The sequence below is a fragment of the Lathamus discolor genome, chromosome 1 (genome assembly GCF_037157495.1).
Source record: "Lathamus discolor isolate bLatDis1 chromosome 1, bLatDis1.hap1, whole genome shotgun sequence".
Classification (NCBI taxonomy): domain Eukaryota; kingdom Metazoa; phylum Chordata; class Aves; order Psittaciformes; family Psittacidae; genus Lathamus; species Lathamus discolor.
The window spans coordinates 106,148,052-106,220,140 of NC_088884.1; the positions used below are offsets into that span (position 1 = coordinate 106,148,052).

General features: G+C 39.1%; 1 long non-coding RNA gene across 4 annotated transcripts; it reads right to left on the reverse strand.

Moving 5' to 3' along the window:
* Positions 1-34,492: 34,492 nt before the first annotated feature.
* LOC136007298 (uncharacterized) lies at positions 34,493-39,301 on the reverse strand. Of its 4 annotated transcripts, none has more exons than XR_010609591.1 (4): positions 38,831-38,901; positions 36,917-36,998; positions 36,427-36,815; positions 34,493-35,998 (listed from the first exon to the last, which is right to left on the reverse strand). It is a non-coding gene; the product is annotated as an uncharacterized LOC136007298 (long non-coding RNA). The 4 variants fall into 4 exon arrangements; XR_010609593.1 differs by adding an exon at positions 37,985-38,002 and having other exon boundaries at positions 34,493-36,815; positions 38,831-38,859; XR_010609592.1 differs by lacking the exon at positions 38,831-38,901 and adding an exon at positions 39,273-39,301 and having other exon boundaries at positions 34,493-36,815.
* Between the last annotated feature and the right edge of the window lie 32,788 nt (positions 39,302-72,089).

Consider the following 72,089-nt stretch of genomic DNA (forward strand, 5'->3'; position numbering starts at 1 on the left):
GATCCAAACAGAAGATTCACTGACTGCGAGAGACTGTTCACAGATGCCTCTACCTTGAAGTCTTATAATTCAGTGCCTTTTTTTGGGTTGATAATCTGTGAGGATCTTCTATATTTTTTTTCCTGTGGGTACTTTTTTTGACACTAGGAAAAGGTTTAGGGCTATGAATTTAAGTAGAGTGGGGTCCCACTTGGTCTTGAGAATTGCATCTGATTTTCCAGCTAACTTCGTTCCTAAATAATTGGTCAAGCTTTCAAGTATGTGTCTAAAAGTCCCTACATCCATCTTTAAGTTCCCCATTCAAAGCAGCTTGATTTAGGATATTTAAGATTTTGGTTGACTTAATGTGAAAAAACAGATGGTTTAGGGCTTGCATATATTCAGATGTCTGGCCTCAGCTTCAAGGTATTGATCCAGAAGAATTCCTTCCTTTACGTATGAATGTAGTGAATATGAGAAAGCTCTTCTGGCACAGCAGTTTGTGATTGAAAAACCCCATCATCTAATATGCCAGGGTGGATGAAAGCTTTGGAGAGGTTTGGTGTTTTGTTTTCTTGTAAATTTGATACTTTATCGAAATTGTATCTGAACTCTCATATTCTTACTTATGAGCTGGAAAGTAACCCTTTACCTATTGAGCACAGTGAAGTTATTTTTTTCAAGACTTCTAAGAGATTAAATTTTCATGGCCTGTTTTATTTGTCAAATAAAAAAAAAAAAAAAAAAAAAAAGCCCCATTAACACTCACCAGTGTCAATATTTTACATACACCCTGTGAAGATCATTTATGGTTAAGCATATTGGAAATGCTTCTTGCTGTCTTTTACAATAAATAAAAACCTTTTTTCTATTCAAACTAATTAGGACCAAAATTTAAATAAGTTCTTAAATAAGCTCTTTTAAAAATTACCTACTTTGTCTTTTTGCACCTGCAGCCTTCTGCTCATTATGTAGTTTGTGTTGCACTGTATATTTCAGGCTTTTTAAAAAGTTTTCTTACTAGTAAAAGAGTAATCCAGGCTTCTTACTGTTACCTTCTCTCCCATCTTTGAAACTTTGTCAATACCATTAAGCAGCAAGACCGACCACATATTTAAAGTGGAGCATAATTTCTTGAGTTGAAAACATGTTCTAATGAGTCAACGTGTTTTCCCTGGTAGTCAACAACTGTAAGGGAGCTACAGTACTGTAAAGTGTTTCTAGTGCATCATCCCCCACCTGATTCTTTACTAGGGTACATCAGTTTACCTTCAGTGACTTATATCAGTTTACATCTGAAGAGGATCTTGCCTAGTGGAATCAAACACAGTATTTCTCATTGGCTTCCTATAAGCTGTAGACAGGGACAAAATGCAAAGTAACTTCTTCTCCCCAGTTTTTTATTCATCTTATAGGGCAAGGAGGAGAGTGCTCACTTCTTTGTCCCTTAACAGAAAGGGCAGCTCTTTCCAGAGGTCAGTCACTGCTGCTTTTCTGATACATATGAAAGGTACATGAAAGGAAGGGAGTTTTGTGCTCAGTCTATGCTCCTTTCTCTTTGCAGTACCTCTTTCTTGGGAAGCACATTGCTGTTCCTCAGCCTGACCAAAGCATAGTCAATAGCAACCTATGCACTTTCAGCAGATGACAGGTATGCTGTAAGAGGAAAGGTGATGTACTAATACAGCCTTTCTCTTAAAATAAAATCCAGTGTCAGAGTAAACAGGAGGTTTTCAAATGTGATTGGGCAGGTTCTAGCTAATCTCAGTAGGCTTCCTTTCCTATAAAAGATTGGATGAGATTATTTTTCAAGGTTCCTTCCAACCTCAGCTGTTCTATGACTCTATGAATGTCATATGCTATCAGATTTCTATCTGCAAGTTAATCCACAGCAACCTAAGCTCTCTTATGAAAGCCTGCCTGAAGATTGCATCCCAACTAACATGCAGCTGATCTGCCCACAGCTATTTTATACATAAGTAGTAATACTGAATAATTCTTCAACTAAAAGTTAAGTTTCTGCTTTTGTATTATTCATGTTAACTGATTTAGCAAAAAAAAAAAAAAAAAAAGCAGCTATAACATTCCCCTATCAAGTAATTATTCCATTAAAAACTGCCGCAGAAGTTGAATAGAGTACAGAAATATGCTACAGGCAAATTAGTCAGCTGTTCAGAGGATCCTTACTGAAGTCAAGGAAAGATGCATTCTCAGTACTTAAGAAAGAAAGATGTTATTAAAGATGATAAATTTGCCATGGCATTCTTTACATTACTGGCGTGAAGTCTACCAGCATCACAACCCAGTGGGGATATCTCCGGCCAGCTTCATTCCATTTATTCCTGTCCTATCAGTGGTCACCAGAGAGAAGAGATAAGCACCTTCCTCTCTGCTACCCTTCTTAAGGAATCTGTACACTGTAATGAGATCATCCCTTAGCCTTCAATTTTCCGAGCTGAACAAGCCAATTTACTTCAGTCACTCCTCCTTGAGTCCTTTCGCAACCATGGTCACCCTCCTCTGGACATGCTCTAAATAGTATGATGTCCTTCTCACAATGAGTTGTCCAAAACTGCACACAATACTCGAGGTAGGACACCACTGCAGTGTAGAGTATGACAACCACTTTCCTTCACTAGCTAGCTATGCTGTGCTTGATGCACCCCAGGACACAGTTGGTCCTTTTGGCACAGTGTTTACTCATTTTCAAATTGTTATCAACCCAACCCCCCAGATTTCTTTCTACAGGGCTGTTCTCCAGCCTCTCCTCTCCTAATTTGTAACCAGGATTACCCCGTTCCAAGTGGAGAATCCAACATGTGCTCTTGTTAACTTTCATATGGTTGGTGATTGCCCAGAACTATCCAGATCTCTCTGTAAGGCCTCTCTACCCTCAAGGGAGTCCACAGATCCTCCTAGTTTAGTATCATCAGCAAACTCACTTAATGTACATGATTCCCACAATCAGATCATTTATAAAAACATTTAAGAACACTGGCTCTAAAACTGAGCACTGAGGAATCCCACTGGAGACTGACTGTCAGCCTAATGTAACCCCTTTTATCATAACTCTTTCAGCCTGACCCATCAGCCAATTGTTCACCCACTGTACTATGGGTTTATTTAGCTGTGTGCTGGACATTTTATCCGGATGGAGTCCATGAGAGACAATATCAAAGGTTTTGTTAACATTCAGAACCACATCTACTGGCTTAAGTTGCCATAAAAGGAAATTAATTTGCTTAAGTAGGATTTTCCCCTCATGAAACCCAGGTTGGCTATCACCACTCACTGCGTTGTCTCTCAAGTGCTATTCAGTAACTCCCTGAATAACCTGCTCCATAATTTTACCAGGCACAGAAGCAAGACTGACAGCCCTGTAATTACCACAGTCTTCCTTCTTATTCTCCTTGCAAACTGGGACAACATTTAGCAGCTTCCAGTGAACTGGGACCTTTCTAGAGTCCCAAGATCATTGAAAAATAATGGAGAGAGGATCCACAATGACATCGGCCAGCTCTTTTGGGCATCACTCTGGGGTGAATCCCATTGGGCCCCATAGATTTATGTGCATCCAGCTGAGGCAACAAATCTTGAACAAGTTCAGAGCTGGATTGGAGTTTATCATCTCTCCAGTCACAATATTCCAACACAGGGCTCTGGAGGTCCCAGGGCACATAACTGGTGTTGAAGACAGAGGCAAAGAAAACACTGAACTTCACCATTTTGCCCCTATTTTTGGGGTGACCCCCCTCATCAAGTAACAGACTGATGCTATCCTCTGATCCTCCTTTTGCTAAAGGGTACCACTTTGGAAGCTTTGTTGGGTAAGAACTGCTCACCATTTTCACATGAAACCCAAGGATGACATTTGGGAACACCAATACTTCTCTCTTACTGACTGCTACATGGGATCTCAACATTCAGGACAATATAATTTAGAAGATAAAAAAAACCTAGAGCCGAAGCTCAATTGAGGTCAACGGCAAAACTCTAATTGATTTCCAAAGGCCAGATTTTCAACCTTGTAGTGTTAAAAGGCCATTAAAGCATGACTACAGATTTCACAAAAGCAAAGTAAAGACAAGGAAAAATCCTAGCAATATTCTCAGTCATAAACAGATTTATAGACAAAAGAGGTAAAAGAAAGTTCATGGCTGTGCTGGTGGTAAGACAGCCAAGACCTCTCTTAGGAAGAGAGCTAAGAGTTACAAATGCTTGCTAAAACTGAACACCACTGCTACCAAGTGTGTTTCGGAAACACAATGTGTAAGTGATTTTGAGGAAAAAAACTTATTGCATTCATTCTCTACTCTGTCCCTGAAACATGGGCTGAAAAATGTCTGACTGAATTTTTCTCACTTCAGTATTTTCCAGCAGTTTCCAGAATGTTTCGTATTGCCATGTCAAGTAATTTAGTACAAAGAACTAATTTTCTCCCTTGTCTACCAGCTGTAGATAATTATTTTAGAATATACATTATGCTTAAATTGGAAATATTTCCAAATATTGAGATAGAGATCTTATTTATCCAGGTCAACTGGATAAAATAAGAAATATTTACTACATTTTAAAAAATAAATAAATTTCAGACTCTTTTATTTGGAAGTGTCTACAGAAAAACTGCCTAAAAGTTCTTCCGACACAATAATTTACTATTAGAAAATGCTGATTCGATCAAATCAATATGTTCTACAAGAAATGCTTCATACTGATAAAGATTTCACTTCATTATTTTGCCTTTTGGACACAGTTTATTAATTTGTCTGTTATAGTATATTACATTATAAGTAATATACCCAAGTTACCATATATATGACATTACAAGTAATATACTGAGTAACAAGCAATAGGACAAGAGGTAATGGCCTTAAGCTGCACCAGGAGGGGGTTACATTGGATATTAGGGAAAATTTCTTCACAGAAAGGGTGATCAGGCACCGGAAGAGCCTGCCCAAGGAAGTGGTGGAATCACCATCCCTGGAAGTGTTCAAAATCTGTGTAGGTGGGGCCCCCAGTGACATGGTTTAGTGGTGGCCTTGGCAGCCCTGGGGTAATGGTTTGACTTGATGATCTTAAAAGTCTTTTCCAACCTCATTGATTCTATGATTATAATGTCAGCAAACTTTGCATTCAGAGTTTGTTTTTCCTTTGTGGTAATTCCTTACAGGAAACAACGTAGAAATTAAAAATCATGCACAGCTCAAAAGCCCAGTAATGCTTCTATTCACCCATGTTTACCAATAAATCTGAAATTCCAAATGCTCCATCTTTATTGATGCAGAACCCACCACTCTTGCTTTGGTTTTACAAAAAACTCTAAATTTTTGAGCAAATCATGAAATCTCTGATTTTACCATAGAAAGATGATTTTACTAGATCAATTATTAAATTATACCAGCTTAGATCCCCTTCCATGCAGGCCTGCTGAGTCAAAATCAGAAACAGATATTTAGTGAGCCAACAAAATGTTGTGAGTTTCCATTAGAATTTACACATGTGGGATGAGGGACAAGTTTAAATGAGATTATGATATTCTTATTATACTCACATATACTAAACTCTGCAGTTTGTTTCATCATTTATCTTAATTTTTATTCTTGAAGAAAAGACTTTTGCCAGCTCTTGTGGCACTCCTTCACGTTAACACTTTGGAATACTTTTCTTTTGCCAGTCTTCTGTCTCTTTATGTTATTAATGTGTTTTCTACATTAAAGCTTATATATGGGGTCCAATATTTCACACACTTTTTTTATAATAAATTAAACTTTTTCTTATGACTTTAAACCAGAAGAGTGCCTTTTTTTCTTTTTTTTTTAAATGATGCTTTGGCTCCGTTACAGTGGAAATTCCCTTAAAATCAATTATTCCAGCTACAAGCAGCTTGAATATTCTGCTTATAAGTATTCAAGTTCTCTGGTGAGACAAAACCCGGCACATTAAAAGACATATAATCTTTGCAAATGGAAAGAAAGAAGCTAATTAAGAAGTAAAACTCTGCCAGTTTTCTTTGCTGGCATTTAAAACTGGAACATTAATCAAGTACTAAACATGTCATGGAGGACACACACTAAATTTGCCTTGCTGAAAAAAGAAATATACTCCCACGTTAGTGATATCAAATCTTTAAGATCCCATTACTCTGCAACAAACTACTTTCTCCTTTACAGATATCAGAATCTGATTTACCCAGGTGCTATTATAAGGTGTTTTACTCAAGCGCCTATCCTAGCTCCTGTGTCTAGCACAGGATATGTCATCATCTGTACATCTCTTAGTGTTAACATTCTTAATGACATCAATATTTCCTCGCAGTTTAGATGGCTTCTATGGGAGACAAGTGTAAAAACATATTTTTTTTCGCAGGTTGCTAGGACTGCTTGCAATGCAGTTCCATCACTGTACTTAAGGGAAAACATCTGTTGAGAGCTGACACCAGCTACCTATCTGTCTTCCTATTGGATTTTCAGTGTCAACCTGTGTCTTCTGTGATTTGTTCTCTACCTAGTAGCATCTCTTTAATCGTCATCGACAGGATTTTGATAATCTCATTACTTGCTATTCTGCTTATGGAGAGCAGACTTTGGCCTCTTCAGGAATCTGCTTAGTGAGGTTCCATGGGAAACAGCCCTAGAGGGCAGGGGGGCCCAAGACTGTTGGTTGATATTCAAGGATTACCTACTACAAGCTCAAGAGTGTTGTATCCCAACTAGAAGGAAGTGCAGCAGGAAGGCCAGGAGACCTACTTGGATGGATAAGGAGATGCTGAGGAAAATTCAAAGGAAAAAAGAGATTTATAAAAGGTGGAAGTAAGGGCAGGCGGCCTGGGAAGAATACAAGGATGTTGTCCGGAAAGCTAGGGACCAGGATGGGAAAGCTAAGGCCCAGTTAGAATTAAACTTGGCTAGGGATGTGAAAGATACCAGGAAGGGATTCTTTAGGTACATTGCAAATAAAAGACAGACTAGGGACAACATGAGCCCTCTCTGGAAGCTATCAGGAGAACTGGCTCCCCTGGATTTGGAGAAGGATGAGGTTCTTAATGACTTCTTTGCCTCAGTCTTCACTCGCAAATGCTCTGACCACACCAACCAAGTCTTGGAAGGCAGACTCAGGGACTATGAGAATGAAGACCTTGGGCCCGCTGTGGGAAAGGATCTTGCTCAAGACCATCTTAAGAACCTGAACATGCACAAGTCCATGGGACCTGTTGAAATCCATCCATGCGTCCTGAAGGAGCTGACGAAACAACTTGTAGACCTCATGGCAGCCTTCCAGTATGTGGAGGGGGGCTATAAGGATGCTGGGGATGGACTTTTCATTAGCGACTGTAGTGACAGGACAATGGGCAATGGGTTAAAACTTAAACAGGGGAAGTTTAGATTGGATATAAGGAGGAAGATTTTTACTGTAAGGGTGATGAGGCACTGGAATGGGCTGTCTAGGGAAGTTGTGAATGCTCCATCCCTGGTGGTGTTCAAGTCCAGGTTGGACAGAGCCATGGGTGGTATGGTTTAGTGCGAGATGTCCCTGCCCATGGCAGGGGGGTTGAACCTAGATTATCTTAGGGTCCTTTCCAACTCTAACTATTGATTCTATGATTCTATGATTCTAAATCACCCTGCAATCTTCTTCACTGTTACATAGCATTGATGTCCTGGCAGGCAATTTCGGGACATGAAGTTACATAACATGACAGGTCAAAGCAGGATGTCAAGTGTTATGGATTAAGTGCCATATGGGAGAAAGAAACACAAGTTACAGCTCCAGCAGTTTCTCGTACTTTAGATTGTCATGGTTTAAACCCAACCACAAAAGTTCGTTCACTCACTCCCCCCACTTCTTGCCCTCCCCCTACTCCTGGAGGGACGGAGAGGAGAATCAAAAAGAATGCAACTCCCATGGGTTGAGATAAGAACAGTTTAGTAACTAAGGTACAACACAAATCACTACTGCTACCACCATTGATAATAATGATAAAGGAAGTAACAAGAGGAAAGAATACAACACCTCAACACCAGCCGACCACTAACTCGCCCCACTTCCCCCAGCCGAGCACCAACCGATTCCTCGTCCAACCCTGCAGTGAACTAGCCCTTCCAGGTAACTCCCAGTGGCATCCCGGGCATGACGTGCTGTGTATGGAATACCTCTTTGGTCAGTTTGGGTCAGGTGTCCTGCCTCTGCTTCCTCCCAGCTTCCCCTCCTCCCTAGCAGATCATGAGGCTCAGAAAGTCCTTGGCTTGACCAAACATTTGAGCAGCAACTAAAAATATCAGCGTTATCAGCTCTCTTCCCAGGCCAAAAAATGAAAACAAAGCACTGCACTAGCTAGTAAGAAGGAGAAAAATGACTGCTACTGCTGAACCCAGGACAAGATCCAAAATAATTTCAGATCTAGAGGCATCAAAGGGGATGTCACCATCCTGTGCTAGAGACAGTTATAGGAAGAAAAGCGTTTATAGTCTTTGACGCATGACCTGATATTCAGAAGGATGCCCTCAGCCTCCTCTCAACACAAAGCAGAAATAGGTATATCCATTGATATCCATTATCTATTAGTCCAACAGAAAGAACTAGCTGTAATATAAACCTTAACTCCAAGACAAACATGTGCCTTATGCTAAGAAAGTATTTCACAGAACCTGTAAAGTTGCTCATAATATTAGTGACCTTTTCTACACAGGAACACGCTGAAGTATTACAGTTTCAGTTCTGAAAAGACCTACATGTGTGGTTGTTACTTTGGAAATAATCTGTACATCATCAGCCACCTCTGTTCCTGTTTTAAGTAAGAAATAGCTTATCTAAAAATCAGAACACAGGAAAATCTTTGGATTGAAAATCGCCACAACAAATGTGCCCCAGTAAGTGTGATAAAAGATAAATCCATGTCATACTAGCACGAGTTAATCACACACAAACAAAAAGAGTACCAAGTAAGCAAATCAATTCAACCTGCTCTCAGTTCCTGACCTTCCAATTGCCACATTAAATCCTCAACCCACAGGCAGACATCCCAGCAGCTCCTGAGATGGGAATCCAGAAGAGCCAACTGGCTAAACTACTTGCATCAATCAAAATGAAACTGTTGCATTAGAGCTAGTATATTGCAGGAATACAACTAGCAAAATGCTTACTAAACAGTTACTAAATTAATAAATATTTAAAAAATATTTTCAGTATGCAAGCAAGAAACTAAAATACACAAATGTTTGAAAACACTTGCAAACAGAAAAGTACATGGAATCTTCTTCCTGTCGTCCATACCTACCTAGCCCGACCCATGTCCATTTCAGGCTATGCTGAGAACAAAGATGGATTATTCATCTCTTGCTTCTGTATTATTATTGAATTAAAACTGCATTGAAAAACTCTAAAAGCCTTGGAATCAAGCTAGAACCTACTTACAGTCAGGACATGCTGCAGTTGATACACTAGAGGAAAGGATGCCATTCTGAGCATTTAAATGTATTTTTAAACTTTAAAAAAATAAAATAAACACAGATGTATTAGACTATATTATGAAATTATCCACAGAGGAAAACAATCAACCAAACAAACAAAAATATGGAAATCACAAGTTAGACTAACCAGTGCAACTACCTGAAGAACAGTCTGTTTTTCACACCTGTTTTTCTGCTGTTTGGGGTGGGTTTTTAAACTGAGTAAGTTAATAAATATGAAAAGTGTGCCCTCCTTTGGTTCTCTTTTTTCCTCCAAGTTATATAAAATCTATCAGAGGTCCTTCACGTCAACAACTTGAACTGTCTGGCTTTGCACTCAAATTATTCATGCTCCCCATGTAACATAGGAAATAATAACCTGATGCAGCAGAGAAACTGCCTGAAGACTTGCAGAAAGATTATATGTGCCTCGAGACCTAATTTTTAATCATATAATCTTTGTATTCAGGAGCAGTAGTTGTAGAGCTACTAAATACTGTATTTCTAAGTAGCCCAACAAAATTACAGTGGAATCTCTACATTATTGTTCTTCATTTGTTCATGCATTGTCTTTGGACCAAAATCCTACTGATGAAAAAGCAGAACAACCCCTTTCCCCAGCTGATTAGATCCACTTGTTCCATGGTAAGGATTTCCTCTAGTTTATTACTTTTTGTTGCTTTCCATCTCCCTCACCCCACATCATCTTTTCCATTTTCCCTCAATTACTGTTTCATCTGTGTTCTGCTTCTACTTCACATATCATGCAGTCCCAACATGATCCAGCACATGTAATTTTTATGCCAGAGGCAACCCACAAAGCATGATAGCTACATCCACTGCATCTTTCTCTGAAGCGTGACACCACTATGGTATTAAAGATTACACTCCAAGACTATTCAGAACTTTGGAATGACTCCCACAGGGTCTGAAATGACAGTCTAGGCTATGTTCTCCCCTATCAGGTTGCTTCTACAACTTCAAATTAGAAAGCCTACTTCACTCATCTTTGAAGTCTGAACTTCACTAGTGCTTTAGTGCATTTATATTGATACAAAAAATGTTCTCCCTATGCAAAGACACTGCCAAAAGAACAATTTACCACAGGTTCCAGCTGCTTGTGCCAGTATTTTTATTCACCTCTTCACAATTCATTTCACCACTGTATTGATTCTTTTGGGGTATGCTATGGTTTCATATTTTAATCTCTTCTGTGTTTTCTCTCTCTCTTTTTTTTTTTAATGACACTTTTTTAGAAAATTGATTTATAGAATCAGAACTCTTCTTTAAAGTAATACTGAAGAAAATAAAATGGTTTTAGTCTAGATGAAAGCCATGCAGACAGGTCATCACATTCCTTTAATTTCTGTCTGTGATGTCATTACTTTGTACAACTAGTGTCATGTGTTTCTCCTCAAAGCTTTGAGGCTGGAGCTTGACAACTTGACTCATCAGGACTGTAAACCAAAAATCACGGGATTTTTTGCTGATACCTCTTCAATAGAAATATTACTGAAGGGGAATTGAAGTGAGCAGTTTAAAGCTGCTATGCTTCTATGACCACACTTGAGCTACACCTCAAAGTAGAATATTTCCCAGCCCACCTCCCATTTAAAGGAAAGTATTCCACTCAGCCTTTCTTTATCTTGGCTATGAGAAGCCTTGGATGGAAATAAGTGTAGAAGTTTTGCACAATCTGTACAGTCAGCCATACTAGGATTACACATTTTTCTCGTCCAGTTCAAAGAGCAACCTATATTTCTGCCCCAGTGCCAAAAGAACAAGCAACAGGGGCAGCAGCAAAACCAAAAGGTCAACACACATCACACTTCTACTTGTAGCTTTCCCAAATAAGGATACAAAGAATGAGGGCATTTTCATTCAGTCAGGATGCATTGCTCCCAGAAGCACTGCTCCCACCTTCCTTAGGTTATAACGTTTAAACCAGCATAAAGAAGATAATGCAGTCACAAACTTACATGTAGATACAAGCAGCTCACCTCAGCACATTTATTAGCAGCTTTTACCGAGGACCAAGGAACAGAAACACTACTGCAGAGGTAGAGTTTCAGTAAACAACCAGGGGAAAAAAAACAACACAGCTATGTTGTAGGATTGTGTATTATCCACACAGTTCTCCTCAAGCATGTCAACATCCTTTTTAAGAATATTCTCACCTACCTTTTCTCATTCCAAGCAGTAGTAATACCTTTTTCAGCCTCTTCTTGCTGTTTTAGTATGGAAAATTATGTTTTAAAGAGCCATAATTAAATGGAAGGAGAGAGCCACTGAATAAAGAAACCATTAAGCTGCATTGAAATACACTGCCTTCAAAGGCAAAATCTAATTAAACTACAATGTTAATTGTACAGTACTGAGAATTATCATGCATTATGGGTTTATTAACAGTTTTTTAACTTGAGTAATTTCAGAAAGGCAAATGCAACTTCTGGGACTCATGTTATGACATGGAAATTATTAGCAGGAAAATATTTGCTTTACAGTTGGTTTAGGGCAAACTATCCAAAGAGATCTTCATTAGAGCTTGGGAACATAGAGCACCATGTAAATCACAATGTAGTATTAAGATTATCCTCAGAAATATTTATATTGCTTTTCAATTTTGATCATATCAGCATAGTTTGAACTGAACGTGCTGTTAACACTGCTGCAAATAACCAGATTCTGAGAAAAGACCATGAACAAAAGAACTGAACAAAATAATTTTTGTTTGAGTTTAAGAAAACAAAAATAACCTATTCCGTGTTAGCACCATTCAATCCTCATAAAAATCAGCATTTCAAACCAGATTTTTTTCTGAATTTCTTTTTCTACCTGAAAACTTTTAAAAAGGAGAAACATTCCTTCCTCTATGCATGTTTGCTTTGGGTTTGGCTCCCAGATAATTCATAATTATATATAAGCCTCTATCTTGGGTTCAGCAGCAGCAGCCATTTTTCTCCTTCTTAGGAGCTAGTACAGTGCTGTGTTTTGATCTTTTGGCCTGATAATGCCGATGTTTTCAGTTGCTGCTCAAATGTTTGGTCTGGCCAAGGACTTTGTGAGCCTCATGCTCTGCCAGGGAGGAGGGGAGGCCGGGAGGAAGCAGAGACAGGACACCTGACCCAAACTGACCAAAGAGGTATTCCATACCACAGCACGTCATGCCTAGGATGTAACGGAGAGTTACCCGGAAGGGCTGGGACTGCAGGGCTGGATGAGGTATCTGTCGGTGCTCGGCTGGGGGGAGTGGGGTGAGTTATCAGTCAGCTGGTGCTGAGGTGTTGTATTCTTTCCTCTTGTTATTTCCTTTATCATTATTATTATTGGTGGGAGCAGTAGTGGTTTGTGTTATACCTTAGTTACTAAACTGTTCTTATCTCAACCTGTGGGAGTTGCATTCTTTTTCGATTCTCCTCTCTGTCCCTCCAGGAGCAGGGGGAGGGCAAGAAGGTGGGGAGTGAGTGGACGAGGTTTGTGGTTGGGTTTAAACCACAACAGCCTCCAACTGAGGCCTAACACTTTGGAATCTGATTACCTTTTGCTTTTATAGAGACTTAGGTTAATTAAGGCTCATGTCCTTGAAGCATTATGTAATTACTTAATACTGAATTCAACACCTAAATATCTTTAAGGATTTAAGTGTTAAGAGTCTATTTCACTTATAGAAATGGGATTGTGGGCCCCAGGTAAAATTGGCACTTTGCTTTTTTTTCACCATTGCTTTGAACCTTCGCTCCAGTACGTATGAATTTTTCATAAACACACTCAGATGAGTGTGTGTGACACACGTAGGCTGTTTGTAGCCACGTTTCAGAATTCCTCATACAATGTCATTTGCATGGGACAAATGACTTCTTGCCAGACATAGGTGAAAAATTACCATAGTGCATTAATTTCAAATTAAGCATATAAATCAAAACTAGACTATCCTTTAGTTACAGATTTTCTGCCATGTACTGTCAGCTATTCCTGCCAAATTTCAGGGAAGCAATTTTGTTTTGAAGACAGAGGTAGTGCTATTCTTCAGATTGACCTGTAGACCTTTCTCTACAGATGAGCACTACTGTTATTGCAGAAATATATCTGTGATTTTCCAAGTTTGGTTTTCTACTGAAGAGATGAGGTTGCTTTTGGCATTCAATTAAGTTCCATGGAAAAGAAGCTGTTGGATGAAACTACCTACAGATGTAAATCTTTTTATGCCCATAAGGAATCATGCAAATAGTTCAAACCCGCAGGCTGACATTTTTCATTCACAAAAAGAATCAAGTCATTTTGAGAATGATTTGTGAACAGAAAATAGAACTAAATTCACAGCTAATACTCCTTGCAATAAATTATTCAACCCGGTCTACTTTTTGCCTAAACATAGCTATAAATAGCCTTTTTCCATAACAGTATAATTTCTCACCAAGAGCAAGCATATTCAAAGAGCACAAGATCTCCCGTGCCCGTGAATAAACCATTTAAAAATGAACTATTAATGCAGTCATTTTTATAGCCTGTTTCTTGTATCCTGATTAAAGAAAGGTGCAATCAATACAAGTAGATTAACAGCTCAATATATAAAAAGTTAAGGATGTAAGTATCCCATTCAGTAATTATATGTATATTTTTAAATTAGAGAATTATGCACCAAAAGAAGTTTTTAAAAGGGTTCCATGCTTACATCTGGGAACAATTCTTTAAAGAAACCACAATGCCAAACCCAGGCAGTTTTTAAAAGTATAAGAAATAGATGCTTCAGTCCAAGCTCTGTTGAAACACTTTATACCTTGAAAACCTAATTCTACAGGTCTTGAAAATCTAATTCATATCTTTGAAGGAGACCTAACCACCACTATATTTTCATATAATCAACAACAGTTAAAGGATCAGATACTAAACCTGATCACTAACACAAGTACACTAGAACATCATCTATGCAATCTCAGTAATTAAATATCTATGACTTCCTCTGAAACTGATGGTCATTAATTTGAAAAGCTGTGAAATAAAATGGCCATTTGGGAGTTTTGGCACTTATAGGAAAAAAAAAAATCAGGGAGAATATTAAAAAAAAGAAGAAAAAAAAAAAGAATCCGGCTTCATTAAGATGACCTTTTTGTACCATTGTACCAGCAAGAATAAGAACTTCTTCATTGTAGTTACTCTTGGGGTTTAACAGATACAAAGAGATCCTGCAGCTGTAAGACAGACTACTGGGAAACATGGACAAATCACAAATCTAAGATGAAAAGGCATGGACATTTCTAATAATGTGAACTCTTGTTAGAAAGAGTTGATAATGTTAATGCTTTTGTGCATATGCCCTTACTAGCCAAGCAATAAAAAGATGCCATCTAGTAATTTTCAGAAGATGTCTTGAACTGCATACAGTATACAGTCAGAAGCATATTAGCTCTTGAATGTTTTAACAGACATGCAATTTTCCGTTTACCTACTAAGGCTAAAAAACATGCCTTTTGTAATTCAAGGGTTCAAAATGCAAGCCATAAGCTATTTTCCTGAAATGACAGGTGCCTTTCATTTTTTTGTTCTAGGAACTGAATTATTCCATTGCTTTGTCAGATACTGCACTTCCTAAAGATATCTGCCAGCACATACCTACTGTTTATCATCTTCAGATCAGGTTAACAAGAATCACTTCCATCTTTGGGAGACTGTGTGGCCCACTGCTGTGAACAAGCAATCACTCTTAACACTTATCATGCATATCCTGTGGCAAGGGACTTCGCAGCTACTATAACAAATTTTCATGTTCTTGTGGAGTTAGGAAAACCTACACTGCATTATTTCACATCCATGGCTCAATAATAAAGAAAAAGATGCTTTATAGAATGACAGAAAGTGGGAGCAAGTTGCGAGGAACCACATACACTGCATAGGATACACTGCAGTGTCTGTCAGGAGGATACAAATTGCTAATCACGTGCTAATCCAGCTCTGTATATTTGTCTTGCCCCTAGGATATTTTTGATTTTTTGATCCCTTGGACAGGATAAGCACCCCAGGAAGATCCAAAATAGAACAAACTGTACTCCTCAGTACGAAATAGGAATTTGGAAAGGCCTGACATCCATTTTCATTTAAGCGTAGAAAATTTGTCAAGGAAGGGAAGGGGGATATATAGTAATGAATTAATAACATATTCAGTTCATTCCTGCCCCCAGGACCTGGCAGAATATCCTTCCCAAAAAAAGTTTCACAGATTTCAGATTATCCTGTCTGCACATGCTGTAGCACCTGACCCAGAAACACATTGCATCTAGTCTATAATATCAGACTAAGCTGTAGCAACACTGTCAGAAATTTATCATATTTAAGGTTGTGGAAGAGACATCTGAATCACCTTGGCATTCCTCCTTGAGCATAGTCCTATGCTAATTAAAACACATCTCTGGTAGGGAGTTAATAGCCTTACATTCATAACCCTTTTTTTTTTTTTCAAACTCACCTGTCTCCTATTCTGCAGCTTTCACATCACCCCAGATGTAAGGACTATGCACATGTTTTTGTAATGTTCTATAAAGCATTGTTTCTAATTCAATTGGTGTAGTCCAGCACACACTGACAAGGAGCCCTGCAGAGAGCATCAGATGTGATAGCAAATGCCACTATACTCAGAAGATGGCAGCTGCCAGGGGGGACTAACTATCAAGCTCTTAAAAAAATGGCAATTTTAACTTGAACTGACAAAAGAGAAATTCCTAGTTCATGCAAAAGCAGGAGGCACTTCCCTTCATGCACAAACAAAACTTTTGAGATAACTGTGCTGAGCAAAGCAGGTGCAATTGTCTCCTTTCTAAAAGAAAATATCTTGAATAGAGACATCAACTCAAACACTTTTGTTTCAGGCTAATTTAGTCCAAGAACTTGCACAACTAGAAAAAAGATGATGCAAATAGCTAGTTAAGCTTCTGAACAAATTGCTAATATCAGTTCTCCAAGGAGCTGACCTTTCCAAGAAAGATTTCAAACAATGCATAAATGAACCTCTTGATAATCCTTTTTCTAGACAGCACATGACTGTATTGGAAGATACCTGAAAGCTTTTGCCTTTCATAACAAGTACAGGAAAGAAACAAATTGAGAACACTCTTACCATATCAGGATACTCTAAGCCAATGATAACTTTTTTTTCTGATTATACTTCCTGCTAAAAATCCTCAGAGCAAAGCTATAAGCTATTAAAACCAACACAATAACAGCTGTTTTGTGTGTTGGTTTTTTTTTTAATAACACTTTAATATCATAGAAGGATTATCAATTTCATAGCAGGATCACAAGGTAACACAACTTTCTTTATTTTCCTACCTGTGCTAGCTTTTACATACCTAGTTAAAGAAGTAGTACAAAAAGATGCATGTCTTATACCCACTAAAATTGCCTACAGTGTTTTTCTCTGTTCCGGGTTTTTATTGTTTTCCAGTCACAGCTTGTGAAAAATCACAAATTTTATCCCTATACACCTCTTGGGTATACTTGCTATTACTTGATAACAATTAATCATCCTTCTGTTGCCTTTAGGTATGCTCTCTATTCTTAGGCTATTATTATCCACATGCCCAGGAAGGTGCTATGTGTTCCTTCTGTTACGTGTGCACCCCTGCTAGAAATAAAACCTTCTTTTGTTAGCTATCATTTTCCAGATATAAGTTATTTTTGCTTTATAGATCTGGTAAAATAATTGATACTCTGTAAAATGGGCAAAATCTTGCTCTTTCGTTAGGGTTCTGACTGCAAATAATTTTATTTTGGATGAGATGGATATATGGGATGCAGTATTTTGAGTATGAGGAATACAGAAACTGTTGTTTTTGAAAGAACCTTGATATAGTGTTATTTTATTTGAATTGTCTTGCAGAGGTTTTAACACCCAAGGACTATAAAAAAATTAATATTTTTCTGAAGTACCTGCACACACATTTAATAGGGAATTTTTACTATAAACCCTCCAGATTTCTATTGATGCTGCCAGTTCTTTGAAATTTTCATTAATGTTTTCCTATGAAATTTTCTATGAATATTTCAATTTGAAAGAGTATCTTCAGAAATATCACATTTTAACATTTCCTAAAACAAGTAATATTTTTTATTTGGAAGCATTTTGATTAGAATTTAAATTAATGCAGAGTAAGATGATGAAAAGTTGCCATAATTGTTATGGTAATTTTATTCTTACAAATGTTTTGTTTTCTCCCCTTCAACTATTGGAGTCACAAAAGCTGACAACATTTCAGTCTTTTATTCTGATTTGGTATGTGATTTTATTTTAAATCTCAAATCTACTTGCAGGTTACAACAGGCTCACCTAAAAGCAAGAAGACAAAAGGAGAGATGTGATGGGTTCTCCAAGGGAGTGAGAGCCACACTGGGAAAGATCAAGGGAGAAAAGCAAACTCTTCTCATTGGAATGGCTCCCCAGAAATAAATGAAATCACCAAATTATTAACCTAAAATTTTTCCACAAACTGCATGGTATGGAGGAGAGTTGCTAATCCAGTATGTAAGAGCAACATTTTCCCAGTAACTTCAGCTGAAGGAAGACTGGAAAAGGATTGAAAGCAAGTCCTTAGTAACAAACAGAAGAGAAAGAGGCAATGGCCTCATTACTAGAGTGCTATACAAACGCCTAATGAAAACACTACTTGCTTTTACAATTTTTCCTTCCTTTTTGTGACATCCCACAAGGAACATTTTGTAAATCCTGCCTTGTCAGCCTAACACATGGGGACAAAAATACATCAAATGATTGAGTAAACTGGGTTATATGGTGTTTGTAAGATTATGACAGGATTTGTTGCTTGAGGAAAGTGGATCATCCAATTTCCTTTGTGGGTGATTTGCATTGCAAACATCTCTCCTGATATTACAAAAGCGGAATTGAGATCCCGAGCCAAGCAGCTGACTTCCAGCCTCTCTGGAAGTACAAGATTTTTTCCCTGAGGTCTTGTTGGTATTTTTTTGTTTCATTTGTAAGATTTTCAGTCAGTTAAATGTGCACCGCACTGAAACCAACAACCATCTAGTCGTGTTTAAGAGTTTGCAGACACCTCTGAGAAGTTCCTGTTATTGCATGCCCTGTGGTGACACTTCACTGAATTACAACAAACATTAAGGACCAGCTAAGGGTGCATGTGAGGGGAGTTTACCCTGAGTACTACTGCTTGCTTCCCTAAGCCAAGTATAAGTGTAAGAGCATGGGTCCTAGGGAAATCCTGTGGCTGACTGAGAGCAAATTAGTAATAAAAGTGCAAGTAGAGCACTCAGTTGTCCAGCCTGAGAGCCACGACAGCCATTGCATACTGGGTTTTGCTGCAGGAAACCCAGCCACACACCTCATAGGCTAGAGCAAATTTTGCAAATATTTCTTTGCATAGGCTGGTTTAGTAATTACTTCCATAACATCGTTTCAGATCTGTAAAATTTCCAGAGCTACACCATTCCTTACTTATTAGCAAAGCCATCTTTTGCCCATTTAAGCTTTTTTTTTTTTTTTTTTTCTGTCATGCCATCATAAAACCAGGTTTATGTCCTTTTTCAGTTGGAATATCATTTACTGTTTGCCACCTTTATCTTTTCTGGGTCAGCCTCTTCTGGTCCATGGTGATTTTGGCCCCCTCAAAATGACACACTCAGACTAAAGTCAGGACTTGTCAACAGTGTTTCTATTAAATCTAAAGTGGTGGCCTGGGGGGAGAAATATCACTTTAATGCCATTTGTGTTTGTAGGAGGACTTTTGGAGGAACATATACAAAATTATTATAGCAGTCTTGACTTCAATTAAGCAACATTGAGGAATACCCTTTATCTCTCTTTTGTCCCCTACTCCTTCTTCTTTATTGGTAGGGGAAAAGGAAGAGACAAAAGGGATAAGTAAAAAAAAAAAAAAAAAAAAAAAAAAATTCAGTAAAAAAATCTCAACATTTTTAGTTAGCTGTAGATTTAGGGCCTTTCTCAGAACACAACATAAAAATAAGATTGTACTGGCAACTTCACTGTTTCTAAGCACCTCAGGGGCTTCTGGAAGAGAATTCAGCTGTAGGCTGACTGAATTCAAGCAACTGATGACCTTGTATATATGTAAGTACATTATGCCCCCTCTTTGACTGACTTTCATGTGATATTTAGGCTTTTTGGTTTTGTTGTATTTCATTCTTAGAACTCTGCACAAGTTTTTTTTTCTAACACCATATAACAGACTATGGGCTCAGATATCCTTTTCTTGGCAAAATAAGACACAGCATTAACCCACCTGTTCAAAATTGACTAAAAAGCAAGGAAATGTAAGGAGCTTTTTGGTTCGAAGGATTAGATATTTCTTAGTCCAGGCAAAGACACTGCACTTCTGTACCCCTCTTCATATTTCTGGTTTCGTAGCAATATTTTAATATTACAAAATATTGTGCATTACTCCAACCCTTTCAGTCAGTCTCATATTCCTTCTGCAATTTTTCTAGTAACCCTCAGATATTTAGCTTCCACTGCCTACAAACATATGCCTTTTAAACATCAGTATCTATGTAACAAGATTTATTTGGAATAACCCATATGTCCTTCAATCACTGTGTGTCTCCTACCATGTTTAAGGGCTTTCTCCTTGAAGGTGACCCATGTATTTCCTCAATATACAGCATGACCCTTTGCAACACTGCACACATGAGTGCGGAAGGGAAAAAGGCTGCAGTGGTGACTTTTCCCCCTCTCATTCCATTCTTCCTAGCTTATTTTTCCTTCACATTCTCAGCTAACTGTATTCAAACCACCCGCCTCTACTTGCAAATACTCAAATCTGGCCTTTTACTATCTCTGTTATAAAAGCCATTGCTTCAAGCTTTCCCACCTCTAGAGTAATCTCACTGTCTTCCTTGCTCAGGAATACAGGTGGAAAGCTTTCTTCCCAGCTGTGACAATTGTCAAGATTAAGAAGCCCTCCATAGAAAATATGAACAAAATAAAATTTTAGGGGGGGAAAAGAGGGAAAAGAAGTATTGCACTATAGCCCAGAGTAAGGCCTAAATGTGGCCCAGGCTCACAACAGGTTTTCAAGGTTCAGATGCCTGCTTTACAGTTAATTTAAATTATTTTTTTTCTTGCAGAATTCTCTCAGGTCTATATTCCGTGCATCATACTGATGGCACCGCTTTATTTCATGTGGATTTTTGTGAAAGTACATATATTCTATGTCTGCAAAACCCAGCAAAATTAGAGTTCCATTTTCTCTGTTGTGTTCAATATCCAGAACAAACCAGCCAGGTGAGCTCAAAGTATAGCAGTGTCATTAAGATTGGTATTTTCATATACACCAGTAACATTGTTCTACTGCTGTTCCTCTTGACTTCAGCACTAAATTAAGGCCAAACGACTTTGTAAATACTGTTAACTTTTTTTCAATAGTGTAATTCATGAACATTTCATTCACCCTCATTGAAATTGCATCTGTGTGTCATTTTGCTGACCTGTAATTTTTAGCTATCCCTAAGCTACTTTCAAATCACACACTATATATGCAGCAACATTTTTTTCTGCTTCAGCCATCTTGTCTTTTGGTATCTAGTGTAATTAATATTTGTTTCCTTAACTTACTTATTGGAAAAGACACAGAAAGAAAATTATTACCTAATGCAAGGAACAGCTCCTTTCTGAGAAAAAAATTTAGACAGAACACTGCAGTTTGGAAAACAATTCAACAGGTATATGACAAAAGTACTTGAAATCATGAGCAATATGAGGAATGTGAATTGGGAACAATTTTTTATTATAGCTTGCAGTACAATAGCTATGGGGAAAAAAATGAGATTTTCAGGGAATACTGTTTCATACAACACTGAGTTAAAGCAGGAAACTCCTTATCACAGGAATTTGTTGAGACTCGATACAAAGAATTCAAGACAAATTAATGAAAAAAAATGTTACCAAGGGCTAATAAAAACCACATGCTGGAAACAATACTATATGCATTTCCTAAGCCATAGACTGTGGGAAGATGTAGGATGTAAAGGAAGAAGCCTCACCCTATTCTCTGTACTCCTAAGCATTTGGCCACTGTCAGAGACAGTGAGATGATCTGAGTCATTACAGCCATTCTTTTAATGGGTGTTTTAAGATGTGAAGTGCTCAAAACTCTTATTCTTGTCACTATATTACTGCAAGTGCTGCTTTCCTATTTGAAATATGGTAAACACACTGTATTTCTGGTTTGCCAAAGAAACATTAATTAGCATACAGGCGTGTGTCACCTACTACTTACTATGTCACATACTATACTAGGGGGCAGAAAGAGGCAAATGACAAATACGGTTCAACGTATGAGTAAAATACTGAGTGTAAGATCTATTTAAACTGTACAAATTGGAATTTAAAGTTCTCAATCCAAATGTAAGAGCCTTAGCTTTTTGCAAGCAGGGCAATGAATGTGGTTGTTGAAGAGCTGGATTGAAATAATATTTTTTAATCTTAAATTCTTGTCTTTAGCAGCAGTTTTGGATGAAACCTTTCAAATGCAAGAGTCCACTTGTAATTCTATTTTCTTGTCTATTCTACCAACACATCTATTTTTATCTGAGGTATGAGATATTAAAAACACTGGCAAAGTATTAGGTTTCCTGATTCCATCCCTAAGGTAGAAGTTCTGTGAAGCAAAACCAGCCACATTCAATTGTTCTCAATCTGGTTCTGACTGGAGTTAGAGGAAACATACCTATTTGAGGTCAGATGGGAACAGGTCAAATATTGCCTTGCACACAAATTGATGTGGTTATGTGTTGATTTCAACAAGAAACAGAAATATAAGTGACAGTTCAGGTTATAGCATACAAAAATAAACCTGAACACTAAAATGTGAAATTAATAATTTTAATATAAATTTATTATAAATTTCCATTCATCAATTTACTTTTTTAGGTGAAAAATAGAAAAGTACCAAATTTCTTTTTCCCAGATGATATGATAAATGGTGCTAGTCTGGGGCTTTGCCACAGACTGACTAAGGTCTTGACAAGTCTGTTACTGTCTCTGGATGCCAATTCTTTAGCCTCAGGGTAAAAGTATTTCCTTGATCTGTCCAACTTGTTGTGCTACTAAATCACTCAAGGAGTACCTACTGCCCTCCACAATAGTACATAGACATGGGATATTCAACACTGTTAAGCAGTGTGACTCCCATGCGCGGAACACTGACTAATTGATACCATCTCACTTTATGTGCACTGAAGCTCAGGTTGAATTACAATGCCTGATAGTCTGACAAAGGAATTCCCATCAGTTGTCTCAGAGAATTTGTCTCCAGGGTTACACGTTTCTCAGATGGAGAGTTTCTGCTTTCAAGAAGTGGAGCTGCATTGCTTTCATAACCCCTGAGGATCATAGAATAGCTAGGGTTGGAAAGGACTTTAAGATCATCAAGGTCTAACCCCCCTGCCGTAGGCAGGGACACCTCCCACTAAACCATCCCACCCAAGGCTTTGTCCAACTTGGTCTTGAACACCACCAGGGATGGAGCATTCACGACTTCCCTGGGCAACCCATTCCAGTGCCTCACCACCTTCACAGTAGAGAACTTCTTCCTTATATCCTTATATCTAAACATCCACTGTTTAAGTTTTAACCCATTACCCCTTGTCCTATCACTACAGTCCCTGATGAAGTGTCCCTCCCCAGCATCGCTATAGGCCCCCTTCAGATACTGGAAGGCTGCTATGAGGTCTCCATGCAGCCTTCTCTTCTCCAGGCTGAGCAGCCCCAACTTTCTCAACCTATCTTCATACGGGAGATGCTCCAGTCCCCTGATCATCCTCTTGGCTCTCCTCTGGGCTTGTTCCAACAGTTCCTTGTCCTTTTTATATTGAGGACACCAGAACTGCACACAATACTCCAAGTGAGGTCTCATGAGATCAGAGTAGAGGGGCAGGATCACCACCTTCGACCTGGTTAAACTTCATAAGGTTGGCATCAGCCCACCTCGCAAGCATGTCAAGGTCCCTCTGGATGGCAATACTAGGATTATTAAGGAATATTAGGAATATTAGGATAATGGGAAGAAGCTGATTAAACTTATTCTTTGGCCAATATGTGGATGAGTGGAAATTAATGTAAGATGGAAATATTTAGCACTCTTCAGGGATGATCAAATTATCTCTTTCTATCTAGATAGCAGCAGTTGCACTAATTGCCTTGCAGCATTTGGCTTTGTAACCCCACTGTCACCAGAACTAAATTGCTTCATTGATCAAGATCCTGAGCAGTAATGGTAGTAGAAAATATGCCACTGGAAGAGGTCAGAAATCTATTTCAATCAGAAGAAAAACCTAAACAATTGAAAATACACTGCAAAATAAAAACTGTGACGTATTTCCAGTTGTGACTGGCAAAAATTTAATTTACACAAGGTTGACCTAATTTATTTCTAAAATGTCAAAATGTTCCACTGTAATTAATTATTGGATTTGATTTATTGCTTGGTTAGCTGAGATTTTAATTCATGTATTAAACAGAATGCATGGAATTCCATGAAAATAAATGTTAGCATTACAGTCCAAATAAAGTTATTTGGACTAATAATACTTAAGCAGCTTACCTTTATCAAAATGACTTGTGCTTCTCTCAGAGAGCCAACTGCTTGATATTAGTGAAATGAAATAGGAAATCAATGTAATTTGTTTGTAATTTTTCCTCATAAAAGCTCCTGTAGAAGGTGGCATATTTCTGTGAAACATTTTTATTTTAATAAAACTGCACTTTTTGATAATCATTCCACTAATTGTATTCTAGAGGATCCAGACATTGCAGCTCATCTGTCTTCTCAAATCTAGATTCGAGAAAAAACAGAAGTTCTGTAAATTTCCCTTTTTCTACCTCTTGCTGACTGAAAAGGTTGTAAACGTTCTTAATGATGCCCTGGGATTCCCAATGTACAGAAAAATTCCCATAGGTCTCTGTAAAAAAACTAGGCAGAATCCCATAGAGTTGTACAAGGGCACCATTTGAAAGGCTACAAGTTCTCAAAAACATTGTAAGGCATGCGTGGAGAAAGATTTTATCTCTACCTCCTGTTTCTTGTAAACCTCTATGATAACGGGGAAAATATAGATATTTCTTTTTTTCTGAGTAGATGGTCATATGTTGGCATGATTGACCTCACTGTAAGGGTCTGTACTGACAAACCAGCTAGATTCAGATCCCCTACATACGCTGTAGGCAGGTCTCCTGTTGACATCTGTTTATTCAGATGGCTGAACGATCCCCGGAGAAGAATGAAGAAGATAATGCAAAATACACACACTTCATCAGATAGTGGGACAAAGACAATGAACATATTTGCTTCTCTGCTTCCAAGGATTCTGCTGCGCTGACAAGCACAGAGACTCAAAATAAATTCCCTATGTAATAATTCAAAGATTAAAGATAAAAATACTGGAGAAGTCTAATTCAAAAAATAACAATAAATTTAATAAGAATTCATACAGTCCAGTTAGTCTCAGTGGAGTGGAGTATGATTTTTTAGTTCTTCCTTTACAAAATATAAACTGTGTAACAGGGAGGTCCCCAGTAAGCCAGGAAGAGACCTGGGAGCAAAAGCCTTATCTGGTGCTCTATCCACTGAGAAACACTGCTCCTGAGCAATCTCACTACTGTTGGGAATTCATTGAATCATAGAATCATAGAATAGTTAGGGTTGGAAAGGACCTCAAGATCATCTAATTCCAACCCCCCTGCCATTGGCAGGGACACCTCACACTAAACCATGCCACCCAAGTCTTTGTCCAACCTGGCCTTGAACACCACCAGGGATGGAGCATATACCTTTTAATTAAGAATTAAAGATATTTATAAGAAAATCTTGGGAAGCCATTGCTTTGCTGAAGGCCAAAGAGCAAACTGAAATTTTTATGGGATCCTGCAAAAGTAGAATTTATCTGATCTAGTGCAGTTTTACAATACATATACCTGGTACTGCATTATCTACTTTCCTATTCAATGGAGAGAAGTATTTCTCAATATCTCACTTCCCAGAAAGACATCCAAAATAGGCCAGCTGAACCACTTTTTCAGATGCTTTGTTACTTTTCACTAAATATTAAGTATGACTTGATAATTACCTGAGAGACAGACATCTGCTCTGTAGCCATTTGAGACTAGGTGACAAATCTTATCAAAAGTGGTGTGAAACAAAGGTTTCTAAACACCTTTTGGGCATCACTGCAGTCAATTGAGAAAATGAAAAAACAAGTAAAATACGATGTGTGAAATATAGATGGCTTGAGAAAAGGTCCAGAAGGATCCCTTGATGTATTGGTAGCTGCTGAGAACTAGATTACCCAAGGAGTTCAACCTCAAAAACCATCTGAGGTGAAAAGGAGCCCACCTCTTCATTATTTTCAGTAGAAACTGTTCAGACCTTGCCTTTTGGTTATGAAATCTGATCTCTCACATGTACCCACTATCCCTCAAACTGATTACCCTTCTGTCACTGTTCAGCTGACTCCCATCCTTCAAAATACTCAGTTGTTTGAAGGAAGGGGGACAAAAACCTCAAAAAAACGTGCTCCTGATCCCCAGTTAAGCTTTTTGGAAGAAATTATAGCTCTCATACACTACTTTGAAATATTGCGTATTTCAATCTTCCCCTCCTATTATAAAGTAACTTTGCAACATATTCAAAAAGCACTCTGATGACAAGCTGGTTTAGAGCCTAATCCTGTATTATTCAAGAAGACACCATTTCTGTAGGCGAGGCATGAGGTTTACTTTGACAGGATTGCAGGACAGATCACAAATTTAACAGTTGTCTCTGGTTCAGGGCTTTCTGAAATGTAATGATTAATTTCAAGGGGCCTGAGCTACCTTCATGGATGGAGGGATCCCGACTGTTTCACCTTCCTCTGCATGGATTTCTGGCCAGTTTTGCTGTGTGGTAGCATTAAAAGAAGTTGAAACTTTTTGGTATGAATTGTGACTCACTGTAGATCACAGTTTGCAAGAAATGGAGAAACCAGTGATGGAAAGACAAAGTAAAGCTCCATATCACATGGGCAAGTTCTCAGTAGGAGAGCCCAGCTGACTTTAAGCACCTACCTGACATGATAAACAGACCAAAAAATATTTGTTATTTTTACAAATCCACAAGAGAATTCGGAGAATTCACAGGATAGTGAAATCTCCCAATTTTTATCTGCTCCAGCAGAATATAAATATGCAGTGAGCAAGCCCAAGGATGGGTTGACCTCAGTGTAACAGAATTGCATCAATCCATGGAAAACTTGTATCCTCTCTTTTTTTTTGGTGCAGATACAGTGTTATGAGAAGAACCCTGTTGTATTTTTCCATCCTTTAGCCTAATCAGATGCACAATACCAGTCTCCCACAGATTCAACATTCTTATACTCAAAACAACTCATATTTAATATAAAATATTGGGTTTAGGCTTTGGTTTTTTTTTTTTTTTTTGGTGGCTGCAGCAGCTCACAAGCTCACAAGAACCACAGTAGATTAAATCCAAAAGGCAGCTGCCTTACTCCTGATTTTAGTGAAGATGGATTTTTAATTATCAAGCCAGATAACTGCACAGCACTATTCTGAAAAGGGTAATTAAAAGCTTGAATCGGGCTGATACCTTACTTGTAAGCAAGTATGAGGCATGTCAACTAGTCTATATCAGAAATGAAGGAAAGCAATTCATTCAGAAATATCACTCCAAACCATTATCAATTCCAGAACTATGTCTCATATCGTCACCATCCCAAGCATGTCCTTGAGCAGTTATAGCAACAAAATTATTATACCCCAACTTTGCCTTCTCCTAGTCTCAGCCTTGCCTTTGCTAGAATATTAACGAGAGAGCATGGTCTAAAAATCTATACCAAAACCTAGAAAGACTTTAGCATGTGGAGGTAGAGGAGACAGTTGCAAGAAAATCAGTCTTCTGGGTTGCTACAATCTTACAATACTACAGATCTTTCAAGTCTGAAATATTTAGTTAGCATATAAGAAACCTGGCATTCAGCTGTCACACATAGGATCATAGAATCATAGAATAGTTAGGGTTGGAAAGGACCTTAAGATCATCTAGTTCCAACACTCCCGCCATGGGCAGGGACACCTCACACTAAACCATCCCACCCAAAGCTTTGTCCAAACTGGCCTTGAACACTGCCAGGAATGGAGCACTCACAACCTCCTTGGGCAACACATTCTAGTGCCTCACCACCCTAACAGGAAAGAACTTCTTCTTTATATCGAATCTAAACTTCCCCTGTTTAAGTTTTAACCCATTACCCCTTGTCCTGTCACTACAGTCCCTAATGAAGAGTCCCTCCCCAGCATCCCTATAGGCCCCCTTCAGGTCTGGAAGGCTGCTATGAGGTCTCCACACAGCCTTCACTTCTCCAGGTTGAACAGCCACAACTTTCTCAGCCTATCTGCATACGGGAGGCACTCCAGTCCCCTGATCATCCTCGTGGCCCTCCTCTGGACTTGTTCCAACAGTTCCATGTCCTTTTTATGTTGAGGTCACCAGAACTGTACACAATACCCCAAGTGAGGTCTCACGAGAGCAGAGCAGAGGGGCAGGATCACCTCCTTTGACCTGTTGGTCATGCTCCTTTTGATGCAGCCCAGGATATGGATGGCTTTCTGGGCTGCAGGCTCACACTGCCAGCTCATGTTCATTTTCTCATCGACCAGCACCCCCAAGTCCTTCTCCACAGGGCCGCTCTGAATCTCTTCTTTGCCCAGTCTGTAGCTGTGCCTGGGATTGCTCTGACCCCTTGCACTTGTCGTGGTTGAACTTCATAAGGTTGGTATCAGCCCACCTCACAAGCATGTCGAGGTCCCTCTGGATGGCATCCCTTCCCTCCAGCGTAGCAAACAAACCACACAGCTTGGTGTCATCTGCAAACTTGCTGAGGGAGCACTCAATCTCACTCTCCATGTCAGCGAAGAAGATGTTAAACAAGACCGGTCCCAACACCAATCCCTGAGGGACACGACTCGTTACCGGTCTCCAGCTGGACACTGAGCCATTGATCACAACTCTTTGTGTGCAGCTATCCAGCCAGTTCTTTATCCACTGAGTGGTCCATCCGTCAAATTGATATATCTCCAATTTAGAGACAAAGATGTTGGGTGGGATGCTGTCAAACGCTTTGCACAAATCCAGGTAAATGACATCAACTGCTTTATCCTTGTCCATCAGTTCCACAGCCCCATCATAGAAGGCCACCAAATTGGTCAGGTAGAATTTCCCCTTAGTGAAGCCATGCTGGCTGTCACCAAGCACCTTGTTGTTTTTCATGTGCCTTAGCATGCCTTCCAGGAGAATGTGCTCCAAGATTTTGCCAGGCATAGAGGAGAGTCTGACTGCTCTGCAATTCCCTGGGTCTTCCATTTTCCCCTTCTTGAAAATGGGACTTATATTTCCCTTTTTGCACTCACCGGGAACTTCACCTTACTGCCATGAGTTTTCAAATATGATGGCCAGTGGCTTAGCAACTTCATTTGCCAGCTCCTTCAATACCTGCAGATGGATTCCATCAGGTCCCATGGACTTGTGCGTGTTCAGATTTTTAAGATAATCTTGAACCAGATCCTCTCCTACAGTGGGCCCAAGGTCTTCATTCTCACAGTCCCTGCGTCTGCCTTCCAAGATTTGGGTGGTGTAGTCAGAGCATTTGCCAGTGAAGACCAAGGAAAAGAAATCACTCAGAACCTCAGCCTTCTCCAAATCCTGTGTAGACAGTTCTCCCGAAAGCTTCCTCAGGGGGCCTATGTTGTCCCTAGTCTCTTTTTTGTTTGCTACGTACCTGTAGAAACCCTTCCTGTTATCCTTAGCATCCCTAGCCAAGTTTAATTCTAACTGGGCCTTAGCCTTCTTAACTTGGTCCCTAGCTTCCCTGACAACATCCTTATACTCTTCCTAGGCCACCTGTCCTTGCTTCCACTATTTATAAGCCTCTTTTTTCCTTTGAATTTTCCTCAGCAGCTCCTTATCCATCCAAGGAGGTCTCCTGGCCCTCCTGCTGCACTTTTTTCTAGTTGGGGTGCAACACTCCTGAGCTTGTAGCAGGTGATCCTTGAATATCAGTCAACAGTCTTGGGCCCCCTGCCCTCTAAAGCTATAGCCCATGGAACCTTTACTAAGCAGGTTCCAGAAGAGGCTGAAGTCTGCCCTCTTGAAGTCCAGGGCAGTGAGCTTGCTGCACGCTCTTCTCACGGTCCTCAGGATCTTGAATTTGACCATCGCGTGATCACTGCATCCAAGGCAGTCCTGGAGTACCACGTTCTCAACAAGCCCTTCCCTGTTGGTGAGCACGAGGTCAAGCATGGCACCTCCCCTTGTCGGCTCCTCTGTTACTTGCAGAAGGAAGTTGTCTTCCACACAATTGAGAATCCTCCTGGATTGATTGTGCTGGGCCGTACCGTCGCTCCAACAGATGTCAGGGTGATTGAACTCCCCCATGAGAACAAGGGCCTGTGAGCATGAGGCTTTTCCTATCTGCCTATAGCTTCATCCGCAGGTTCTCCTTGATCAGGCGGCCTGCAACAGATCCCCACAGTAATGTCTCCCATAACTGTTTTCCCTTTAACCCTGACCCACAAACTCTCTGTAAACTGCTCACCTGTCCCCAGACAGAGTTTCATGCTCTCCAACCTATCTCTAACATAAAGGGCAACTCCCCCTCCCCGCCTGTTGAGCCTGCCTTTTCTAAAGAGCCTGTAACCTTCCATTCCAACACTCCAGTCATAGGAGCCATCCCACCATGTTTCTGTGATGCCTATTATATCAAACCCCTGTAGATGTGCACACATCTCTAATTCCTCTTGTTTCTTCCCCATGCTACGGGCGTTTGTACAGAGGCATCTGAGCCGAGCTCCAATTGAAGCTGGTTCATTGGCTGGAGTGGCTGGAATATCTCTACATTGCTCCGAGCATTTATTATAGGTGTTGGCAACTGACTGGGTGTGTTGGATGGAATCATGCCCCCATCCCCCAACACATCTAGTTTAAAGCCTCCTTGACAAGTCTGGCTAGCCTCCTACCAAAACTGCTCTTCCTCTTTATCATCAGACTAGCTCCATCAGCCCCCAGTAGACCTGACCTACAAACTTCAGTCCCATGTTCAAGACACCCAAACCCCTGACTATGACACCACCCTTTTAACCATTTATTAACCTGGCCAATCCTCCTAGCTTTTTTTAGGTCCTCCCCTGCATCCTGGAGAATCAACGAAAAGACTATCTGAGCTCCAGAGCCCCTAACCCCCTCTCCCAGGGCTCTGTAGTCTCTCTTTGTGGTCCGCAGTCTACTACTATCTATATCCCTAGCACCCACATGGATCACTAGGAGCGGGTAATAGCCTGTGGGACTTACTAGAGCAGGCAGTCTCTCTGTAACATCCCTGATCCATGCTCCTGGTAGGCAGCACGCCTCCCTCCAGACTGGGTCAGGCCGACAGACGAGCGCTTCCGTTCCTTTCAAAGTAGAGTCCCCTATTACTATGACCTGCCGGTTTTTCCTGGCAGCGCCAGTAGAGATCATTACCTGTGCATCAGCCAGCTGTTTCTGGTGCAAGTGTGCTTCCTCATTAGCCTCCTGCAGGACAGCAAAGCGGTTCTGTGTGGGGACAACAGATTTAGGAAGAAGCCCCTTGCTTTTATTTGTCCTTTTCCTCCTTCTTTTGTTTTTTGTTTTTTTTTTTTTTTTTTTTTGGTCACTAATTTCCAGCTTGCAGGGGTAACAGCCTCCTTCTTTCCTTCATGAGCTGGAGGGGAAGCTTGAGGCCCCTGCAGAGTTTGGGGCTGTAGCAAGCAGCCCTGCTTCCTCTCAGCTACCCTGACATCTTGCAGCCAAATTCATCCTATTCAAAATATCTGACATTATTCTTCATGAGTAACTCACAACTGGGAATTGATAAATAATTTGCAAATTCATTTGTCAAATAACATACAGGTCAAATTTCCTCATTTTGGAGAAAGCCCCAGTGCTTCTCTGGCTATGACAAACACAGACAACTACAAAATGTACTCAGGCAAAATGTTCTTGCAACATTACTTTGCATCACTGTTTATAGAAAGGAAATATCTCGTTATTTTGTATTTACCACATTGTGAACTTGAAGTTGAGAAAAAACTCTCTGCTTTTCCATTGCTATGAACACAAAACTGTCATGCTTCCTCTCTACTGGAGGAACAAGCATATAAACCAAAAAGAAAAAGCCCTGAAATAAGAGACTAAACTGAATTTCCTAGCAGTAAGACTATCCAGAGGTGCCTGCATGACTTATGAGAAATTTGTTTCTTCAACTCATAACCACCACAGTTGCATTTGATTGTGCACACATGGTTGAAGTGGCTGAAGCTGTTTGTTACTGTTGCTCCTGATTCTTGTCCCTATAGTCTGCTGCACCCTTGCTGAAGCATTCAGCCTGACCACACACAAATACTTGACTTCTGCTTCAAAGTCAGATCCATCATTTTAGACCATGCTATAATCTGTACATAACAAACATTTCTACACGTTCTGCAGTCATGCAGTTACCATCAAGAGCTTTTCTTCATATATCACTTGTACAGAGCTCCTTCACAACTGCTAAATACTGTTGTCTTTCCCTCCTTTCCCGGTTTTTACCTATTTCAAAGTTGTTTTACCAATTTAGTATTTTTCTTCTAGACTGTCATTAAATGTTTGGATCTCAACTCTACTTTCTTTTTGCTGTCTGTAACCCTTCTGAGGAATACAGTGGACAAGCCAAGAAATACCACACAGCTGGAGACAGTCAAGGCACTCAACTGTCATCCATTTTATTTCTGCTTACATTTCTGTTTCTACCTTTCTTCTGCCAGAGAAATATTTGATGTCATATTGTCCGTGTTTGCTCTTCTTACTTTGAAACTTTAACCATTCTTTAGGTGGCTGCATTCCACTGGAAGGTGTCTCTCTCCCTTGCCATCGTACCACTTTATAGAATCATAGAATAGTTAGGGTTGGAAAGGACCTCAAGATCATCTAGTTCCAACCCCCCTGCCATGGACAGGGACACCTCTCACTAAACCATCCAACACAAGGCTTCATCCAACCTGGCCTTGAACACCGCCAGGGATGGAGCACTCACAACCTCCCTGGGCAACCGATTCCAGTGTCTCACCACCCTAACAGGAAAGAATTTCCTCCTTATATCCAATTTAAACTTCCCCTGTTTAAGTTTGAACCCGTTACCCCTTGTCCTGTCACTACAGTCCCTGACAAAGAGTCCCTCCCCAGCATCCCTATAGGCCTCCTTCAGACACTGGAAGGCTGCTATTAGGTCTCCACGCAGCCTTCACTTCTCCAGGTTGAACAGCCCCAACTTTCTCAGCCTATCTGCATACGGGAGGTGCTCCAGTCCCCTGATCATCCTCGTGGCCCTCCTCTGGACTTGTTCCAGCAGTTCCATGTCCTTTTTATGTTGAGGACACCAGAACTGCACACAATACTGCAGGTGAGGTCTCACAAGAGCTCTTGTTATCCCACTTTTTTATTCCCTTTTCCTCTGCCATAGGAGTCTTCAGATTAGCAGTCACTTTACCACAGAGAACAACTGATTTTTAAACTAAAATATGGACCACAATGATAAAAAGAAACTATTCATGTTCTTCTTTGCCTTTCAATGTATTAACCATACCTCCCCAATATATCAGGTCATGTTACAGAGCAGTAAAACCTATACACATAAACAATTGATCACTTGGTTTCCTAGTTATTCTAAATGTCAGACCTTGCTGTGATCCAACTTCCTAACCCAAATGTCAAGCTACCAAAAGATTGAAAACACATATCTACCCCATTCTGTTAATTTTCCCTCTACATTTAAATGGAAACCAGAAAGGGGGAAAAAAAAAAAAAAGACATCAAAACTATAGAGGTCCTTAAAAAAGTAGCAGGAATTGAGTGGAAAAATAAGTAAGGCTTCTATAGATTTATAGTGGCATACAGTGAGTATTGTCACATACTTCCATGGCTAAATGGTTTCAGATTTCATTCATGGCTCTTCTGAAAGAAAACCTGAATGTTTGCAGAAAAGTGATATGCATGCTACATGCTGTATGTTTTGTTAAAGAGATAGGGCTGGTATAAAGAGGAAGTGGCATTGCTCCTGGTCTCAGTCTTAATCTTCTGGGTGTGAGGAAGTAGCAGGAATCATTTTTTTGTGAGAGCAGGTTAACTCCTGACAGGTTGTCCTGTTAGATAATTTCTACCCCTAAGTGAAGCTTCTCTCTGGGGAGACCTTACTGCAGACATTCAGTTCTTAAAAGTGACCTGTAAGAAAGATAGGGAGAGAATTTTTAGCAGGGCCTGTTGCAGTAGGATGAGGGGTAATGGTTTTAAACTAAAAGAGGGGAGATTCAGGCTGGGTGTGCAGAAAGTTATTTACAATGAGGGTGGTAAAATACACACACAGGTTGCCAGAGTGGTGGTGGATGCGCCATCTCTGGAGAGATTCGAAGCCAGGCTGGCTGTGGTTCTGAGCAACCTTATCTAGTTGAAGATGTCCCTGCTCACTGCAGGGGCATTGGACAAGATGAGCATTGAAGATTGTTTCCAACCCAAACTATTTTATGATCCTGTGGAAAACCTTCTGGAAAAAAACATAGAGCAAGCAGCTGGACACAGTCTTAAGAAAGACTGCAGTTAAATTAATGCTAGAAGGCAGCCACCATTTTTATGCTGCTGTCTCCTCATTTTCTTTCCTGAGAAGGCTGAAAAATGTTTTTTATTGTCACATAAATTGCTTCGTACTTTCACTGTTAACAATCAGTTCCTACAGATTAGTAAGAATCAGGTCTGAAAGACCATCCTTTGTAGTTGTCTTCTCTCCAATTTCTTTATTAAAAATAGCTCTCAATAAGCTGCTCAATTTGCATTCCCAGCAGATCCAGACAAACTCCATGCCCAGCTACTCTCACACTTCAAATAATATTCTACTTGCTCAAGAAAATTCCCTACAACTCCTTACCTTAAGTAGTCTGAAGTAAACTCTTACCTTCACAGAGCCCTTATCTTTTTCCTTTTTTTTACATTGTCCAAATGCTTTACACTTCAGTGTATAAGTTCTTGATACACACAGGTAATTGACAACTGTTTATTGTCACTTCTTTACCTTGGTCATCCTTGATACAATTCAGTATTGGTAGTGACAGCAATGTTGTGGACCATTAGTGCTGCTGACAGTGCAGTCCCTACATGACTATAGATATAACAGATATAGCACATTTCATCAGGGAATTTTTGCAGTAAAACTGAGGTTATCACTACATGTTGCAGCAAAGTGAGGTAAAAGCAGTTGTCTGTTGTTTCATACAGGCCTGTATGATTTCTTTTTCTCCTCTTTCATTATAATCAGCTCCTGGACTTGCACAGAGTCAAAATGAGGATTAATTAGTGTAACAACATTTTCATACTAAGAAAGAAAGAGACAATGCAGAGTTAACACATATGAGACATCTCAGAACTTTGAAGAGGGCTTTCTGCTAAAATGTGTGAGTATGTCTCAGGTATTTTAGAGACTGTTTCTACGAGCTCAGAGGGTATGCATTAGAAATACACACATGTAAGCAGATACATACAAGCACACATAAATTCAACAGTGTACCAGGGAAAAATGGTCACAGCTTTAATTTGGTGTCTGGGCAAGGTGACAGACATTGAAAAAAAGATCTACAGTTTATGTCTCTGTGGACTTCAGAAAAACAAAAACCAGATTAAGAAAGTCACACGTTTATATTGTTGAACAAGTGGTGAAACAGGCATGTCACGTTTTCCATGAGATCACATGTGCTAGCATGGTTTATTTTTCCAAGAAAAAAAAAAAAAATAAAATAAACACAGTAATTTTGGACCAGCAGTCTCTTTAGCCTGAGATTTTGGAAAAAAAAAAAAATAAAAAAAACCCCAAGCAACAACTTTTTATTTTTTGAAGGAAGTTCACACTTAGAAAGTGCAAGTACTATGGCAACCCATGCATATTATTAGCATAACAAAAAGCCTTCTTTAAAATACACTGAGAAGAATGTTATGCTGATATATTTGTAAAAGACTACCTAAATTTCTTTATGTGAGAAAGCTTGGTTTGGAAATTAAATGAAAGTCCATAAATCTTAAATCACAGTTTGAATTAAGTGATGCCTAGCAATGAACAAAATTCTCTCTGCTAATGGATATTGTGTAGCCTTTGTGGAATAATGGTAGTAGCCTTGTTTTTCCTTCCTATAAAGAAGGAACTCATACTAGTAACCTAACATAAATAATACCAACTGGCAATAGCATCAGTGCTTTCTGAATGGGAAGTGAAAAGAAGTACAGTCCAAGAGTGGTATTTGCGAATTGGTTATTGAGTACTTGACCAAACGAATAGCACCAGCACCATTTCTGTTGGTGCTGTATCAATTCTTGAACTCTGCACTTTGAATTTTCACTGGTACCTTGCTTCATACAATTGGATGCTTTCCTCTTGCTCTCTTCTCTCCTGGCTGCATGTGAATGATACGCAAATGTTTTGCCAAATACTGAGATTTTGCCAGTTACACAACGTACCTATGGAGATGTGGGAGACACTGCATTAAACAAGTCATAAGCTTCCTCTCACACCCTGGACAGTCTTTAAAAAACTTGCAGAATTCCACGTCAGCTACCAAAGGTCAAGCTCAGCTAATATATCTCACTGCAATTAGTGAGAACTAATTTAGGAAGAAGGCTCAAGGTCTTCAGCTACCCTTTGATAGTCTGTTGCAGCATGTTCTTCCACTCATACTACAAGGCTGCACAGCCACTAGCTCTTTTTTCCCTTCCCCATCCACAGCTGGATTTAGCCCTTCATATCACGGCCAAATTATCATCAAAAGCTCTGTTTGTTAGACCTACCCCTATTTCTATTAGCCTCCAGTATCTTATGACATACTGATTTGCATAAGATTAATAAAAAAACCCAACAAAACAACAATGCAATGTGTTGACTTACTTACTTATGCAATTAACTTCAGCTTTTCACCTACTGATGTAGCTGAGATGGCTTCCCAGACACTGCTGGCTTGGAAACACAGCCAAGCGGTTAGAGGTTATGACATATTTTGCAGTTGAGAAGTGACTTTGTAAGAGCAACATATTTTTGATGTGATCCTTGTGGAAGTACTTTTGTATGCTGGTCTTCATACAGCTAGAGGCCATTTTGGTATCTGCAGAGCTCCAATGACAGCTTGTGCTCTTATCTTCTGCCTCCCATGTTATTAAAATAAGCAAGCAAAAGTTTCTGTAGACAGAAGGGCTCTCAATTATTAGAAATTTCACTGCATTGTCCAGACAGCAGCTCTGTTTGCAGACTATCCAAATTGTTCCATGATACTTTGGCAGATCTCTAATTCACAAGAGAGGAAAAATTCTGTAAAATGTACAGCATGAACTTGTGAAGCTGTATTTCTTAACAACAGAGCTGACTCACATTCATTCATTACTTACTCCTTATGGTGGGCTGTTGCTGGAATTCAGTTCCACATAGCAGGATAGGCTGCAGGGAAGTGCTCAACATTCATTTACAATGCTGACAGAGACATGCAAAAGTGAAACAGTTTATTAGGAAGGCAGGCTATTCCTTAGACCTGCATACTCAAAAGTGTAACTTTCAGCATCTCCCTCTTACCACATCTTTGGCTGAAGACATCTTGTTTACTCAACTTTTGGAGTATTAAAATAAAGGGGACAAATGAAAAAAGAAAAAGTTGGCAAAAGAGTTAGTTTTTTTTTGTTTCTGTGTTTTGGTTTTTTTTTTAACAGAGTACACAACTGAATGTGACAAACAAAGGACATTATAGAGAGATAATTCATTTGTCCATCAATCCACAAATCAAGTGAACACTGCTCTACACTTGGCCTGTTCTTTGCTGTGCAAGGACTTTGTGGTTTAAAGGAGGTTCAGAATTAACAAGTCTTCCATGCTGAAGTTTCCGATGGGATTTAGGTCCCAGAATCTAAACTGTATGTCAGATACCATCCTGGTTGCTCAGAATGCCCAGAAATTTCCCCCTGCAGAGTCTAGGACACCAAAAGAGGGTGTTGTATGTGCTTACATGCTCCTGTGGAGGAAGCTGTCATACCCATGAGGTTGCTCCAACAGGTGCCAAAATCCATATAGGTCTTACCATCATATATAATACCTTACTTCAGGTTATGTCCTCTGACACAATAGGTGCTCACCTACAGACACAGTACCAGACACAGTACCAGCTACACAGGACAAGCATACACAGACAGGAACGGCAAATGCAGCAGCCACCCACTCACATATGCCATGAGCTGGAAACTGCCAACCCATGGCCAAACAATCTGTTGCTATAACTACAGCCCAGTTCTCCCCCACTTCAAGCCTCCACATTCCCACCTACATGTGAATCTTGCTGCCAGTTCACAAGGTCTCTTTTCTCCTGCCACCACGAAACTAGGGTCAGCTTGGTTCAGGAACACATTATCTCAGCTTATTAAATTAAGTCCAAAAATGCTGCAGCGCTGAGAACCTGGTCCTATACATACCTGTACATACCAAGCAGCCTAAGGGAAAAGAATGGGAGAAAGATTTTAAAAAGTGATCAAGCCTGAATCCCTTCAGGAGAAAAAGTGAAGAGAAGAATCAAAAGAAACCTACTATGACAAAACATTACAAGAAGTTACTGAAGAAGTTCTCCCAGTTCTTTTTTCTTCATCAGAAGCATAGCATCTACAATCTGGGAACTGAGTTATCCCAGAGTGGTATTAGAGCAGGCAGCCCTAGTGCTGCTTTATTCTTGTGGTTGTCAGCTCACATTGTGTCACAAATTGTCAGGACAAAGGCGATAGAGACAAAACGATCTTATTCTCCCCAAAAAATTGCTGAGGAGTCTCAAACAAATTAGTACCCTGATTCAGATTTGGGACACATTAACACAAGTGAAAATTGGTCATTTATGTCTATTAACATAAGCACAGGGTATCACATGAAATGCGTTTTATGCATTTACTGAAGCAGGATGAAAAATATAACTTAAGTGTATTATTAGAGCTCTCTGATGTGGCAACAAACTCAGAAAAACTCTACTTTCAGAAGCAAAGGTACTGCTGTGGTTTAACACTGCCAACAACTAAACCTCACACAGCTGCTATCTCAGCCTCCACAGTGAGACGGGGAGAGAAATGGAAGAGTAAAAGTGAGAAATCTCGTGTTGAGACAAAAACAGTTTAGCAGCTAAAGCAAAAGCTGTGTGCACAAGCAAAGCAAAGCAAAGCAAAGCAAAGAATTCATTCACCACCAGCAGGCAGGTGTGAAGCCATCTCCAAGAAAGCAGAAATCCACCATCCATAACAATTACTTGGAAAAACAACACCACTTCAGACACTACCCACCTTCCTTTCTTCTAACTGTGTGCCAAGCATGACCTCATACTGTGGGGGAATATCCATTTGGTCAGTTGGGGTCAGCTGTCCCAGCTGTGTCTCATCCTAGCTTCTTATGCACCTGCAGCTTACTTGTTGGCTGGGCAGTGTGAGGAGCGGAAAAGGCCTTGACTCTGTGTAAGCACTGCTCACAGATAATTAAAATATCCCTGTGTAATCAAGTCTGTTTTCAGCACAAATCCAAAACATAACCCCATACCAGCTACTGTGTGTAAAATTAACTCTACCCCAGCCAAAACCAGCGCAGATACCGAGGGAAACATGTTACCATGAAATTAGGACTTAAACCGAGGAGAACAGCTCACAGTTCTGTGCAAACTTAATTTCACTTCAGGAACACTCAGTTATCATTATGCTGTAGATATAAAAAAGCAGTACTTTGGGTACTTACATGTTAACCAAGTTTAGAGCAAAATTAAATGTAATTAGAAGGTCCATGGTCTTAGACCGTGAAAATTCAGGGTATTCCATCTATGCAAAACTTCATCCCAAATGGGTCATTTTAATCAAATATCTTCTGTTAATTAGCTTCATGAACTCCATCTGCTAAATTGAGAGTCGTTTGTCTCTGTGCATTTCCAGTATTCTGAGCAATAGACTATAAGTAACTATTCAAATGATGCATCTTCTATAGCATAAACCCCTGAAATACTGATGTATGGCAGAAGTTATTAACATTTCACACACAATAACTTAAAAAGAATACATATTAGCTTATGTATTTACTGAACACATGTAGGCAGGGTTCTGATTACCATCAGTTAAAGTCTTTATCAAAGTAGGTACAATTTTTAAATGCATTAATATCATAGCTAAAGTCTTCTTTTCTTGTTTTTTTTTTTTTCTCCTGAAATGATATAGGGTTTGAATAACCAAAATAATAGACCTTCTAGAAGATTCTGGCTGCTGCTGCTGCTAAAGAAGTGGTCTCACCATTAATGGCTTTTTTAGTCTTAACTGCAGTAGGTCCTTCAGCCACAGCTACAGCACCTTGCTTCAAGACATTTAAGAACACACTGACAAAGCGCATCGAGTCATAGTTCAGAGATCCAGGCCACCTTGGAGGCTTGCTCAGTGATATTCACATAGTGCTATGCTAAGTATATATGGAAATAATAGGGCAAATTTGCTCAGGCAGAGCTTCTGGCTCTAGTAACAAGTATCTGTATACCCTAGAAAGGAATTGCCAGCACCTGGCCAGATATACAGGTGAAAAGCTGAGGAAGGGGTAAGAGCTCTATTACCTCACTAGCTGGGCTTGTGAGTGTATCTGACAGATGCAGAAATAAACCCTGTCTCTGCTCTGCTTCTTTGTGCTGGTCTTTAACAATGGGTAAAACAATGTTTTTCAGCAAAGTAGTCTTATGATTTCGTCCTATAAATATTTACTCAGAGGTTCACCCACCAAAACAGTCCATATCTATGTTTCAATTTAAGCACATGGTGAAAATGTACAAAGGTGCATATTTGTTATGTCTTCTAGATAATCAGATTACATATTCCCATAGCCCTATATTTCTGCTTATAAAGTTGCCTTAATTTTAACTATGGTTCAACTGAAAAAAATAAAACATGAAGAAAAATAAAACTATTTTCATCCCATTGCATTTCTACATGCTATGGTATACATATGATAAGACTCATGCAATTTGGCAACAGCAAAGATAAATCAATCTCACACTGCCTAGAAAATCCTGTCTTTCACAATTTGCCATTTTTTTTTTTGCAGCAATTCAGCATAATTTTGAAAATTCAGAAAAAGAAGCTTGCTTTCTAAACATGGAATTACCATCTAATATAGTGTCATTTCACACAATACTATCATGGAGAAACATACTTTGAGCAAAGCAGTACAAGGAGTTTGGCCAGAGCCCATCTGTTATTGATCTTAATAACAACTCTTAAAATATCAGTTTATATGTACAAAAACCTAACGAGCTGTACAGTGATCACTTACAGAGACGGGAATTGGTGTTGGCAAAATGGAGAGGAGGAAAATATGATTGTTTCTCAGCCATAACTGATGAGGTTTTACCACAGAGAAACTGCAGAGACAATGTTGCGTTTCCCCTGGTGGGCTAGAGATTTGTTCAGAATAAAGGTTACTGCCGTTCATTCTAACAAAATGAGTATTATATGCATCATAACTACCAGGCAAGATGTAGCTGAATGTACTTTTGTTAAGCATGATAAAGGGCATGAGAAATTTAGGAATAAGGAGGTCTGTTTGGTACAGACTAGGTAACCTCCTGAAATATATCATTTTCCCAAGGCAGTAGGAACTTGCTGTTAGAATAACCCTGATATTTTGCCCTTAGAAATCCTGCAGTGCAGACAATCACAAACATTTTATTACCTTCCAATTGAAAAAGTGCTTGCCAGGACTGGTGTGCACCTTCTCCAGGCACTTTACTACCCTGACTAAAAAATATATTCTAACATCTCTATGGGGGCATTGACGAGGGTATGCTTCATTGAGACTGACTTACTTACTGAGTACATCTTAAATGGGGGATCTGATTTGGTTTGCTCTTGATGCTTCCCTGGGGCAACACAGCTTTGCTCTGATTCTGAAAATATGAAAACATGCTATGCTGCATGAAACCAGCACAATCTAGGCCTAAATAGGCAGTTCCTCTAGAAAAAAAAAAAAAAAAAAAAAAAAAAAAAGAGACACCTGCTGCTTTATGATCTAGTCCTTTCACACTGATCTGACACAAAAAGAAAGAACAATCTTAGAAGATGAAAATTCACCTGAGTTTAATGATGTGATGACTCTGGGCTTTGATCATAGCAATTTAGCTGCCTACAGAGTCTTAGCATTCCACTGGCAGGGTTTCTACACTGTATTTTGAACTAGAAACCAAAGATAGACTGCTTTGTTCACCTATGCACAGATGTGTCTTTCTGAAAGTCTGAAATTTAAAGTTACTGTGCCCATGTAACTTTACAATAGGAAAAAGGCAAAATAAAGTAGTCCAGGTGATTTTGTTTCTAGGTGATTTTGTTGAAATCTAATTACATGAGTATTAGTGTGTGTTCTTTTATATTATGGTGAGTATATAAAGATACATCATGGAATAATTAATGAAAATATAATATTGCAAACTGTTTTTTTCTAGACTTCATGTTCACTGTAATAAGCCTGAAAAATTGCATTCATGCTTTTTAACATGAGCAATATAATGAATTTTGCCTCCCAGTTATCAAAAAAATCAAGACTCGGGAAGATACCCAGTAAGGGAAATTATAGACCACATAAAGTTAAACTTTTTCCAGGTTTAAGTGAGTCTGGGTGTCTGAAGAAAAAATGTCAGGCAAGTTTAGCAAAGGACAGTGCTGTAAGTAACATCTCTAACAAAAAACTTTCTAACACTTTCTATATATTTGCAATTAACTTATTTGGAGTTTGAACCAATGCATAGCTGAGTATTTCAGTTGTTTCACAACAAGGTGCTGTGGGAAAGATGACAAAACAGAATTTCTTGGCAAACTGGAAAATCTCAAGGAAGTAGGACATTACCATTCTGAGAATTCATCACCACCACTTAGTGTTTAAAAAAAACCTAAGAAAAGCACGTACCACATGTTGAGACTGCTGTTCCCTATGAAAAAGATGATGGACCAGACTTCTCTGCTAGTAAATGAGCAGAGCCTATTTAAATTATTTGTATTAGCAGTAAATATAAGTGCTTTCATTCACCTCAGGCAGGGCAGGGAAAATTAAAAAAGTTCTACACTATCTGTTTAAAAAATGAAGCAAAATCATTGTGCTGTTCTTACCCTCACCTTCCCTACAGATCCCAGAGGGACTGGAAGCAGCAGTAATAAAGAATGAGGGGCAAACAATTCTTCAAAATTACTTTGAAAAATTAATAAGACCAATGACCTTAAAGCAACCATGTCATCAATGAACTTTGCTTCCTATTCTTTAATGGGATATCCTTTATCCATTTATATCCTTTCAGTCTATAAATGAACCTTTCCTCCACTCTCATGGCAATGTTCCTTTAATGAGTTTTGGCATGGAAACTTGTTAAAGGCTTTTCAAAAATCTGTATATATTTTGTCCATATGCTTGCTAACATCCTCATTACAACTCTTCCTGTCTGCTGTAAATAAGTACCATGAAATTAAAAAGCATTCCAGAACTTTTGAATCTGCCCGGGAACAGAGGATTTTCAATTATAGTGGGAGATATGTGTGGCAGTCCTGAGACAAAGAAGCATACTACAGAACGGCTTTTAATTTCAGAACATTGCCAGTTGTAAAATTTACACTCTGCCAGCAGCGATGATGTAAGAATCAAAACACAATATTTTTATAATTACCAATAATGTAATTAAAATTTTAGAACAAAAGGGGGACTGTGCTGGGACAGAGCACAGATGTTCTTCAGTAGACAATTCATGGCTAAGGAGAGCATATAAGGAACATGGGAAGTATAAAATGATGCTTCACCTGCGTACATTGTTCCAAGTGTCTGCACTCTATAAATCGCTAGAGGCAACGTCTTAGTTTCAAAATAATGTTTAATGCTATTTATATTTTTTCCCTAGTATTATGTAAAATCACATTTTAATTGCATTTAGAATAAAATGGAAAAAAACCTTTCTGCAACATAAAATTCCATGGTTTAACTTACTTTATTTAAGAAACGGATTCACTGTGTGTACTGGAAATCTGCTGCCTGTAATGGAAGAAGAGCAAAGATCCTTATTTCCCTTTCAAACCCCACATGTTTTTGTATATATGCTCTGTAATGCCCTTCTTCAGCTTTCATTTTTCCAAGTGAATGAGAACAAGTCTATTTAACTAGCTCTCAGACAAAGTCTGTTTCATGTCATTGACCACCCTTGTTCTTCGTCTACCTTCCCTAGCTCTAGAAATTCCTTTCTTAGACAAGGCAAAGAAAATAACATACTGTCATGAGGCAGGCATAATAAATTAAAGTGACACAGTGATATATTCTATTTTTCCCTTAATTTTCCCCCCAAAATCTCTAACATTCTGAACAGTGATAAATATATGAGGTTTTAGAAGATTCTAGATACGAAACTCTGTGATGTCTTTATTGAGTAGCCCAGTTAGAGCACCCTAATATGCACATATACTTCTGAAACTGTTTTGCACATACATCACTTTGTACTTGTCAGCACTGAAATTCATTTGCCATTTCATTACCCAATACCTTAATCTTCACAGTTTAAGTTTTAATAATTATGAATTAATGTTGTCATCATAGTACTTACATTGCTTTACAGATCACTTATTAATATAATGAACAGCAAAATCTTTATACAGGATCTAGCTGCATATTTGGCAGTTGGAACTATATAACTTTAAGGTCCTTTGTATCCCAAGACATTCTATGATTCTGTGATATATCTGATGTAGAATCAGCCCTTTATCTCATAGCTTTTTAGTAACCATTTATCCAGAAGAAGATGCTTATTCTCTAAGAATACTTAGTCTTTAAAAATACTTAGTGAGGAGGTTCCATTTCAGGCACTTGGAAACCTGAGTGCAGAGCACCCATGGCCCTGCCTCGGGTTTACTGTTTCCTGTCAAGAAAAAGCACTTGGATTTGAGAGGCATTATTACCTCTGAAAAGGCCACACTGATTCTTCATCTGCTAAATATATTTATGTTTTTCTATTCTCTTTATTATAGTTGTTCCATCATATCTGCCACCAGTGGCGGAAGTCAGACTTCATTCGTAGTGCTCTAAATCTGTTTGGACCCCTCGTTTAAAATTTCATCATATTTTCTGCTTTCTATTTTCTTGAACATAAGCTGATTAGGACAATATGTTTCATACCATCATTAACACTTTGGGAAATTCTACTTCCAGTTTTCAGTAAATACCACCTGAACCTGGCAATTGAATATTCCCTATTTTATCAAATGTTTCCAGTGTTGTTTACACTGACGCTTCAATTTGAGGCAATGTCTCAGGCTATTATAAAAAGGCTGACAGACTCCTTCCTAACAAACACTGATAATAAATAATTTCTGCTTTAACATGGCTTTATCTTTTTTTTTTTTTTTAGTTTTCCTTTTGTTCATCACTCCTGTATCTAATCTACAGAGTGCTGGTATGTTTTCTGGGATTAATATGGTGGAAAAAAATATATCTACTAGAAATGTAATGTGTTTCAAAAGCTACTTCCCAACCTATTTTATGCCACCTGTTAGGACTTGACTGTATTTAAGTTGACAAACTTAATGATCTTTTCCACTTAATTTAAACTGAAATTGAGTGCAGAAGCTGTCTTTCCTGTGTTGTCTTAATCATACAATCATAGAATAGTTAGGGTTGGAAAGGACCTTTAGATTATCTAGTTCCAACCCCCCTGGCATGGGCAGAGACACCTCACTTGCCTTAGTGTTCTTTTATCTACTTTTTTGTGTTTAAAAACTTTCTTTGTTAGTCCAATTTCACTGCTAAGGAGAAAAGTGTTATGATGAGCTGCTTTTCATTCTGCTTTAGTTACTCATTTACACAAGCCTCCCAACCTTCATCCAGGATAAGGATAAATGTCATTTTTTATGATTGCAGTATCTGGAGATTTCAACATACCACTTACTGCTTTTTATTTACCATTAAGTTGAAAGGAATAATCAAAAGAACAGTAGCGTTGCTTATATGAAATAGCCAAAGCCACCAGATCTGAAAGCAAACCTATCTCTGGTTTCCACAGAAGGAATAGGTAGGCAAAGCCATACAAAACTAGGATTTGGGAGAGATCACAAAGATCTAATTAATCATTCTCACAGAAAATTACATGTAACTGAATGATGGATTTACCAATGTTTGTGGAAGGCATGCTGTCTGTCCCTAATCTTTGTGAGTACTATTGCACTACTACTAAGGTATGTATGCTTCACACGTATAACTGAAGGCTTTTCATACCATTATGGTGCTTTTTCAGTGGTACGAGAACTGGAGTGGTCCCTTAAAACATAAAGCTGCAAACAAAATTGAAATATCCTAATAAGCTTGAGTGGAATGTTTAAACAGAGAAGGAATTGAAGACAGACCCTGGATGTTTGCTTAACATCACCAGCACCAGAACAATAATAAATCTCTCTAGGAGAGTTTTGATGTGACATTAAACATGACCTTTTAAGTAACTGATTGAAATGAGATTCATTAAAAAAAAAAAGAAACAGACATATACAAAATGTCCAGTTAAATATTGCATCCATTAATATTAGTCTCTCTCAGTTTAAAAATCTCTCTGCTTTATATCTTTTTAAAAAAATACACTCTGCCTAAAGCAATGGTAAAAAATCAATTCTCCCCTACAAGTATTACATAGGCTACTTGGTAGCAAATAATCAAACAACTAATTTTTAAAGGCATGGCAATACAAAATCAACTAATAGACCGAACATTTTAGATGGAAGTGGAAGTCAATGAAATCGTGATAAACTAGGGATTTCCTGGGCAAAAAGCAAGAGGAACTAAAGAAATGTCAGGTCTCCTATTTTGCCACCTAGCACCCTGACACCATGAATTCATGTTTCCCTGTCAGACCAGCATTCTGTCCGTCTCTGTTGAGCAGTGCATGTTAAAGTATCCCACTCATAAGCAGTTCTCTACAAAACAGCAGATCTGAAGGGTTAGAGCCTCGCTAGGTTAAATATTACATTTTCAAAGACCACCTCTGAAATTTGGAAAACTGAATTTTATCACTTGCAACTGCATTCAAGAGTTTCAACTTTGAAAATCTGTCCAACAAAAATACAGGGTAAAATCACTCTGGAGGTCTCAGTTCTTTAAAATACCTCCCTCTATGAGCAGTGTAGCTCAGTTCCCTGCATTTGACAGTAAGCGTCAGAAGAAATATTTGGGTTTGTTTTTTGGTTGTTTTTTTTTTTTTTGGTTATTTTTTTCTCACATCCATGAATGGCCATGGTTTGGTAGCATTACCACAAAATCAAAACTGAGGATGCAAGTGCCTACGCTGAGCAGTACCCAAACTCTGTGACATCTGTTGATGATGACAGCCTGGTGCAAGAAAAATCCATCTACATGGATTTCTGTATTTGAGAGATTTAGAAACCAATCCCAAGTGAACTGGTGCATCGACACCACACAGTTTATGTGGTATAGTTAGTTCCTTGTACCAAAAATAGTTAATTTTATGTCATAGGTCCACAGATAAGTGCTCAGTACCTACTAAGCTGGCGTATGGCACTCTGAGCACCCCATCTAGAAAAAGAGGCACCATTATCTTCCTTGTCCTGCAATATGAAAGTCTTCTGCAATTTCAATGAAAGTACCTACAGCAATCACAGACAGAGTCCAAACTAGCTGTGTGTTAGAAAAAATGAAAGGATCAAGTCCCTCAGAAAAAACAGGTGGAATAGATGTCTAGCTTCCAAATCTCAACAATACATGTCAAGAGACAGCCTACTCAGCCGCTGCAACAAAGATGCATCTGCTGATGTGCTGAAGTGTGTATTTCAGTATCAACCCTAAAATATTTCAATATCAGCCCTTCAGCCTTAGAAGTTAGATTTCATGTATCTCTATGCTTAACTTGTAGTTGATCTTCAAAGTTGTACTTCAAAGAATTTTCATTTAGGGATTCAGAATATGAAGCACCACTTGGCTTCACAAGCTCAAGACACCAAGATGACTGCAAGTTTTAACTGGCACTGAATTTCAGGGAAAACTCTTGAAGACAGGAGCCATGCTAAACACTTTCTACGCATAAGGACAGATGCATTTTGCAGTAAGCAGTTTCTAGCTTCTTTTCCATAAGTAGTTCATAGGCTAGTAATTTGAAGATCATCATCCCTGAAGTGCTGGAACTGGAAATTATAGCACTCACGTACGTAGGTGAAAGCTATTCCAGGTCCACTGAATGAGTAGAACTTGTTCTAAAAACACTCGGCTTCTGACAAACTATATATATAGGGTTTTGTGTCATTTATTTAAATCACACAGAACACATTAAGAGCATAAACTTGTTTGGGATTTCTTATGCAATCTCCCAAACAATGAAGCACTATTTTCTGGTTTTAACTTTGCTTTTGAACCAAGTCAGAAATTATACCAATAAGATCTATCACATAGGTAAGGAAAAAGGAGAAGGTTGATAGGATGTGTTTCATGGTCTAAAAATACTTAGCAATTAATTCAGATTGCACTGTTTCATACTCTGAATTGTTCATAGAAGAAAGGGCAAGCTTATTTGGGAGAATAACTGAATGAATAAAGAGAAAAAAAAATTACCTACAGTTTCTTGCCCTGATTTTTTAACTTATTTTAATTCAAAGGAATCAACTCTTACTCATTCCTGGAAGTTTCATAAAAAATATTTGAATATAATGTATTAATTTTATGAAGTCATATAACTTTGTTCCAACTACATAAAGGAAAGCTGACATTGTATGCCCAGGTGATGAATTTACTCAGTTGTAAAATCAGGAACAGAGAACAAGAGTGCTTTGAGGCCCTAAGCAAGAAAAAACAGAATACGATTTGAAAGGAAAGAAAGGTTCTGTGAGTGATTTACGATTATGGCTTGTACTTCAGCAGGTAGTATATCATGTATTAATTTGTAGGATGCTCTGGACCACACTAACAAAGCCAGTAAATACAAATGGCCTTCACATTTGGGGATTTAATCTAAACTATGAGATGTTCGAGAATAAAACTATTTTTAAATGTTTCTTATTTTGTTACAGAGAAAGAACCATGCTCTTTAATTATCCTCAAATAGGGATGTGAGATGGCTATGGAAGAAAGCTTTTCCAAGGGATTTTTTTTTTTTTTTTTTTTTTTACTAAAAGGTGGTAACCTATTGATTGACTAAGCTAGATTCTTATTGAAAACAAGTCAAATTTTGATCTATGCAGTCACTATTTGACCTTTATAAATCAAAAAACAAACTGTAGTGGAAGGCTCCAAAGCATATTCACACTTTAAATACCACTCAGAAGTTACTGCTGCAGCCCCGTGGCAGCGCTTCAGCAGCTACATGCAATGAAATCAGATCCAGCAGATCCCTTGATCATAAAAAGAGACAGAGTAAGATAGAGACAGTAACATATTATTTAGATCACAGCACGTAAATAACCTTCCATAACTTCCTACAAACATGGAACCAACCAACAACTGATGTGCTTCTGCACACATGAATATTTTGAATGCTTTAAAATACAGTATGATTCCACAAGAAAAAGACAGATGAACAGCCTGGCTTCCATTCTCTTTACAATGAAATCTCTTCACGCAACATACAATGGCCAATATAATGGAGGGGTTTAGATGTGTCAGATAAAATGACTCAATATGCTAAAATTTTCATAAAAGGGGAGAAAAGTTAACCTTTTCTAAGTACAGATACTAGGAAGCTTTTGTTAGATAGGAAAAGGAAATCTGTGATATGTCAGGAAGGAAAAGCTTGTGAGAAAGCTCTTTCTCACTGAGCATGATCTGAGTAGAGCAAGCTGATATCTCATGAGTCGTCCTCCACTCCAGGCAGTGAAGCACAACAAAAACACAGATATAAAATTGCTTAAATCCTCAAGCATAAAGGATAACATATGTACTACTTATAAAAGTCTCAGAAGTTTGAAGTTCTCTGAAGGGCTGTTTATGCAACAAAGAGCAGTCCTTATTTCCATTCACATTTAAGAAAAGGTATTACATATTTCCTTCCTTTCATAGAAATATATGTAATTAAAGGCCATGTCATATGAAAACTGTATTCTTCTGGCCCTTAATTTCCTTCCATACATATTTTTAATTTATTCATGGTGTTGTGCTTTTGGGTTTTTTTTTCAATTATTTTTTCAGAAATCTGAAAGCAGCTACCAAGTTCCTAATCATGGTCTGATTGCAGTTGTTCTGAAATTGTCTTCTCTTATGACTTAAATTTCTTAGACTACTTAAATTTCCTCTCATATTCATTTTCAAGATGCAGACAAAGTAACAGGAAAAAGGGACTAAACCAGCACAGGAATCAGGTAATGTAATTCTGGAAGAACACATGCACTCGATAGAAGAGCAAATGGTCTGTGTTTCAAGCTGGGAATGTTTTTACTCAACTTGGAACTGAGTAGTCTGCCAAAATATATTACACATTTTTCTTCCAGTGACCCCATCTAATTTACTTCATGTTTTCAAATATAATTGAGACTGAGTAATTTTACAATAGGCCTTTCTGAAGGCAGCAAAAACGATTTCAAACTAAATCAGATGGTCCCCAAATGTGTTAGATCCTGAACTGGCTGAAATTTTGGTACTAGGTTTAAGAATATGCAGGAGTATTAGAGGAGATTAAGGAAATAGGTAGTACGAAATTGAAGTATGCCTACTTTGGAAAAAGATAATGAGATATGGCAAGACAGAGTAAAAGATGACAAGAGGTAACAGATAACCATTCCTGGTGCCATTGGTTATTCTCAAGTAATCTGCAACTGGGAACCTTTTACCGAGACAGATCCAAGAGATGAGGAATGTTAGACAAGGGAAAGAAAAAAGTATTTTCTTCGCTTTGTTTTAAACAGATACAGAATAAAAGTTGATTATTTTCTCCTCTGAATTATATAATTTGGTAATAAAGGCACACCTACCCAAGAATCTTTTGTTGTTCTTCTTCTTTTGTAACTGTTTGAAAAGTCCCCTTTATCTAGAATGCGTGAATTCAAGAAATGCAAATAAAATCTCTATAATCACAAACCTAAAATATATTGCCACATCACAAAGAGCTGCATTCAGAGGGAAAGCTGCAAGCAAAAATAAATGCCAACACTTGTCTGAATAGCTTCAGATTTTCAGTATTATCAGCTGTGTGTTCACCAGAGAATTATCTGGCTACTGGGATTTTATACAACTTTCAGCAAATTTAAGTTCCAAATGCAAACTGAACAGTTCAAGAAGGTTACATATGTTTCTTCTAGTGGACGCTAAAGGTCACAAAGTAATTCACAGATTGAATTAAATACACAGAGAAAGATCTCAAGGTGCAATAAAGACAGTTCTTTAAGTACTATTTCATGCTTCACATCATTCATTTTTTACAGACCATTACTCTGGTATTTCATAAGACGAGAAGCTCTGCTCAACATTAATTTGTAAAGAATTCCACAGGGCACTTAATTTAAAAGGCAAAGTTGCTAAGGAGACATAAGTTAAGGTTTTATTCTATTAATTATAACATTAGAGAGTATCACAAAACAGAGACTAGGCTTCTCATCTCGAAGCACAATATTAATTACCACTGCATCATAACGATGCTGTTGACTCAGTCAGGTGAGCCATTTCTAGAGATACTGACAAACTGACTTCACCAGACAGCTCTTTGCTTCTGGCTTCACTTGCATTCAAAGCTCAAACATCAGGAGTAACAATGAGAAAAGGCATGTCCATCATTTGACTTGGAACACGGAGATTAATTCTCTGAAGCTGACCTGAACTGTGAGCTTTAGCAAGATTTTTTTACCCCTCTGAGGCTCAGCCTTCCCAGTAGTCATCAGTTCTGGTTTTGTTGACAAGGTTGAAAATCACATAATCATCGAATAGTTTGGGTTGGACGCTAAGAAGCACGGAAAAACTTCTCAGCCATGTTACCTTTCCAGGGATAGTTTAATTGTATAAACCTCAATCCCAACTCTGCATGCAATCTCCAGAATGGACTCTTTCCTTACATTTAAATACACCTGAAAATTGACTCTGAGAAACTGTATATTTCTGTTGAAAATCTAGAGCTAAAACTCAGCTGTTCTTTTGTACACCTCACTTTCATACCATTTAAATTACTCAAGCCTTATTATTTAATATGTACAGTGACTAAAACAAGTAAAGAATTTAAAATCCAGAAATTAACAGAAGTGTTGTGAGACAATGAAATATCAAAAAATGTGATGAGGTCATTGATTAAAATGTTTCCTTCAGCAAACAGTAAATAAATGACAGAATGAACTCCCATTTGGCTCAGGAACTGAAGCCAGTGGGGCTTACATCAGTAGCTGCCAAAGAATCATTGATTATGAGGGATCAAACTCTTTGCTAGCTCACTAATATCAAAGCAAAGAGATTAATCATGGACTCCAATCCAGATAAAACTGTTGGAGGACCCATCACTGCTTTTGATCTATGAAGGCTAGATTTACCTTTGGCACTCCCAGTGATGAGGCTGGCAGAACAGCTTGGTCTCAAATAAATACATCCACTGCAGTTTTGCTAAAACCCCTCTAAGATTCTTAGTAGTTCCATAAAACTTTTTAAAGCCTTTTCGGGAATACAAAGTACTTTTTAATCTTTGTTTATCCTAATTCAGTTGTTATGAGAGGCAGTCAATTCACTGAAGAACAATTGGCTTAGACTTGTAATTACAGATTAGTCATGGGGCTACTGGAATGACTTGAAAATAGTATTACATTGCATGCTGTAAAGCAAAATAGAAAGAAACAACTGATGATTATAATCTCCTATTACACTGTCATGTTGAACTGACTTTACAAATCTTTGCTACAGCAACATGCCAAAGGTATAACCAGGATTTCCAAAGGATTATTCATTTTAATCAGGTCAATCACAATAAACTTCTTCAAAACAAGTTAGCTAAAGGGCTTGCTGATGAAATCTAGTTTAGGCATCTGATGCATTATTTTCTAGTGGGCAAGAGAGTTAGGGTTCTTAACAATACATAACTGACTGTCTATAAGGTTCCTTGATCCATAAAATCACAGCCAACAGACATTAGGCTGACAACTTCAAGTGTAACTCCTAACATTTTTTATGCTGAGCTTGAGACCTATCCTTTCTGTTTCTGTGAGACATCATAATGACACTATTTTCATACATAAGATAGCACTGTGTTCCTGGGAAGTGAAAAGTTATCCTTTCCAGTGGCTCACTACATACTCTGGGCACCAAGCTCCATTTTTTTTCTGACGAACTCAAGACTTCTATCACAACAGCAACTTGCATTGTTATGTTTTGTTATTGATACTTTCCTGCTGGAATCATAGAATCATAGAATGAGAAATAGCTTTCTCAAAAATACTCTCTTTGGCAAGAAATAGAACATACAGCACAGCTAATGTGGATAATAGCATGAGCTTGTGAGTTCTCTGTTATTCCTTCTCACACACCACCTTCTTCAAAAGTGCAGAAAAATTTTGACAGCTCAAGTCTATCGTATTTTTCACCAAAAAAACACCGTCAGTATTTTTTCCCACAAAGAGCAAATATTTCTTGCAGTTGTACATCACTTCCTGTCCATTTTTCTAAGTCTACATGATTTGTTTTCAAAACTAAAACTCTTTAAAGCCCACATTAACTCCACTGCATTTAAAATCCTCTACATGATTCTCTTCTATACAAGAAAATCACACATAGAAAAGGAACAAGAATGAATAAACTGCTCTCATTCATTTAGTTTCCTGTGTTGAAGCTTGTCAAAGTCCTGAAAACATTTCATGAGAAAGAAAAAGCTAAATAAATGCTCTACATCTTCAGAAATCATCTTTAGAAACTTGCAGCATACTAATTTAGCCTTATTCTCAGGGAGAGTGAAGCTACTCACTTCAGTAAAAGTGTTTCAGTTTCTGCACCAAAGAAACCCAAGAAGTCAAAAGTGTATATTTTTTTTTCTCTTTTTTAGTTTTATTTAAATTCTTCCCTGCTGTACATTTCAGGAGATATTGTCAGGCTAACCCATCAACACCTTGTGAAAAAAAGCATCATAGGGTTTTACATTGAAGAGAATTTGCTATATGTAGGAATACAGTCAAATAAGTGAAAGAAGTGCCAGAGATTCTGCTCCATCTTTTATGAAAAATGGAACAAAACCTGAAACAAGAAGTTAGTGTTAAACTCCTACTTTCAATTGGAATGTCATATTTTTATAAGAGGGCATTTATATTAAATATTCTCACATAGATGTTGAACATACAAGAATATCATGTTTTTTTTCTCCTTTATAAAATCAACTCAACCAGCTTCTGCAGTGAAACTAAAAATGAAGATTTAGCAAAGTCATACTCTTATGCCCTCGATGACTTTCTAGGACTCCATCCAAATTCCCTTGCGCCTTTCATTGACAAGACTTAAGAAGACTCCAGGGAAATTATTCCAGTTGGTGTTTCTATACAAAGTAGACAACACTACTCCTTGACAGCAGATTGATTCTGATTATACATCTCATATTAGACAATCCGAACTCTCAGCAGGATTTTCTGAGAGAGACTATTGACTTACTGTCCCTGTGTCTCAAATCAACAACCTGTAAATCATATGACAAAGTATATGGGGAGTTTATTTCTGAGGCCAGACAGGGAGATAAAGAATAAAGATGCACCTGAAAAAGATTGCAACTTGAATCATTGATTTCCTGAGGCAAAATTAATAGGTTTTTTTTCTCCTCCTCTACAGTTAAATCTCAGACTTATCTCCCAGTGAAAAAGTTTTCTGTTGGCTAAAAATCAAACATAATAGCAAGTAATCCTTAGAGGTAGTTTCTTCTGTTAAACTCATTAAACCCAAGCCTAACTCATTGTGGCAGTATCATTTTGTGTTTTTGTTGTTTATCCATAGTGAAAACTCTCAGATAAAAAGAAATGTAAGACTAATATAAGGATGTCCCTAAACTGCAGGAAAAAGAAAATCCAGACCAAAACCCCACATGCATTTCTCATGCCAAACGTTTAATATATTTTATTACTAAGAATTCTTCATTGAACAAAAATAAAATTATGCTTAGCAGAAATCCTACTTCGAAGGACTAAAATTCTCAGTAGTTCATTATTTTCTATATTCTAGAAAAAAATAAAATACTTCTGAAATATAGTATTATAAGCCTTGTGTTGGCTGCCTTGAGCTCTACCATATAAATTAGGATCAGGCTACATATTTTCCTCTTGACAGATTGATAACTTTGGTGCTTATGCTTATGAGATCTGAATATGAATCAAACAGAGGCAAGGGGAGGTGGAAAAAACCCTTTGTGGCAATTAGTTCTAATATCGTCCAGTGTTATCTTGAAATGAAAAAGTACCTGTTCTCAACATTAGTGAGTGCAAACATATTTAGATTGAAAGAAATATCAGGAAGATGAAAGAAAGGTGAGAAATGAGAGACCATTCGTTCCACACCTGCTGTGTAAACAGCATGATACAGCGAATCAGCTGCTCAGAGGGGCCTCATTTTGCTTGCAGATGATAGCACTGCATTTCTACATTTCACTCAAAAAAAAGTAGATGTAGCCAATAGCAGGTTAAAAATCCTACCCTAAAATTATCAGTGAAATATTCACAACAATCTGGCTGGTGATCTGCTGTTGCTTCAAAACATTAAAAAGTGTTAATAACTAAATATTCTAAAGTACTAAATATTTTAAAGTATCTTATAGTACTGATGCCTAAGAAATTGCTACCAGATTACATGTTTTCACAGGTTATTCTTTTTCTGCAAGATCTAACCTTTGAAATCTGATGTGTCATCTAAAAGCCTCCTCAAGTTCCACAAAATAAGCCATATTTGATTAAATTCAGTTGGCTGCCACTGAGTTACTGCAGTTGTTCTAAATAAAATACAAGGGGAAAGTATTATATATTTTTCCAAAGCACTATTTAAAAATGAGTGGGTAGAATCTAACAAGATTCTTTAAAGGAAATTAGATAAAATATTCTGAATTGTTAAAAAATGATGAAAAAAAAGGTTTTGCTCTCTTTCTCCCCTGCATCCTGAAGCAAAGATTTCTTATGAGAGACTTAAAACAGAAGACTTGTGGAGAACTAAAACTATTAAAAAACACCTTTTTGAATTTTTAATAGTCTTAAATGGAAGAATTTCTTATAAAATTCATTCACTCTAGCTATGGAAGACCTCTGAAGAACATTGTCTTCCTGGGGCTGAGGTAGCTGGGCACACTACTAAAGAATGACCATGTCTTTTCAAAGACTCAAACTGGACTTTCACCTTAGAGGAAAGCGGTTGTGAGGGCAGTTCTGATCCACCACTGTGGACAAAATAACTATTATTCACTGTGTCAATTTTCCTTTTCAAGTCGCAACCCTGCTTGTTAGAAACTTTGTAAAGATCAGAAACCATCTAGCACCTCATCAGGGAATGAGTTATCAACACATTGACTTAACAACATGCTGCTGACTGCACTGCAGTGTGTAAGCTTAAGAGTAAAATTAGCTTATATGTTTGAGTTGTTTTTTTTCATTTATAATTATATAGTGCTGTGATTGACTGTCACATTACATCATCCAGACTAATCCAAAACATTAAGAATTATTTCCTATTAGACAACTTGCTTACAGAGTGCTTTCAAATTCATTTTTTATTTTTTTGATCTTCAATATTTTCTTCTCCATTAAAGATGAAATGTTGTGAATTTAACATTTCCTTGCACCATATATATACTTAATTCCACCTACTCCAGTGTATAAAAAGTGATGGAAGGAAAAGCTTGGACATTTTAATCTGCTTATCTGCTCTCTTGAGGAGCGCCTAAGGCCAGACTGTCTGCTATACTTGGCAAGTTTTAAGGCAAAGACAATTATGGTTCTGAGGACCATCTGACAAAAGCTATAAAAATCCTCATTCCCTCATTTTTTCCATTGACTAAACCAGGGAAGATGGTCCAATAATGAGGAAAAGGAGGCAGGTTAAATGCTTAAACTGACAGTAAAAACATAATACATATCTTTCCCTTGGCTGAATGTTTTGTATTCAACTCCTTTTGCCAAAAAAGTTAGGTGTTTTTAAAAAGTCAGTGGCAAGAACTAATAGTTGACACTGTGGTCTTCTGAAATCTCCATTCCACACAGCACTAGTTGCTGGCTTGCAGATACTTGCAGCGTTTGTAAAAAAACCCAAAAAACCTGATTGCAATACTTAATAAAATACCTGTTATGTCCCCATTTTTAATACACATTAATAAAATATCATAATTGTCATGGTTTAAACTGATCCACACAGCTTGCCCACTCCCCCCCCCCCCCCCCCGACCCTCCCTGCTCCCAGAGGGATGGGGAGGAGAATCAAGAGAATGTAACTCCCATGGGTTGAGATAAGAACACCCCAGTAACTAAGGTATAACACAAATCACTACTGCTACCACCAATGATAATATTGATAAGAGAAAATAACAAGAGAATACGATACCACCGCCGAACGAGTTCGATCCCCCCGAAGAGAGAGTGTGCCCTTCCAGGTAACTCCCAGTTACCTCCCTGGGCATGACGTGCCGTGGTATGGAATACCTCTTTGGCTAGTTTGGGTCAGGTGTCCTGTCTCTGCTTCCTCCCGGCCTCCCCTCATCCCCAGCAGAGCATGAGACTCACAAAGTCCTTGGCCAGAATAAACATTACTTAACAACAACTAAAACCAATCGGTGTTATCAGCTCTCTGCCCAGGCTGGAAGTCAAAACACAGCTCTGCACCAGTTACTAAGAAGGAGCAAAACGGCTCCTGGCAAACCCAGGACAATAATCTACCTAGAAAGTTCAAAGGTAATATGCTAATGGAGCCAGACAGACCTGCACATCAAATCCTTCCATCATTAGATTTCGCTTTCATTTGGGAGAACCAAGGATGCAGTAATGCAGAAAGTAACCAAATGCAGGCTTGATGGTCAGTTACACTTCAAAAGAAAATCCTTGTCTACAGAGACTGCTTGAAATTTCTTTTTTGGCTCTATGAGTCTTTTCAGGGTCCTGAAATCTGGACAGATTTGTTGCTGCCACAGACTTGTTGCTAGCTCTACATAAGTTTTTAATAAGGATTTTAATAATTTAATAGGCTTTTAATAAGGATTGTGAAAGTGATGCTTCAGACTAAACAGTGTTTGTTGCAAGTAGTATGCTTTATTCTACACAAGGAAAAGTATGTTGAATACTTTGGCAACCAAGGCCAATTAAAATTTGATGGGTTTTTTGTGGTTGTTGGGTTTCATCTTTTTGTTGGCTTGTCTTTGGGGGTTTCTTTAAGGCACTAAGCTTTTTTTTTTTTTTCACTTCAGTGATATTAACAACCACATGGAAAAAAGAGTTGGCAAGTAACATCTGTGTTGAATTATTCAGACCACCACCCCATGCATGCTTCCCTCGACAATACCAGAACCCCTCTGTGAAAACAAAAAGTCTGCCAAGCCCTGTTGAGAAGCATGAAGTTGCCTGCATGTTGTTCAGACTTTGCTGAGTCATTATAGAAAGGGGCTGGTGTATCAGGATCACCCTCCCAAGCAAAAGGTCACAATTGTCTTCTGTCATAAGCAAATGTAGTTATATTTTGGTTACTAATTTAAAATGTGCAACGTAAGCAGTAAGTGCACAGAAAGAGCACAAATCAAATGTTTATCTTAATCATAGTGCACGATTACGCTTTGTTCCGTCTTCGGAACATCGCATATCAGAAAAAAACAGCAAGAGTTGATTCAGGTTTTTTTGGCACCCTCAAAAATTCATTGTGGTAAATTCTTATGCTTTTTATCATGAAACTCGTAATATTTGATATTTTACTTAAAACTTCATTTTCTGATGCTAATTGAATACAGGGACAACCCAACATCCATCACTAAAACCAAGTTTCTGTCCCTAGGTCAGCAGGTTGTTATTTTTTCTTTTTTTTTTTCTTTAGGTGTAACAAAAGTGCACTGTAACAAATTAAGTCTTATTGCAAATGCTTATAGTACTTTTTAACCTCTTTCTCCCAAATATTTACTGAAAAATAGAAACACATTCTTGTGATTTCTCACATGGCTCTTAATGAGATTCCAGTACAAAACTTTTTTGAAAGAATTATGTTTGCAGATAGAATGAACAAAGATGCTACCTCATTCCTATCTTTTTCCTATTGTTTTTGCAGCCTTTTTTCTATGAGAGTATATGTTCAGTAAGACTTCAGTCGTGCATTAGAAGACAATGTGACAAAGGATTGATTTCACCTTGCCTAGCCTCATCTTGTAGATCCTGACATTTGCACTAGTGAGTTAAGCTCTCATTTGCCCCAGGGGAAGTAAAAAATTACTATGTCTTCTGTTTATTCTCCTCCCAATGTAGACGAATTTTACCTACAATAAATACAAAATCCTGTGTATAGATGCAAGAGGTTGTAGGTGTTTTCAGCTGAAATATCACACGCACCAAGGTGACAGCATATCCTTCTGAGAAGAGCTAAGGGTGCGTTCTGTTAAACTCCTCAAAGTATTTCTGCAAGAAAATCACTAATGAAGAAAGTAAATTATTAGGTCTCATGCTTAGTCAGAGTACTCCAGTGTATGCTTTTCTAAGCACTCCGATGCATGCTACTTCTAAGAGTAACAGACATGTTTCTTAATCTGAGGAATTTGATTATATTGTAAAACTGGAACTCTCAAATCGTAGAATCATAGAATAGTTTGGGTTTGAAAGGACTTTAAGATCATCTAGTTCCAACCTCCCTGCCATGGGTTGGGACATCACACACTAAACCATGCCACCCAAGGCTTCATCCAACCTGGCCCTGAACACCGCCAAGGATGGAGCATTCACAACCTCCCTGGGCAACCCATCCAACTCATCACCTTCACAGTAAAGAACTTCTTCCTTATATCCTGTCTAAACTTCCCCTGTTTAAGTTTTAACCCATTACCCCTTGTCCTGTCACTACAGTCCCTGGCAAAGAGTCCCTCCCCAGCATCCCTATAGGCCCCCTTCAGATGCTGGAAGGTTGTTAGGAGCTCTCCATGCAGCCTTCTCCTCTCCAGGCTGAACAGCCCCAACTTCCTCAGCCTATCTTCACACGGGAGGTGCTCCAGTCCCCTGATCATCCTCATGGCCCTCCTCTGGACTTGTTCCAACAGTTCCATGTTCTTTTTATGTTGAGGACACCAGAACTGCACACAATACTCCAGGTGAGGTCTCACAAGAGCAGAGTAGAGGGGCAGGATCACCTCCTTCGACCTGCTGGTCATGCTCCTTTTGATGCAGCCCAGGATACGGTTGGCTTTCTGGGCTGCAAGTGCACACTGCAGCCAGCTCATGTTCAGTTTCTCATTGACCAACACCTCCAAGTCCTTCTCTGCAGGGCTGCTCTGAATCTCTTCTCTGCCCAATGTAGCTGTGCCTGGGATTGCTCCGACCCAGGTGTAGGACCTTGCACTTGGCATGGTTGAACTTCATGAGGTTGGCATCAGCCCACCTCACAAGCGTGCTGAGGTCCCTCTGGATGGCATCCCTTCCCTCCAGCGTTTCAACCAAACCACACAGCCTGGTGTCATCGGCAAACTTGCTGAGGACGCACTCAATCCCACTGTCTGTCAGCGACAAAAATGTTAAACAAGACCGGTCCCAACACCAGGCACAGAAGTGAGTCTGACTGCTCTGTAGTTCCCCGGGTCTTCCATTTTCCCCTTCTTGAAAATGGTATTTATATTTCCCTTTTTCCACTCACTGGGAACTTCACCTGACTGACATGAGTTTTCAAATATGATGACCAGTGGCTTAGCAACTTCATTTGCCAGCTCCTTCAGGACCCGCAGATGGATTCCATCAGGTCCCATGGACTTGTGCACGTTCAGATTTTTAAGATGGTCTCAAACCAGGTCCTCTCCTACAGTGGGCCCAAGGTCTTCATTCTCACAGTCCCTGCGTCTGCCTTCCAAGACTTGGGTGGTGTAGTCAGAGCATTTGCCAGTGAAGACCAAGGAAAAGAAGTCACTCAGAACCTCAGCCTTCTCCAAATCCTGTGTAGACAGTTCTCCCGAGAACTTCCTCAGGGGGTCTGCGTTGATCCTAGTCTGTTTTTTATTCGCTACATACTTGTAGAACCCCTTCCTGTTATCCTTAAAATCGCTAGCCAAGTTTAATCCTAACTGGGCCTTAGCTTTATTAACTTGGTCCATACCTTCCCTGACAACATCCCCGTTTTCTCCCCAGGCCGCCTGTCCTTGCTTCCACTTTTTATAAGCCTCTTTTTTCCTTTGAATTTTCCTCAGCAGCTCCTTATCCATCCAAGGTCTCCTGGCCCTCCTGCTGCACTTTTTTCTAGTTGGGGTGCAACACTCCTGAGCTTGCAGTAAGTGATCCTTGAATATCAGTCAACTGTCTTGGGCCCCCTGCCCTCTAAAGCTATAGCCCATGGAACCTTTACTAAGCAGGTTCCTGAAGAGGCTGAAGTCTGCTCTCTTGAAGTCCAGGGCAGTGAGTTTGCTGTGCGCTCTTCTCACGGTCCTGAGGATCTTGAATTTGACCATCTCGTGATCACTGCATCCAAGGCAGCCCTGGAGCATCACATTTCCAATAAACCCTGTTGGTGAGCATGAGGTCAAGCATGGTACCTCTCCTTGTCGGCTCCTCTGTTACTTGCAGAAGGAAGTTGTCTTCCACACAATCGAGAATCCTCCTGGATTGCTTGTGCTGGGCCGTACCGTCGCTCCAACAGATGTCAGGGTGGTTGAACTCCCCCATGAGAACAAGGGCCTGTGAGCACGAGGCTTTTCCTATCTGCCTATAGAGTGCTTCATCCGCAGGTTCTCCTTGATCAGGCGGTCTGTAACAGATCCCCACAGTAATGTCTCCCATAACTGTTTTCCCTTTAACCCTGACCCACAAACTCTCTGTAAACTGCTCACCTGTCCCCAGACAGAGTTCCATAAGCTCCAGCCTATCCCTAACATAAAGGGCAACTCCCCCTCCCCGCCTGCCAGGCCTGTCTTTTCTAAAGAGCCTGTAACCCTCCATTCCAACACTCCAGTCATAGGAGCCATCCCACCATGTTTCTGTGATGCCTATTATATCAAACCCCTGTAGATGTGCACACATCTCTAATTCCTCTTGTTTCTTCCCCATGCTACTGGCGTTTGTACAGAGGCATCTGAGCCGAGCTCCAAATGAAGCCGGCTCATTGGCTGGAGTGGCTGAAATATCTTTACATTGCTCCGAGCAATTATTATAGGTGTTGGCAACTGACTGGTTGTGTTGGGATGGAATCATGCCCCCATCCCCCAACATATATAGTTTAAAACATCCTTGACCAGTCTGGAAAGCCTCCTACCAAAATCATGTTGTGGCAGACTATCATGACTACATTCCCCACACTTATGAGTCCTGTGATTGGAGAATTTGTATCAGATCATTATCAGGTCTCATCAATTAATGTATTTGGAAACATAAAAAGGGCATTTTTTGTACCCTGACATTTTTTTCCTACATTGCTTTTGGTGTTTGTCTAAAACACATTCTCAGATTGATTCTTCTTTTCATATCTCTTTTCCACACTCTTAATTTATCTTTTATCTCTTGCTTAATCTTTTTTCTATCTGTTGCTTCCAATTCTTGTTCTGCTGCTGTTTTTATTTACCTTTTAGCTATTATTATTATTAATATTTCTTTTTACTGTAAATTATTTACACCTCCATTTTATTTTTTTTCCAGTGTCCTCCTCTCAGTTCTATTGTGGTTTCCATGCTTTCACTCTAAGCAAAAAGTGCAAAAAGTACAAAGAGATATTTCTTCAAAAGCCCTGAGGTTCTCTTTGTTACAAACAAACGGAAGGTGTCACAACCTGTGGACAAGTAACCTGTACCAGAAAATTTTTTCAAGGTTTTACTGATTAATTTAGAAACTTTTTATTAAATCAGGTAATCATGTACTTATTTTTCAAAAAACCAGTAACATATAAGGAAATTTAGAGGTGTTTTGTTAAAACAAAATCATTCTAAAGTTATGCAGCATTTTTCATTTTTCCCACTTATCATTAGCTCATCAGTACTAGTGGATGAAAACTGGAACATGAACTGTCAGTGTGTGCTCACAGCCCAGAAAGTCATTTCAGCCCTTCACTCAAGTGTATCAACTGTGTAACTGCTTGTCATTCACAAAATGCTTGCTGGAGGTGCACTCAGTCTGCGTCACTTATGAAGATACTCAGCAGTACAAGTCCCATTGTTGACCCCTGAGGAACACCACTTGTTACTGGATATTGATCCATTGACTCTAACTCTGTGCATTCATCCATTCAGCGATTCCTTAACCATCAAATAGTTCATCCATCAAATCCATATCTCTCAAATTTAGAGGTATGAATGCTGTGGGGGACCATATCAAAGGCACTTAGCATTATGCTTTCAGGACAAAACCTCAATACCATGCTTCATCTTTGTGGTGAATATGACCCTGATTGGTCTCTGAGATATTTGCAGGCTCTTCTAGAAGGATGTTCTTATGTGAATGTAAAGCTACCATTTTTTGCCAGATGAAACAGGATACTGCTTCACACACCATTAAAAAAGGATTAGTTTGAGTTCCCAAAAGTGAAACTAAAGTAATGTAAATTCCTCCTAGTCCCTATGGTTTATGTGTGCTTGCTCCAAATTTAAAATATTGCAAAACAGAATTTTGTATTTTGCTGTTGTTGTCGTTTGTTTTTTTCCCCAAATAAATGCCAAGCACAGGCTGTTCAAATGTTCGGTCCTCTCCATTTGTTGAAATGCACTGATCAAAAAGAGGAACTTTATTTTCATTCAGGCTTTTAACATTTTCTTGATTTGTTTACTTAATTTTCATTCAGAATAGTCTGACTGAAGCTGTTCTGACTCATTGCATTCTTGTAATTGTATTTTGTAATTGTTAAAACAGGTTTATTGCACAGCCCTAGGAAATGTATTTCAAAATCTGAAAAGCAGTCTGAACACTGTGCATTTGAGAAGAAAAATGTAACCAGTTCCAATCTTCAGCCAAACTCTTCCACTTGGGCCCATAGCACTGATCTCAGATTGAAGCATGACCTGAAGTTTTGTTTCATTTCTTTATATATTTGTTTATTTTGGCTGTTGTGCAGATCTCTGGCTTAATGATACTGTCCCAAAGCATAAATATTAGCATAAACCCACATTTTGGTCCAGTGCCCAGTGCTTCATTTTGCAAATTAATTAACTTTTGTTATTTTTATTTATTTTTATGCAAGCAGGTTGCTAAAATAAGAAATTATTTTTATGATATTGCTTTTAATTTATGAATGGCTATGTTCTCAAAGATTGCATTACTTTACAGGTTCTCCAAGGGGCAGTGTGGGAATATTTCCTGTGAACTTAAATGTTGTCTTTGTTGTTTTCTGGTACCTTTGATTATTTCAGTTGTATCAGGTGAGACACTTAGATTTTATGTTAACCATTGGCCACAACTTTGTTTTAAAGTCAATAACACAGCCAGCTACACTAAAGAGCTCTACCTGAAGTGCTCTAATGAATCCTTAAGCTGAATTGTAGCACCATTACTATTTGTGTTTCGGGTTGTCCTTGGCAGTTACATCGTCCCTGTTATTTTAAGCAAAAAGCAGACCAGTTTAGGAGGGAAAGGATGTTTCCAGGCTGCAGAATGAGTCTTTTGATCTTTGACCTCACATCTAATTCAATCCCACAGTAAAAATGGTTGTCACTTAAAAAGCACTTAAATGCTTTTTACATTACCCAGTGAAAGATACAATCCACAACATATCAGACACTTCCCAGAACCGAAATTAGTACCGTAGACATGAGAGTTTTGAGTGGCCACCATTAAATGATGTCATTCAGGCACTTCTACAGAAAGAGCATCCTAAATTCTGCTTACCTTAGAGCCAATGCCTAAGAAAGGTTATTCTGCAGTGAAGAGAGAATTCACACTTTGCTGTAAATATACCTAAAGACTGTCCACAAAATGCCACTACATGTCAGGAAAATGCCCCAAAGTAGAGTGGAAGAGAGGCAGAAAAAACTGGGGCACTTTGCCTTAAAAATGGGGATGAGTGAGAAGGAACATCATAAATACAAATGAAAATAGATATTCAAAAGGCAGCACATCTGAACATCTCAGAAAAGACCAAAAGGACTTGTAATGAAAGCCAAGTCTGACAAATGTAGATAACAAAGAAGAATTTTTTTCTCACAGCATGTCAACAGAACATGAAGTTTTGCCAAAGGATATCTATGAAGCAAAGAACTTAGCAGACTGGGATGTTTCTATGCATAACAAAACCATCCAGATTTATTATTACAGTTACAATTTTTAGGAAGGGTAAACACCTCAGCATTTTAAGGGTAACAGCCCTAATAAATGGAGAAAGGTGAAACCTACTGTGGCAAAAGTATAAAGACCCAGAGTAGCCCTATCTCTGCAGTTTTCCCATTCCCAGAGACATCTGGCACAGGTCACTGACAGGCAGAAGGCAGTAAAAAAGACTGATTTGTGGCCTGATTCACAGAATCACAGAATCACAGAATCCCAAGGGTTGGAAGGGACCTAAAAAGATCATCTAGTCCAACCCCCCTGCAAGAGCAGGGTAACCTACAGTACATCACACAGGAACTTGTCCAGGCGGGCCTTGAATATCTCCAGTGTAGGAGACTCCACAACCCCCCTGGGCAACCTGTTCCAGTGCTCTGTCACTCTTACAGTAAAGAAGTTCTTCCTGATGTTAACGTGGAACTTCCTATGTTCCAGTTTACACCCATTGCCCCTTGTCCTATCACTGGATATCACTGAAAAAAGCCTAGCTCCATCATCCTGACACCTACCCTTCACATATTTGTAAACATTGATGAGGTCACCCCTCAGTCTCCTCTTTTGCAAGCTAAAGAGACCCAGCTCCCTCAGCCTCTCCTCATAAGGGAGATGTTCCACTCCCTTAATCATCTTTGTGGCTCTGCGCTGGACTCCTTCAAGCAATTCCCTGTCCTTCTTGAACAGAGGGGCCCAGAACTGGACGCAATATTCCAGATGCGGCCTCACCAAGGCTGAGTAGAGGGGGAGGAGAACCTCTCTTGACCTACTAACCACTCCCTTTCTAATGCACCCTAAGATGCCATTTGCCTTCTTGGCCACAAGAGCACATTGCTGGCTCATGGTCATCCTCCTATCCACCAGGACCCCCAGGTCCCTTTCCCCTTCACTACATTCCAGCAGGTCAACCCCCAACCTGTACTGGTACATGGGGTTGTTCTTCCCCAGATGCAAGACTCTACACTTGCCCTTGTTAAATTTCATCAAGTTTCTCCCCGCCCAACTCTCCAGCCTGTCCAGGTCTCGCTGAATGGCAGCACAGTCCTCTGGTGTGTCAGCCACTCCTCCCAGTTTTGTGTCATCAGCAAACTTGCTGAGGGTGCACTCAGTTCCCTCATCCAGGTCATTGATGAAAATATTAAACAGCACCGGTCCCAGCACCGACCCCTGAGGAACTCCACTAGTCACAGACCTCCAGCTAGATTCTGCGCCATTGACCACAACTCTCTGCCTTCTTCCTTTCAACCAGTTCTCGATCCACCTCACTACTTGATCATCAAGCCCACACTTCCTTAGCTTATCTATGAGGATGCTGTGGGAGACAGTATCAAATGCCTTACTGAAATCAAGAAAAACTACATCTACCGCTCTACCATCATCCCTCCACCTAGTCACTTCCTCATAGAAGGCTATAAGGTTGGTCATACATGACTTCCCCCTCATAAAACCATGTTGGCTGTTCTTAATGACCCCCTCATCCTTGATATGCCTAGTGATGGAGTCAAGAATAAGTTGTTCCATCATCTTTCCAGGGATGGAGGTAAGGCTGACCGGTCTATAATTACCCGGGTCCTCCTTCTTGCCCTTCTTATAGATTGGTGTGACCTTTGCCATCCGCCAATCCTCAGGCACGTCGCCCATTTCCCATGACTTACCAAAGATGATGGAAAGTGGCCTAGCAATGACCTCCGCCAGCTCCCTCAGCACCCGTGGGTGCATTCCATCCGGACCCATCGATTTACAGATGTCCAGTTTGCACAGCTGATCCCTAACCCAATCCTCATCTACCAAAGCAAACTCCTCCTTTGTCCTGACTCCTTCTGGGGCTATAGAAATCCGGGGCCCTCGGGGAGAGTCTGCAGGAGTAAAGACAGAGGCAAAGAAGGCATTCAGCACCTCTGCCTTCTTTATATCCTCTGTCTCCAGGGTACCCACTTCGTTCAGCAGTGGGCCTATATTGCCTCTTGTTTTAGTTTTATTTGCTATGTATTTGAAGAAGCCCTTTCTATTGTCTTTAACCCGACTAGCAAGATTGAGTTCCAAGGAGGCCTTAGCTGTCCTAATTGCCTCCCTACATCCTCTAACAACTGTCCTATATTCCTCCCAAGCGGCCAGCCCCTCCTTCCATAATCCATAGATTCTCCTTTTCCACTTGAGTTTGCCCAGCAGCTCCTTGTTTAACCACGCCGGTCTCCTAGATCCCTTACTTGACTTCCTACTCATTGGGACGCTCCGATCCTGAGCTTGGAAGAAGCGGTCCTTGAATGCTAACCAACTATCTTGAGCCCCTTTACCGCCTAGTACACTTTCCCATGAGACTTCCCTTAGCAGTTGACTGAAGAGGCCAAAGTTGGCCCTTCGGAAATCCAGAACTGTGGCTTTGCTAGGTATTCTATTCCTCCCACACAGGATCCTAAACTCCACCATCTCATGGTCACTGCAGCCAAGGCTGCCATTGACCGTCACCACTTCAACCAAACCCTCCTTGTTGGCGAGTACTAAATCTAGCAGCACTGCTCCCCTAGTTGGTACGTCCACCATTTGCATTAAGAAATTATCATCAATGCACTCGAGGAACCTCCTAGACTGTGAATGACTGGCTGTGTGAGTCTTCCAGCAAATATCGGGGTAATTAAAGTCCCCCACGACGACTAAGGCATGTAGTCGCGAGGCTACTTCCAGTTGCCTGTAGAAAGCCTCAAATCTGGCAATTTCAGTCTCTTCAAATTCTATAGAATGCACAACCCCAGCACAGCCCTAGTAAATGTTTTCTGGTCCTAACATTAATGGCCAGTAACACTCACAAGTCTTTTGAAGAAAATTACTAAACATAGAAATAAGTACAAACAAAATCATTCCCCAGTTTGCAGGAACATAGAACATCAGCAATAGAAAAATCCTGTTACTTCTGCCAGAGGTGCCAGAAGTTTAAAGTACCTAAAAATTACAGGCAATGGAGAGAAACAGTTTTTTTTTTTTTTTTTATAAATCATATAATCATAGACTGGTTTAGGTTGAAAGGGACCTTTAAGATGATCTAGCTCCAAATGCCCTGCCATGGGCAGGGACACATTCCACTAGATGAGGTTGTTCAAACACCAGAATTTGCTCACCTGATTGACTGCCTCATGCTTGGCTGAGAAGTACTCTGACTATTACAGTTCCACAACACCCACAGAAACATCCAATTTTCACAAGAACAAGCTGGATTTCCATTGCATAGTGTACAATCAAATTTCAATAGACCAAGGAGTAAGAAAACTGCATTTGCCCCATCTTTCATACCACCATGTTCCATTTTTAAATGGGAAAACAACAAAACAAAGCAGCTTTCGTGTTGACTGTAGTAACCCTCACAAAACGTAGCTCATCTTCTTTATACCAAAAAAGCATACCCAGAGCACCCGTCAAAGTTTCTGCCATGTCTAGATAGAAAAAAAGAGTAGTGCTGTCTGAGCCTTGCACTTAAACAATATGCTTATTGAGCACCTGCAAGACTGAGGCTTTTTCTTTTGCCAATAGATAAGGACTACCTCTAGTGACACAATAGATGAAGTGAGGGTCACATTTTCTGGAAGAGAATTGCATGACTGAAATAATTTAAAATATCCCCCAAAGCTAATCAACCACTTTTCTTCCATCAGTGTATTTCACTTGCACCTCTTGAGGAGAAAAGAGTAGGCAGTAATTATCCTTTCCCACATGTTTACATACTGCATCAAGACAAACCTTAATTTAGTATTACAATAAACTTAATGGAGCAAGCATAATGAGTTGGATATTTTTCCTTACCAGTTTCTGTACCACTTTTCTATTGCAATTAAGGGAACAAATATGGAATGAAACCTAACAAATAAAAAAAAAAAAAATAAAAAAAAAACCCAACAAACTGACAAAACCCAAAACAAAACCACACAAATAACCCCAAACAACCAAAACAAAAGAACAACCCCCCCCCCCCCCCCCGGAAAAAAAAAAAAAAAAAAGAAAGAAAAAGAAAAAGCTTTGTTTTTTTAAGGCCATGGTGTTCATAATGGCTTTAACCGTTGCTGGAACAGGCTCTAGGAAATAGTTATTTACAGATTATTATATGCTCAAGAAACATTTTAAAAATCAAACAACTTCTCGGGCAATTTAGTGATAAAAAGAGCAGTTAACCAGAAACTGGTTTTCTCTGCTCAAAAGGAGGTCCTGGTGAATCTGGAAACTAATTGTCCATCTGTAGAGATAAGAAGCAGCAAATAATTTCCCCCTTGCCCCACTTTGTTTAATTTCTTGCACATACTGCCACTGCATAAAAAGTGGATGTTATTTTACTCCCCTGCATCTATCAGTACAGATGTAAAATAAATCTATAGAGTTCAATGAGGCTCAGTGACAAAAACATATTTCATAAGAAACTTAGTCAGAAACAGAACCTGTTATCTGGACTTACTGGACAAATTATACGCAACTATTCAAATAATATCACATCATGTGAAAACACACCTAGCAATCTTTTTGTTCAGTATTTCATAATGATACAATTCAGCAAAATACTGCAAGCAATTAATGCAATACTGTATTATGACTGCATGTAAAACTCCTTGACAAACATTTTGCTCAGTGCTCTTCTGCAGTTTTATTTTCTTTTTATGTTCAGGATCTGACTTGCCAAACTAAAAAGTTAACTGTCTTTTTTTTTCAATGTTGACTATGCTGTTTTTCATGTTCAGTGGGACTGCAACACCACTGGAGATGGTGGGTTTCTTTGTTTATCACAGATATTTCTGAAAGATGCCAAGCTCCTTAATTTCACATAGAAATCCATGCTCAGTATACATCAAATTTGTTCAGAACGCAGTAGCTATTATTTTTGTGGGCTATATATTATCCTGACAAATCCTATCTGGACAAACAGAGATCTCCAAGTCAGCAAGCCACAATTAAAGATCCAGCCCATCAAAGATCTGTAACAGAGCTATCACACTCCTAGGGCAAAAGGCACAAGGAGGACAAACAGTGTACACTGATGAAGGAATTGAATGCGGTTCACTGCCTGTGTGAGGAAGACCACACAACTTTTACTTTCTTCAACACAAACACCTCATCTCCTTGTCCACCCTAGATTCCTGCTACAATGCCAAACCTGGTCTAAACTCCATCATAGCCCTTGGGAAAATTCTGGGTTGGGCACTGGTTTAAAGACAAAATGATACTGATTTCCAAACTGGTAGCATGATTACTCTTGAATATCATGAGTATTTCTAATGTGCAGGTGGTTTAATTTCCTCTGAGGAAACAGGTTTCTGCAGTCCCCATGAATAGCCAAGCGTGGCTCTGCACTTCTTGCCATCTATCTAAGCTACAAATCAGAATAAATAAGAGATCCTGAATTAAAAGCCTTAAGTCCAAGCACTCTTCCAGCTCCACATTTATTTATGTGGTCTTTTTTAATTTTTTTTTTTTCTAGGCCCTTTATACGTGTGATAATTTGTGTACAATTCCTTGCCAGATGGGAACATGCAAATTTACTTGTCTTGCTGCAGCATCTAAGTGAAAAGGTCTAAGTACAAGCCAGTTAGGCTTATTTGACAGTTATATCACCTGTGGCTTTTTGCATTAGGCTGAACATACAGTCACTGCTTTGGAATAATCAGAAAGTAGCTCTGATCTATCAGACCCTGGTAGGGACCTGCAGTACAGGGATATGTGGGAAATATCACTGATAAGCTGCTGCATTTATTAACTAGAAAAATCAATTATCTGCTCTGAGGTAAAAACAGTCTCCTGGAAAGATGAGAGAGAAATAACAGCAAAAGCGGATTAATGGAGCAGTTAGTGTGGTATTGATCAGGCTTGTGAGATTCAGTCTGGATTTGGCTAAAATGAAGCAAAAGTCAGCTCTACACAAATAACAAATGAAGAGATTTTTTCCAGTGATAAGCAGACCTTGTATGCAAAAACATACACAATGAATATGGTGGATGTAATGTTTTATGTAGACCACAATCTCACAGAATATTAGTATTATGCAGAATAAGTCATGCAACTGCATAAAATTTTCATACCATCATCTCTGCCTCCTTCTGCCATTAACATGAATCACACTGAATGTGAAAACATTGTTTATTAGGTAAATGTTAAGAGTGGAAACTACCAGAACAATAATACTGCATAAAAGGTATATGACAGCATTTCCCCAGACAGAGGGAACACCTGAGGATCTGGCGTTTTGCTTTCAAAGAAGGCCTCAGGTTGCTCATTCTTTTGCAGAGCACAATGGAAATCAACCCTTCAGCTCTGGCTTCTTCAGTGGTTAACAAATCTTAGGAATTGAGATGATTTAATTTGTTCCAACAGAGTGGGTAGTCATGAAGTGATAAAAATAAGCTGTGGCAGTGGACATTTTCTTTTTTCAAAAGATGAAGACTTTTCCATGGCTTGCCATAAGTCTGGTGTTACTTAATATAGTCATTTAAGACCTTGCATGGCATAAGCAATGAGCTGGAGGAACATAAAGGGAATGCAAAATTAAAGGAGTTAGCTCAGGAAGAATGTTGAAGGGATGGACATGCCATCTGATGAAAGGTAAAAGTTAACAAAAAAATTTTTTAGCTATATATTCGATACTCCTAAGGACAGCAAAATCCACAGTTACCAAGACTTCATCTTGACATCAATGAAATTTTTCTCTGTTTTGGTTCTGTCGTGGTTTAAACCCAACCACAAACCTCTTTTTGCTCACTCCCCCCCTTCTTGCCCTCCCCCTGCTTCTGGAGGGACGGAGAGGAGAATCAAAAAGAATGCAACTCCCACGGGTTGAGATAAGAACAGCCCAGTAACTAAGGAATAACACAAATCACTACTGCTGCCACTAATAATAATAGTGCTAAAGGAAATAACAAGAGGAAAGAATACAACACCTCAACACCAGCTGACCAATAACTCGCCCCACTCCCCCCAGCAGAGCACCGACCGATACCTCCTCCAACCCTGCAGTCCCAACCCTTCCGGGTCACTCCAAGTTACATCCTGGGCATGACGTGCTGTGGTATGGAATACCTCTTTGGCTAGTTTGGGTCAGGTGTCCTGTCTCTGCTTCCTCCCAGCCTCCCCTCCTCCCTGGCAGAGCATGAGGCTCAGAAAGTCCTTGGCCACACCAAACATTCGAGCAGCAACTGAAAACATCGGCGTTATCACCACTGCTCCAAGGCCAAAAGATCAAAAC